The sequence below is a fragment of the Vulpes vulpes genome, chromosome 6 (genome assembly GCF_048418805.1).
Source record: "Vulpes vulpes isolate BD-2025 chromosome 6, VulVul3, whole genome shotgun sequence".
Taxonomy (NCBI): domain Eukaryota; kingdom Metazoa; phylum Chordata; class Mammalia; order Carnivora; family Canidae; genus Vulpes; species Vulpes vulpes.
Genome location: NC_132785.1, coordinates 109,012,882 through 109,084,692, shown reverse-complemented (window position 1 = coordinate 109,084,692; position 71,811 = coordinate 109,012,882). Strand labels below are relative to the sequence as shown.

The 71,811-nt window shown below is 44.1% G+C and overlaps 1 protein-coding gene and 1 long non-coding RNA gene across 2 annotated transcripts in view; both read right to left on the bottom strand.

Moving 5' to 3' along the window:
- Window positions 1-23,603: 23,603 nt before the first annotated feature.
- BATF (basic leucine zipper ATF-like transcription factor) lies at window positions 23,604-45,776 on the bottom strand. The gene is made up of 3 exons (XM_026008345.2): window positions 45,203-45,776; window positions 42,796-42,900; window positions 23,604-24,138 (listed from the first exon to the last, which is right to left on the bottom strand). The coding sequence occupies exons 1-3, from the start codon at window positions 45,263-45,265 to the stop codon at window positions 23,929-23,931; spliced, it is 378 nt and encodes a 125-aa protein (XP_025864130.1). The 5' UTR covers window positions 45,266-45,776; the 3' UTR covers window positions 23,604-23,928.
- Window positions 45,777-66,017: 20,241 nt separating this feature from the next.
- Window positions 66,018-71,811, bottom strand: part of LOC140599403 (uncharacterized) — a 9,848-nt gene continuing 4,054 nt past the window's right edge. The window contains exon 2 of the long non-coding RNA XR_012002254.1: window positions 66,018-68,666. This is a non-coding gene — a long non-coding RNA (uncharacterized lncRNA). The remainder of the gene's footprint in view (window positions 68,667-71,811) is intronic.

The following is a 71,811-nucleotide window of genomic DNA, read 5'->3' as shown; positions in this document are numbered from 1 at the left end:
TCAGAGATTAAAAAACAGGTTTCGTAAAACGCTTTCCAAAAAAGCAGGCATAGAATGTCATCAGAGTTATCATCAAATCTGGAAACAGGAAGTCAGGGGACTGAAGCCTCTGACACTCCAGACTCAACCCTGGAACTTCAGGGAAGCCTCTTCGGCCAAGCGGTGTCCTCCAAAGCGGGGCCAGGGCGTCACCTCAGAAAAGTGGGTGTGTGGTCAGAGGCCCCATTATCCACACCCTAGTTTTGCCTGACCCTTCCTTGACCTTCTTACTGCTGCCGGTGACTTTGACACTTGCAGATTCTGTGGGGATCTTATCCCCTTACGTCTCCTACTTACGATGAGACTTCCGTCGCGGCATCCAAAGATCATGCCCAGGTCCGCTTCTCCTCTGGGGTTCTGTCAATGAATAGCTCCACCAGCAACCAGCCAGCCAGAGAAGGACCTGGAGAACCACCCAGAACTCTCTGTTCCCTGACTGTCAGTGTCCGCTGGCTGCTCATCTCCCCCCCCCCCCACCCCCGTCTTCCCTTTCCTCCTTTCTCTTTGGCACCACCTTAGTTCAGCTTATCGTGGCTCCTCACCTCTATCCTGTGACCCCTTCCTTGTTGGTCCGACCCTTCCAGTGCAGCGCTGCGCCACTTCGCTTTGGGCCTCTCCCCTGCCTGGGGTCCTCCAGCAGCCACCCCTGCAGAGGCTCCCCGCTCCTTTGTGATGCTGCTCTGGCCCCATCTCCTACCACCACCCACTCCACCTTGCACTCCAGGCAGGTGGAACCACCTGCAGCTCCCCCAAGCATTATGAACACATCATGCCTGCACACGCCAGCCTTCACAATGCAGGGCAAGTGTCACCTCCTCCAGGAAGGCTTTCCCAGTGCCCGAAGTATGATTCAGAGGCTTCCTTCACACCCGTACCCTTCATATGCACACTTTTATGGGAGCTCCTGTCATACCTGACTACACATGTTTATTTAGTTCTTTAAGTCATCCACTTGCCTTGAGTTTCTCAAGTTATCATGCCCTGGTCATAGTCAATGCCAATCTCTAGCTTGCTGTCTGGCCCAGACAAAGGAAATGAAGGCGTGATTGAACTGCCTTCTGCGATGCAACCCCTAGACGAGGTCCACCTCCAGATGGCCTCAAAATGAATGACAACGTGTCCAGCTTGTCCTGAATGCTCATGCCTCCTTTGCTTGTCTTTTTTTTTTTTCCTTAGAACTCCCACAGAGCCCATAGAGTGGGACAGCCAGGAGGTCAGTCCTGTGGTGTGGGATTCTGGATTCCTTCCCCATAAGGGTCCTCTAGGTTCACAGAGTCTCCTTGACGGGAATGAGATCAGGGCCTGCTGACACTGAGGAGGCCCATTCTCCTTAGAAGAGAGGACAGAATGAAAGCTTCCTGCCTGGGGCACCTGGGTGGCTCAGTGGGTTAAGCATCTGCCTTCAGCTCAGGTCATGATCACTGGGTCCTAGAATCAAGCCCTCCCTTGGGCTTGCTGCTCCACCAGGAGTCTGCTTCTCCCTCTCCCTCTGCCCTTGCTCCTGTTTGTGCTCTCTCTCTCTCTTTCTATCACATAAATAAAATCTTTAAAAAAGAAAGAAAGAAAGAAAGAAAGAAAGAAAGAAAGAAAAAAGAAAAGAAAAGAAAAGAGAAAAGAAAGAAAGAAAAGAAAAGAAAAGAAAAGAAAAGAAAAGAAAAGAAAAGAAAAGAAAAGAAAAGAAAAGAAAACCTCCTACCTGGACATGTTAGAGGCCAGGCTCTGTCCTGGACACATGGTTTAAAGTGAATGTCTCAGTTCACTGGGAATACATGGCTGTATCTTGAAAGGCCTCAGAAGGTATTGGTCATTCTCTTAAAGAAAAGGCCTGTGGACTTGGGTGACATTGTATTTCCTCCACTGTTCATGTTTTGGTGTGTCCATCGCATTGTTCTTCGCACCCTTAGTTCTCTATAGATTTTAAATATTTCTTAATAATTAGAAAACCAAGTTCCTCCATAAACACGAGAAAGCCCTAACTAAACATGAGTCAAAGAGGAAGGAGATATTAAAATTTTTTTTGCATATTCTATAGAAAGCCCAGAGGTGTGAGGCTTTCTTTGCATAATGAGACAGAGGAAGTGTGGTAGCAGTGAGATTTGTTGATTACCAGGGCAACAGTTAAAGGTACCTGGGGTGACAAAGAAGAGGGGTGCTGACCAGGCAGGGTTATGTGATGTTGAAACCATAGTGTTAGAGAAAGGATCGATAGAATCATCTGGTTAAGCCCCTCAGTTAATACGGACAATACTCAGGCCAGGGAGCTCTTTTAACAGAGTCCTTAGTTCATTCACACCTTTGTCTCCTGCAGGCCAAGCACTGGGTGTCAGGGAAACCAAACACAACAGAGACAGCAGTCTTACCCTCTGAGAGTCCACAGACTAATGGTGAGGCAGATTGGTGAGCAAGTCATTGTAGGGTGGCTCAGTAACTGCACGGTGAGGGTCCCTGCCGGCTCATGGATGGACAAAGCAGGAAGTTAGACAGGGTTTCTCAGGGAGATGTTTGAACAGGACCTTGAGGAACAGGTAAGACTCAGTCAGGACCTGTGGCCAGTGTTGGGGATCCTCTGGTGAGTAAAATGGTCCTTTCCTGCCCCCTTGGAGCTAATAGTTTAGTTGGGAGGACAACCACCCATCAAACTGTCACATGCATAAGTAAAATTGTTACAGGTGCTCTGAGGGTTATTTGTAAGAATTTGTAAAGAAGGACAGACAAGCTAGATCCCAAGCCAGCTCTTAAGAAAGAGTGAAAACTAAAAGAAAACAAACAAACAAACAAAAACTAAAAAAAAAAAAAGAAAAAGAAAGAAAGAAAGAAAGAAAGAAAGAAAGAGAAAACGAACTAGGTGAAAGAGAGAGGAAGGGCATTCTAGGCAAAGCAAACAGTATGTGCAAAGGCCCTGAGGCAGGAAGGAGCTGAACATCAGTGTGACTGGGGCAGAGTGAAGGTGAGGGCAACCCGAGAGAGAGGCAGCAGCTAGATGGTGCAGGCACCATTGAGGGATTTTTACTTTGTCCTAAGAGCAAAGGGGAGACATCAAGAGGTCTTAAGCAGATGAAGGGACATTATCAAAGTTGTCAATTGGAGAGTGCTGGCTGCTCTGGCTGCTTTGGGGAGAACCCAGTTGGGGTGGGGGGTGAGCATGGGGACAGAGGGACCTCTCAGGAGGTGTTGTGCTCACCCAGGTGAGAAGGGAGAGTGGAGACTCAGAGTGGCAGCAGTGAGAGGATGGGGAGGAGCTGAGGGCACAGGTGAGAGGCAGTGGTGGTGGGACTGGATGGCGGGAGGAATCAGGATAAACCTTGCAGAGCGAGAAGCAGAATGATATCATCACTACTGCCTCCAGTTGCTCTGTCCTTCCTCCTTTGCTGGGCCCCCACCCCTTCCTACAGCAACCTCAGCCACTGCAAGATCGAAAGGCCAGAGAAGCTGCTTTAAATTCTGAGTATAAGTTTCCATGAAAACCCAGCAATCAAATTTTATGGAAAGCAAGGAATCCTGAATTCATCCTCTCCTCTTTCACTCTTTGGCATCATGACTCCTCAGGACTTCAGGGCAGGATACTTGGCTCAAGTTCACCTCACTTCTATGAATAAACAGAAAACTTAGAAAGAAACAGGTCCAAAATGAAACCCTTTAAGTATTTATGGATTCCCTTTAAGTTTTCCAAAGTAATAGTTGTGTGAAGTCCCTGCTGGTGATGCCATCAACTGCCCTGAGCTCTAAGGAGTCTTGAAAGTGCTTCTCCAAACAGGGCAACCGAGAGTGCTTAACTGTATCCCAGTTTTTTCAATAACCTTTTTTTTTTTTTTAATTGTTGCATTGATTGTTGTGCTGGTGCCCGATTTGAACCAGCTTAAGCTGGAAAATAATGTGTTTCGAGAACACTGGAGGTGCTCCCAGACTTTACCTGTGTAGGAGCTGACCACTCAAGTGGCAGAAAGGGCTGAGTATGGCTGAAGCCTTGGAAGCTGCCAGAGGCCGATGTGCTCACGGCTCCTTCCTTCTCAATTCCTGCCTGTGTCTCAGTGCATTTGGGTGGTTATAACAAAAATAGCTTGTAAATGCCAGAAATTTACTTCTCACAGTTCTAAAGGCTGATAGATCCCACAATCCGGGGGCTGGCAAATGTGGCATCTGGTGGGGCCCCCTCCCTGGTTCTCAGCATCTTCTTGCTGTGACCTCATATGGTGGAAGAGGTGAGGAGCTCTCTGGGGTCTCTTTTGTAAGGGCACTGAAGCCATTCATGAAGGCACCCTCCTGACCTAGCCACGTCCTAAAGGCCCCCCCTGCTGATAACATCACACTGGAGGTTATGTTTCGAATATGAAACTGGGGGTACACAGTCCATAGCATCTTCAGGGTCAGCTTTCTTTTTCCCTCTTCCTAAATATTAGTTTTCTTGGGGATCCCTGGGTGGCTCAGCGGTTTAGCGCCTGCCTTTGGCCCAGGGTGCGATCTTAGAGTCCTGGGATCGAGTCCCACGCCGGGGTCCCAGCGTGGAGCCTGCTTCTCCCTCCTCCGGTGTCTCTGCCTCTCTCTCTCTCTCTCTCTCTCTCTCTCTCTCTCTCTCTCTCTCTCTCCCTCTCTCTCTGTCTATCATGAATAAATAAATAAATCTTAAAAAAAAAAAGATTAGTTTTCTCCACATTGGAGTTTCACCTCTTAACAATCTCAGCTTCCTGAGAGACGCTGCCCTGCTTTTCTGTCCTAAATACAAACACCCAGATGCCCATTCCTTGACCCACTGACCATAACCATAGGGGCAGCTTCCAAGGGGGCTATGTATTGGAATGGAAGATAAACAGTTTCCAGAAAGAGAGCGGCAATTAACCAAACAGATAAAGTGATCAGTGCCAGAAAGCCTACTGAATGGGAGAAGATTCTTACAAAAGACATATCCTATAAAAGGTTAGTAGCCAAAATACACAAAAAAAACTTATACCACTCAACACCCAAAACACAAGTAATCCAATTAAAAAGTAGGCAGAAGACACGAACAGACATTTTTTCTGAAGAAGACAAACAGATGACCAACAGACACATGAAAAGATGTTCAACATCACTCATCACCAGGGAAATGCAAATCGAAACCACAATGAGATATCACCTCACACCTGTCAGCATGGCTAACGTCAAAAGCAAAAGAAACAACAGGGGTTGGTAACGATGTGGAGAAAAGGGAGCCCTTGTGCACTGTTGGTGGGGATGCAAACTGGTGCAGCCACTCTGAAAAATGGTATGGAAGCTTTCCAAAGAATTAAAAATAAAATGATCATATCATTCACTAATTCGACTACTGCATATTTGCGCAAAGCATATGAAAACACTGAATTGAAAAGATGCACGCACCCTGTGTTTACTGCAGCACAATAGCCAAATTATGGAAGCAACCCAAGTGTCCATCAATAGACAAATAGATAAAGAGGTCGTGGAATATTACTCAGCCATAGAAAGAATGAAGTCTTGCCATTTGCAACAATATGGATGGATCTAGAGGATATAATGCTAGGTGAAATAAGTCAGTCAAAGAAAAACAAGTACCATGATTTCACTCATATGCAGAATTTAAGAAACAAAACAAATGAACAAAGGAAAAAAGATACTAACAAAAAAACCCCAGACTCTTAGCTATAGAGAACAAACTAATGGTTACCAGAGGGGAGGTGGGTGGGAGGATGGGTGAGATAGGTAAAGGGGATTAAAATACACTTACCGTGATGAGCACTGAGTAATGTACAGAGTTGTTGAATTACTATATTGTACACCTGAAACTAATCTAATGCCGTATATTAACTGTACTAGAATTTTTTAAAAAATGGCTAGTGGCTCTAACTCATAGGTACGGAGAATCACATATCTTTAGAAGTGAGGTACCTAGTTCCCTACACCCTTGGTGCTTGGAAGGATCCGTATTTTTTTTTTTAGGATCCCTATTTTCTTAATAAGGACCCCATCGTGTTTGCCAGAGAAATGACCTGGGAGCACAGTGACATTCAAGGGCTGGCTGTGCCCGTTTAATTTTTTGTGCACAGTAGTCTGTGTGATTCTGTAGAACACTCTAGAACCCAAATACAGCTTTGTGCAGTTGGTATTTTCTTGCAGTTACAGATCTCTGTGTGACAAGGTACCTTTCTGTCTTCCCCACCTTATTCCTCATTCTTCGACCTTCTCCTTAGTCCACCAAGCTCTCAAGAACTCTTTTGTCTGCCCAGCAGGAGGGCACATTTCCGGCGTTCTGGCCCTGGGTGCCACTCCTGGGCTCCGTGTTCCAGTGTTTGTGCACTGATTCCAGATGGCAGGTGAGCAAACACAAGGGCTGCTGCCCAGCACAGACAACACACTCACTGTCCCGTCCCAGGAGGACAGCCTGACCTCACAGCACCCCCAGGCTCTAGGTCCCCAGGCCACTGCCTCCTTTCCCCCTCTCCCCATGAGACCCCCAGAGGCTGGCAGCCTTTCCTCCTCCTACTTTCTTCTCCCCTCAGCTCACCCCTTGGGACCTGACTCCCATGCCCAGCCCCCTCCCACCTTTGCTACGGGGGGTGGGGGGCATTAGGAACAGCTCTCCCTCTGGGGCTGGATCCATCTGGCTGCTCACACTTTTCCTTTTGGTCTCCCTGATTTGCTAGTTTCCTTTTTAAATATGTGTATCCAAGTAATAGGAGTGAATTGATTTAGAAAATGAGGTCATTAGTCGTGCAGATGGTTCATGGATGCTACAGAAATGGTAATGGTGGCTTGTGGGTAACTCAAAGTTTGGGAAATATTGAGTTAGATGAACGGGTACAAACTCTAATCGAAAACAGCTACCAGACTCACGCAATGACAACGGCCATGTGTCACCTAATTATATCTGTTGGCATGGCCTCGTTCTGTCTGCAAATCAGGTAACCACAATACAAAACTACTGACACAACCTGTTTCCATCCCCACAGCCTTTGTGACACAATGGGCCAGGACTCAGTCTCCCCTCTGTGCCTGGACCCAAGTACCCTCACGGAGCTTGTTACCTTCCGTATCCCAGACACTCACTCATTCTGGATGCTAACACATCCCTCTCATCTCCATGGCTATCAAAAGAATGTTTTTGGCCAGCGTGTTGAGGTTCAGGAGATCAGAAGAAATCCGTGGGCTCTTGATATGGAGTATTCCCTTTTTTTCTCTTTGAAAAAAAGAGAAAAAGTGAGAGACTGGGAGGAAGCAGGGGATGAATGGTGGCTTGGGGATGGGGCTATCCATTCACTCTCATGTATTCATTCAACAAACGTTGTTGAGTCTTGATTACATGTCCGGCACTGCCATGAGTACAGGAGATACAATTGTGAACACACTACAAGTTCCTACACCTTTGAAAGTTTACAACCCAAGGAGAAAGTGGCAATATCATGAAAGATAGCAAGATAGAGAGTGAGGTGGTGGTTAGAGGAGGCCTCTCTAAGGTGACATTTAAGCATAAGTAAGGAAACAAGCCACATGGATATCTTGAGCTAAGAGTGCCCCAGGCACAGAAATAGCAAGTGGAAAGGCCCTGAGATAGGAACACACTTGCTATGTTCAAGGCAGAGCAGCTGCAGTAGGGAGAGTGTGGGGAGAAGAGGTCAGATAGGCAGATGGGGGCCAGATCCAGTGGGGTCTGGTAGGCTTTGGTGAGGGCTTGAGCTTCAATTGAGGTGAGAAGCTCCAGGAAGGTTTTAAGCAGAGGGGTGATGGGGAGTGACTTGTATTGTAAAAGGATCACTCTGACTGCCATGTGGGGAGCTGACAGGGGAGTGAGGGGGAACAGTTAGGAGACCTCAGTGGGGGATGAAGGAGAGGAACAGAAGTATCTGCTCTGAGGTGTGAAGCATGGATGTGCTGACAGGTGGGCTGGTCAGGCCATGTTCCCAACTCTGAAAAATGGGAGCTCCCTCTCTGGAAATGTAACTCAGCACCAGTACTTCTGGAGGCAATAGTTAGGAAGAGGTACAGTCATCTCTTCAGTATTTGGACACCTCAAGCCAAGAGATGGCAGCTCAGTATCATCTCAGACCACACTGGGCATGTGCTGTTCCCACCACTTAGAACACACTTCTTCTCCCTCTTCATCCACTTGATATTATTTTCTGCTCAGCATTCAGTTGAAATCTCACTTCCTTAGACTCCCCAGACCTCTTGTCCTCCAAGGAATAGGTCAAGTCCTTGGTGTATGCTTTCCTAGTACTTATCAGCATTGTCATTCATTAATTAGTATCATTAGTTCTTCTGTCTCTGCGTCCCCCACCAGACTGTAGACTCTGTTCAGGCAGGGACGTGGGTCTGCTTTATTCACCTCTCTATCCTTAGTCCCTAGCTATCTGCCTGACATGGGTGCTCAATATATTCTTGTTGAATGAATGGATCAGTAAGTGAATGGAGAATAGAGCAAGTGCCAAAGATACAGCTGGGAGGAGAGCTGGTTCTCAAAGGAGAGATGCAAATAGGAACAGGGCTTGTGTCAACTCAGAAATCAAAGGACTCACAGGCACTTAGCGTTGAAAGCACGAGGACTCTGTCCTGGACTTGCAGACAGAGTCAGCCTTGTAGATATGCCTACATGTGTGGATAGACATGCATGTGCATGCGCACACACACATAGACACACACACCAGCAGTACCAGCAGTAGCTCCTGTTATGAAGGGTAAAGATAGGTTAATAACAAAATATCTCTACTCACGACATTTACTGAAGTTGGAGCAGAAACTAAGACTAGGGAAGGCTCAGTGGTTGAGCGTCTGCCTCCACTCAGGTCAAGATCCCAGGGTCCTGGGATTGTATCCCTCATCAGGCTCCTCGCAGGGAGCCTGCTTCTCCCTCTGCCTGTGTCTCTGCCTCTCTCTGTGTGTCTCTCAAGAATAAATAAATAAATAAATAAAATCTTAAAAAAAAAAAAAAAGAAACCAAGACTAATATTTTGATGGCCACATTTGTTCTTGAGGCAAATGATGCAATCAAGTCTCATTTGAAACCAGATCAATATTGATAGGAATTATGACACAATCAATTTGGTTTCAATGCTTCTAGCTCCAAGCCTCCAAGTTCCCTTCCACATCCCTTCTTCCAATCTCCAGCATTCTTATGCCCCCTCTACCTTCAGAGAATCAAAGACCTTTAGAGAAACAGTGGGCAAAAATTCTACATCTACAGGGTAAATGGCTGATAAGGCAAAGTATTACTCTTATCAAGAGCATTTGCACTTTGGTTGCAATGAATACCTTAAGCCACTGCAACAAAGTTTGGGGTTCTTATACTCCTGTGATTTTGTTCCATGGACAGCCAGCTGTCTCACAAACGCTGTTCTAATCTTCTATTCACTGTCCTTTGAAGGCATTGTGCATGGTGGTTATCTTAGCACAAGCGAGTGCGTTTTGTCCAAGGGACATTTTTATATACCACTTTCAAAAACCACTATGGTTCCAACCATTAAAAATTCACCAAGTAATGAACCTTACATACATCCTCATTCCATCCTCATCCTTCCTTCTTACCACAGATGACACACTGTATCAGAGTGGCCCAATCAGAATGGCCTTTGAGTCAAACATTCTGCTTCATGTCAAGTAGGTTTACTTCTTGCAACTATGAAGACCTCCTGGCTCACTAAATTGTAACAACTGATGAGAAACATCTGACTTCCAATTCAATGCTGCATGCCACGAACCACCCTGTCTCCTGGCAGCTGTGTTTCTTGAGTTGCGGGTGCATGGTGTGTTGATCCATGAAAGGTTTTCACCTTGGGGTCTATGAATGGATTCCAGGAGTCTATAATCCCTGAAATAATATCTTCCAAATTTGATAAATATGTATATATTTTGTAAAGGAAAGGAGGGGGTAGTCCAGATTTTCATCAGATCTTCAAAGCGGTCCGATGACCACCAAATATAAGAAATCACAGGCTTAGATGGGTAATCTAGACATTTCAGGTAAAAACGTCTACTTTGATGCATGTCACTTACTTAGTATCTGCCCTCACTCTCACTCGGTACATGGTGTTAGGGGCAGAGCTGACTGTTCTGTTTATTTTGTCACTGGGCAACTGGTTTGATGCAGCACGTAATCTCAAGTGGATTTCCTGACATGAATGATGCACCTTGGAGACAACCTTTGACAACTAAACAGAGAAGTTTCTGGATTAACTTTGGGCAGAGTGAAGCACGTGTTTGGTGAGACCATCCTGCCTTCTAGAAGGTGACTTTTTATTCTCTCTCCATTTGCAACAAGATTCCAAGAACTGGGTCTAAAGGGAAAATGTCGCTGCTGGTTTCTGTGTGCAGGTGACCTTAGATTGGGAACGAGACCAGCAAGGGCTGCAGGGCACGGGGAGTGGGAATTGCTTCTGCTTACCCGCCCTGCTGGTATGTCCTATGCTGTGCAGGGGAGGGAGAAATCTTCCTCTACCCTTCAAGGTCTTCCAGCTGGAGTAAGAATTCAATGGACACAAAACAGATTCGTGGGAAGAAAAAACGAAGCTCTATTATGTGCGCCTGGAGACCCAATAATGAATGAGACCTAAAGAAAAGACCCAGGCAGGCAGTCTTTCTGTATTTTAGACAAAGAAATGATAAGTTTGTGAAGAGTTTACAGAGTAAGGAAAAACGTATTTGGAAGCTTTGATTAGTAAGGAATTTGGGCTGAGGGTGTAGATTAGTAAAAAAAATAACAAAGCTGATTTCTGTAGTTTTTTAGACTTTCAAGTCCCTATCTCAGGTGATAAGGATATCTATGTCCTTCTTAGTACAGGGAGGGATTTTTTTTTCTCTACATATATTTTTTAAAGATTTCATTTATTTATTCATGAGAGACACAGAGAGAGAGGCAGAGACACAGGCAGAGGGAGAAGCAGGCTCCATGCAGGGAGCCCGATGTGGGACCTGATCCCCAGACTTGGAATCATGCCCTGGGCCAAAGGCAAACACTCAACCACTGAGCCCCCACCCCGGGCGCCCCCAGGGAGGGTATTTTCATATGGGAGATTTATTTCCTGCTTTCAGGGGGACAGAGGAGGGTCAGAGTGTCCTTGCCCTGGGCTGGTAGCTTCAATTCAAAGCAATCAGTGTGCTACCCGCGGCACATGTGAGGGCGGCCTGCCCTGGGCCCCTGCATATGGCTGAGGCTAGAATCACTCCCCAGCCACACGTTTCAGATTGAGGTAACTCCCCGTTGCCTTAAAGGTCAGGAAAGCCGCTGTGCTGACACAGGCCCTTCTGCCCCTGACAGTCTGCCCCACATGGACTCTTGAGTCATCACATCTGGATGACTAGGCTGACAAAAACAAGGTTTCTTGGGGTGAGTCGAATCGGGGGGCAAGACAGTGTGGGGGAGCAGAAAGAACCCGGGACTTGGAGTCTGAGGATCTGGATTCGAGGCCTGTGAACGTGGGCATGCTGCTTTGATCCCTTTGGCTCTGGGGGGAAATTGGGGTAACACAAGTCACACTGCTGAACATGGTACGAGGGACCCAACAGGTGCTCAGTGAAAGGGACTGGGCAGGACCCACACTTCGACAGAAGTCTTGGCCCTACAGCAGGATGTGGTCAGCGGTGAGCTACACTGTAGTGTCTCCAGAGGCCATCTAGGGCGACCAGGCTGATCTCCAGACCTGTGGAGACTTGTGCCCCAGTCATCCATTTATTCAGCAAAGGTGTCTTCAGAGCTGTGCTCAGGGAGGCCGCCCAGACCCATCGGGTTGGCTGGGGTAGAGCTCTGCGGCCTGGCCTGGGTCTCTTCCCTGGGAAGCTGAGACAGAGGAGGACTGGGACAGCCAAGGGGGGTTGTCCCCACAGTTCTCTGCCTCATCACCAGGTGGCAGCACCAACTTAGGACTGCTGTCCCCACCCTCCTGGCAGTACCCTGGGACTTCAGAAATTCCCAAGTGTACCCCAGCTTGGTGTACAGCTCCAGTTTCGGAGGCAACGAAGATGAGCTTGAGTGCCAACCCCACACTTGGCTGTGCAAACTTGGGCAAACCGTTTAACTTTTTTTTTTTTTTTAAGATTTTATTTCTAGGGATCCCTGGGTGGCGCAGCGGTTTGGCGCCTGCCTTTGGCCCAGGGCGCGATCCTGGAGACCCGGGATCGAATCCCACATCGGGCTCCCGGTGCATGGAGCCTGCTTCTCCCTCTGCCTGTGTCTCTGCCTCTCTCTCTCTGTGACTATCATAAATAAATAAGAAAAAAAAAAAAGATTAAAAAAAATATTTTATTTCTAAGTAATCTTTACTCCCATCGCAGGGCTCAAACTCACGACCCCGAGATGAAGAGTGGCATGCTCCACCCACGGAGCCACCCCTCTCCCCCCTGCCCCGTTTAACTTCTTTTGAGTCTGTTTATCTGCTAAATGGAGATGCTAATAGTTCCTGAAACAACAGGGTGAACAGAAAAGGAGGTAAATGTTTGATAAATGGCAGCTGATATCAACCCAACCGTACAAGAAGATTAAGCGGCAGGCATGGTCCTCTTACTTTTTCATGCATCACCCTTATTTTGCACCTTTTTTCCTCTTTCAAGGGAGACCCTGATGCTTATTTAAAATAAGCATGCAATCTTGGGGATAGTGTGGGTTTGATTCCAGGGTGTCACAATAAAGCAAACATTAAAGTAACAAAATAAAATAAGCCTGCAGATAAACATTTTGGGGTGGGGGAATGGGGAAGCAGGATGAAGGTCCACAGTGTGATTTTTCTAGAACAGAACTGACTTTTCCCCTTCCTTCCCTCCTCTGCTGCTTCTCATCCTCTTCATTTTCTTTCTTCTACCTTGGGATTTTTACTTTTTTTTTTTTAAGATTTATTTATTTATTTATTCATGAGAGAGAGAGAGAGAGAGAGAAAGAGGCAGAGACACAGGCAGAGGGAGAAGCAGTCTCCATGCTGGGAGCCTGAGGTGGGACTCGATCCCGGGACTCCAGGATCATGCCCTGGGCCAAAGGCAGGCGCCAAACTGCTGAGCCACCCAGGGATTCCCAAGGGGTTTTTACTTTTTAAAGTAAAAAGTAACTACTTGCTTTGTGTAAAGCCCTTAGTTAGGCAGGAACAGGTTGGGGGCAAAGGTTGAGGAGAGCAGAATTATACACACAGGAAAGAGTTCCAACCTCAGAGGTGCTCACTAATCTTGTAGCTGGTGAACTGATACCCAGGAGGCAGGCACCCAAATGCAACTAAAATGATCGCCTGGGTGGCTCAGTGGTTTAGCGCCTGCCTTCAAACCAGGGCATGATCCTGGGGTCGTGATCGAGTCCCACATTGGGCTCCCTGCATGGAGCCTGCTTCTCCCTCTGCCTGTGCCTCTGCCTCTCTCTCTCTCTCTCTCTCTCTCTCTGTGTGTGTCTCATGAATAAATAAGTAAAATCTTTAAAAATATATGTAAAAAAATAAAGTGATCGTTAAAATATTAAAATATTTACATTCTGACTGGTCAGGGGCCCCTGCCCTAGTACCCAACTGTGCGGCAGTGCAAGCCCCAGCCCCAGCCCCTGCCCCTGCCCCTGCCCCTGCCCCAGCCCCAGCCCCAAGCCCAGCTTCAGGCCCAGCCTCAGGCCCAGCCCCTGCCCCAGCCCCAGCTCCAACCCCAGGCCTGGCCCCAGCTCCAGTCCCAGCATCCATTCTAATTGCCTGGCCTGATTTTTGAATACCTCCTGTGAGCAGGTTGGCTGGGCTCCATACACATAGGACCAGAGGGGATGGGGAATATAGTCTGGAGACTAAGTTAAAACTCCCAGTGATGGTTTTCAAATCACAGCCTGGGGTGCTTGCCAGAAGCAGTAATGGGTCATATCCAGGTTAGGCATGCCAGAGGCTGGTGCAGTTCTGGCTGAATGCCCAACTTCTGAAAGAGCACAGGGCATCTCAGAGAACCCTCTCAGAAAGCAGTCTACTCCTGCTGGCTCCTGACATTAGGATCCAGTGCCCCCTGCTTCCTGGGAAACTCGTATAGCTCATCATTCCTGAGTGTGGGGTTTCTTAACAGAAGCTTATTCTGCCTGGGGTGGCTTAAGCAAGAAGTGAATTTGCTGGAAGGATATTGTGTAGCTCACAGAATCCAGAGAAAGGCTGGAGAACAAGGCTCAGAATAAGGCAGGAACTAGAACATTTTCCACCACAGGGATTCTCTGGCTGGGGCTTCGCAGTTGGAGTGGAGGGCTCCCACCATCTTTTGGGTCTTTCCTTTGCTCTGTTCAAGGGTCAAATTCCCAGAAAAGAGGTTGTTTGGCTCAGCCTGGGTCACATGATTGCACCCTCGCCAGATAAAGCAGAGCACCTGACTGATAGCTGCTCTACACATTGAAACAGAAATTAGGGTACTTTACCCAAAAGAGAGGGAGAAATGGTCCCTCTAATCACCTGCATGCTAGTTTCAGATCACAGTTCAGTAACATCCTGTCTTTGGCTTCCAGGGGTTAGACCGAGACAGAACTAGATCCTCATTCCCGTACTATAACCTTCCTGGAGGGCATCAGGTTCTATGAGGGCAGGGATTGCAGAGGTTTTGCTCTTGTTTGAATTCCCAGCCCCATGCATAGTAGCAGAGAACCTGACACACCGTAGGAATTCAGTAAATACTTGTTGGCTGAATGAATGAATGGATGAATGGGTGAAGGAATGAATGAAAGACAAAGCTTACCTTCTAGGAATGTAAAGTCCAAGACAATTCTTATTCTGACAATGGAATATGAGTAACAAAATAAACATTTGCCCCATGTACAGATCGATCAGATCTTTTAAGAACAAGAATCAAGGGAAGGGACTCATTCCCATGGAGATGGTAGAGATTGGGGCATGAGTCCTGGTGGGGCCAGAGGAGGCTAGGGTAGTAGTAAGCTGTGTTTCTTGAGTCACACTGTCATCTAGCTTTTAGTCTTGTGTTTATATGTCAGACAGAGACAAGGACCAGGATCAAAGTAAAAGCAACGTGGAATCCTGAGCAGGGCTCTTGTAAAGGAGATTTACCTCTGTCTACCCTCTCAGTCTCAATCCTATTCCTCCATGTCCTGCTTCCTTGAGGATGTACAATAGAAGTTGGCCTGCCTGCCAGTCTAACTGGCTCCCTGTTCCCTCTCCACACACACACACACACACACACACACACACACACACACACACACTGAACCAATCCTCTGACCCAGGGAGGAAAAAGGATACATTCCGATGCAGCCTCTTCAATTGGAGCCTCAAATATGACAACCATGTTGGTTTCTCCTGAGACGATTGAGAGACAGTGATAAAGACAAGACGTCCACCCGTATCATGAACAAAGCCACCAGTCATGACTAAGAGTAGCCAGTCAAATGGCCATCTGGATAGGTCATTCACAAACCCATGAGCAAAGGCAGAGTTTGTCTCTGTCTTGATTATTTCTATATCCCTAGTGCTCAACATAGAAGCCCCTTAATACTTCTTGATTTGATAAAGGAAGGAAAGAAGGAATAAATGAAGTATCTCTTATAGCCTCAAGACTTATCAACTTCAGGTTAAAGTTACTTATGGCTCCTTCAGAAGTTACCATCCATGTTTATTCTGTTAACCAAATAATGACAATTAAATGTGGAATTTCAGTCTATTAATGGCTGTGAAAGAACAGTACGTAGTGCTCTGAAACCATGTGATGATAGTGGGGACCTGAGTCTGGGAACCCGGTAAAACTTCCCTACACTGATATTTGAAGAAGAGGTAGGAGTTATCTAGATGAGGGTGGGGAGATTACGGGAGAAAGAGCAGGTCAGCTGAGACTCAAGGGCGTGAGCAGGGTTCTGAAGTCCGAGGGAGCAGAGAGAATCAGGGGAGGAGACAGAGGCCAGCACAGAGGAAATGAGAGTGGCCTGAGGTGAGCTGAGGGCCAGAGGGTGTAAGGTCTCCAGGGTCCCAGCCAGGATTTACACTTCCACCTTAGTAGTCACCTTAGTAGTAAACCCCAATCCCGCCATGTGCCAGCAGACCATTGATAAGCATTTGAGTGAATGCTGCTGTTCCACTTACAAGATATACCAAGGGGGAGGGTGTGAGACCTCGTACCGATGTGACTTTCAACCTCACTTTACCACTCTGCTGGCACAGCTATGAAATGCTGATCTCCAGGGATGGGGACCTTTGTCTCTGCGCGTCGCAAGATGGTTTGGAAAATTTAGTGCCAGTTTCTTAAAATGCCACATGATAGGGAAATGAGATATGATGCTTTTCACTTTTCAGAACTGGGTGTTCTCTAGAGAAAACAAAAGGGGGGAAATTTCTGGGATGCTCCTGGGCTTCCAAACTATAGTGTTTATTATACCCAATATTTGTTAAGCTTTAAAAATCTAAATATATGAATTTTTAAACAAGAGAAGACTGTAACCAATCTTGGTTTTGAATAACATGGAGGTTTTATTCTTATCCCTTAAAAGGGGCAAAACCTCTTCTTCCATGTCTTCTGTGCACTAACAACAAGGTAGAAAACAAAGCAAATATTTGCATTCTGTGTCCATTAAGGAAAGTGATGTTTCCTAAATGAAGCCCTTTTTTTTTTTTAGCATATTTCCTTATTTTTTTATTTTTTTACTTTTGAGAGAGAGAGCTCATGCGTGAGTTGGGGTGAGGGGAGGGAGAGAGAGTCTTAAGCGGCTCAACCCCCAGTGTAGAGCCTGATGTGGGACTTGATTTCATGACCCTGAGATCATGACATGAGTAGAAATCAAGAGTCAGCCACTTAACTGACTGAACCATCCAGGTTCCCCAAGCATAGTTTTCTTTAAATCAATTCCCTTTTTCATAGAAGTAAATTGATCTGTATAAGTATATATATATATATATACTTATAATATATATATATATATACTTATAATATATATATATATCCTTATAATAAGTGGAAAACCACTAAGTTTATTAGCATAAATATGCACTGATTAAAAAAATATGGTTTAACCAAGTGTCACCTAAAATCACCAAGAAGGCACTGTGGCAACGGAGGTGGATTTTAAAAAGTGGGTAGAATTTTGAAAAACCAATGTGGCATGTCATACCACCTAGATCAGAATCACCAGGGAATCTTATTAAAAATGAAGATTCCTGTGCCTCACCTAAAGAACCCCTGAAAAGATGACAGAGAGATTCTAGGCAGTGGAAACAACACAGAGGAAGCGTGAAGGCTCAGCTAATGTAAAATGCAAAATACGGTCCCAAATGTACTTCTTGACCTGGCCCATTCACGGGATTTGTTTCTAAGAGAGGAGGGATGGCAAAGATATAGAAGCAGTGAAATGGCAGGACACCTGCACCCCGATGTTTATAGCAGCAATGTCCACAATAGCCAAACTGTGGAAGGAGCCTCGGTGTCCACAGAAAGATGAATGGATAAAGAAGCTGTGGTCTATGTATACAATGGAATATTCCTCAGCCATTAGAAACGACAAACACCCACCATTTGTTTCAATGTGGAGGGTATTGTGCTGAGTGAAGTCAGTCAATTGGAGAAGGACAAACATTATATGGTCTCATTCATTTTGGGAATATAAAAAATAGTGAAAGGGATTATAGGAGAAAGGAGAGAAAATGAGTGGGAAACATCAGAAAGGGAGACAGAACATGAGAGAACCTAACTCTGGGAAACGAACAAAGGGTAGTGGAAAGGGAGGTGGGTGGGGGGTTGGGGTGGTGACTGGGTGATGGACACTGAGGGGGGGCACTTGATGGGATGAGCACTGGGTGGTATACTATATGTTGGCAAATTGAACTCCAATAATAAATAAATAAATAAATAAATAAATTTAAAAAAAAAGAGGAGGAATGGGTGCCAGGACAGGTTAGCAGGCTAAGCTCTCGTAGTCTAGAAACAACAAGGACTAACGCTCAGTTTCTCGGCCTCAGCACTGCTACCGCATGGGGCTGGATCCTCCTTAGCTGTGCAATCTGTCCTGTGTATGTTCAGCAGCATCCCTGGTCATCATCTGTCTCCCATATCATAACAATAGAACATGTCTCCAGATGTTGCCAAATGTCCCCTGAGGGACAAAGATCACCCCCACTAGAGAACCACTGAGTGAGGGAAATGGGTGTTCCTCATTTGGGTGTTCTCATGGCTCCTGCATCAGACAGAATTAGGCAAGTGGCACGTAATAATGCTGCTTATAGTGCCTTAACCAAATAAATTCTTTTCTGCTCCACTTAGAAAAAAAAAAGAGTAGGCCTTCTAGAGCTTGTATCATTACATTTCTGTAGCATGACCAGGGACCCCCAAACTCTCTTCTTCCTTTGTACACAATCGTCTCATAGTCCTAAAATGGTTACCTTACGTCATGTATTGCATCTGTCCTCCATACGGAAAGGAGAGAGGCATGTACCAACTGAGATGACTCCATCTTTTTTTAAGATTAATTTATTTTTATTTGAGAGAGAGAGTGCAAGCGAGTGTGTGTGGGAGAGGCAGAGAGAGGGAGAGAGAGAATCTTAAGCTGACTCCCTGCTGAGTGTGGAGCCTGATGCAGGACTCGATCTCATGACCCCAAGATCATGACCTGAGCTGAAATCAAGAGTTGGACACTTAATTGACTGAGCCATACAGGTGCCTCTTGAGATGAACACCTTTTAAAGAGCTTTCCCATAAGCCCAAACAGCAGTTTCTGCTTCTATCTCATTGATCTGTGTCACATAGCCATCCTAGCTGCAAGAGAGTCTGGGAAATGTCATCTTCTTAGCTGGGTACATTGCCGTCCTAGACAACGTGAAGATGCTATATAGTAAGGAAAAGGGGGAGAATGGCTTTGAGAGGTCAATTTTCATTTCTTACCAGTGTTCCTCATCTTTGCTTCTAGGTATAATGACAAGCTCAGCAGTCTCTCACCAGTGATCTTCCAGAAGGAGCTAGACAGACAACCAGGCAGCAGTGGAATTTGCCTATAAAAATTTCCCTAATAAATTCCTCTAAGATGGGACGCCTGGGTGGCTCAGCAGTTGAGCGTCTGCCTTCGGCTCAGGGTGTGATCCCAGGATCTGAGATCGAGTCCCATATTGGGCTCCTTGCGGGAAGCCTACCTCTCCCTCTGCCTCTGCCTCTGCCTCTGCCTCTGCCTCTGCTTCTGCCTCTGTGTGTGTGTGTGTGTGTGTGTGTGTGTGTGTGTTTCATGAATAAATGAATAAAATCTTAAAACAAAAACAAATTCCTCTAAGAGAATTTCTTAGCTCTGCCTGCTGGTAGAGTCTGTAAACCAAGATTGAACTTTCATTCTACTTTTCTGGAAGTAGATCAACTCAATGATATAACGAGTGGTTGAAACACAAGGTTTTTAGGAGGGATGTCTCTGTCCCCTTCTTACCTTCATTTCCTGTCTCCCCAAGACCCATGCGAGGCCAGTGGGGTACTGGGTTATCCACATGGCAGCAAGTCTATTACGTGTCTGCTTTACACCACTTGCTCCAAATGCCACCATTAGGCACTCACTCCTGGTGTCAGGTGTTACTCTTTCTGGGTGCCTCTTAGCATGCCAGTCCTCTCTGGCAGGTAGAAAAGATTATTTAATCCACCCCTTCATGTGGGTCTCAGTTCACTAGCCCTTTCCTTCCTTGGAATTCCTGAGCAACAGGGATGTGGGGCACCTAAATCTGTGCGGGAGAGGTGGCTAGGGGAGAAGAGAGAGATGGCATGTTTTACTGAAAAGAAGTGGGGCACCCAGCAGGTTCCCCTCCTTTACTGTAAAGCTGCAGCCACACTGGGACTTGGGTCAGAGGTATTAATAAACACTGCTGGTAAGTTTGGGTCCAGCAGATGGCAACCCCATGACCTTTCAGTTGACTTTGCCTCCCTTTCTCTCCCCACCCACACTTCTCAACCTGAAGACTAAAAATCTGGCTTTCCTGTAATTTGTTTTGACACTAACTTAGGGATTAACACTGCTGGTAAGAGACAAACACAGAGGGTGGTGGTGGGGTGGAGGGGCGCGGATAAATATTCCCCAGGAAGCTTCATGTCAAAGTCACAGATAATGATGATGCTGTCATATGCCCATTTCTGGCTGCACGGAGCTTTCCCTTAGCCTGGGCTTTCCGGGGAGACATCACTGACCAAGGTTAGAATGAAACTGGCAGACCTCTGCAGGGCCGCCTCAGCCCCACGGGGAAGAGGTCCTCAGCCTCTTCTCCCCACCCTACAGGAATGGCACCGGCCCTCCTGTTAGACCCCTCCACACAGGGCAAGGAGTCCTTAGACCCAAAGGGTCATGCCTACCCAGGGCCCTCTGTCCCCTTTTAAGTTTTATTTTTTGAAGATTTTATTTATTTACTTATTTGAGAGAGAGAGAGAGAGTGAAAGAGAGACAACAGGAGGAAGGGTAGAGGGAAAAGAGAATCTCAAGTAGACTATGCTGAGCATAGAATCTGTTGTGGGGCTCGATCTCATGACCCTAAGATCATGACCTGAGCAAAATCAAGAGTCAGAGGCTCAACCGATGGAGCCACCCAGGAGCCCCCTCTGTCCTTTCTCAAGCATGCTCCATCTACCCAGGAAATCCCAGAATTCCCTACTTGAGTGACCCTAAGCTGGCTTTCCAGGAGATGTGGGCCCCTTCCCTTAATGCTTCTTCTTTAGGGAAGACCAGACCACTGGTATATGCACCCCCGCATCCCAGGGATGGCCAAGGGATGGCTGTCTGTGGGGGAGGTGTGGAGAGGGAACCAAGTCTTGCAGGTTGGTATGTGTACCGACAGGAACCCGAAACCACTGAGGAGGAGCCAGGGGAGGGACAAGAAGAGGACAGGCTGCAGTCTTGGAGCTGTTTGTCCCTGTGCTTCCTTGTGCGAACACAAAATTCTGAAGTGTCTAAGAAGTCTAAATTCAAACCTCACCTTCCATGTTGTTATGCAGATATATTTGTAGAATAAAAGAACATTTTTGCTCGACATATTTATTCTGTAAGCTTGGCTTACAATGTGTAAATATTTTAGACACATGGTATGTGGCCTCTGTGCTCTTGCCTCAGGCCCTGCAAATGCTAGGAGCCAACCTGCTTCACAAACATATTTTGTTTGGTCTGCAGAGTGTTTTAAAAATTGGGAAATTTCTGGGTGTAAATTCTAATTTGGGCTTTTCTGGACACATCGGAAGATAGGGCAACACTGGGCTGGAACTCCCACATGGTAGTATGGGGTAGAATGGAGGGGCAGCTGCCTGCTTTTAGCAGACAAGCACTTACTCTTCAGTTTGCCACACTCCCCACTACTCCCAACTGTCCTACATCTGGTGAGCTTCATATATTTACAATGGCTGCCTGAGCCATGGAGGCGTTTGAGTGTGGGTCCTGAGGGAGCAGTCCCTGTCTGGGGTAGGACAGAGCTGGGACAAAGCTGGTGGGTGGGACCTCCATGGTCAGAGCTCTGGAAGTTCAAATTTATTCATAGCTGCCCCTCCAACGTTCCTGTGTGGAGATGAAGTCAGCACCAGCACTCACCCTAGGCTCAGCCTGATGCTTTCTCTACCAGACTGACCAGAAAGGAGAAGTGGAACTGCCTGGGGTCATTAGAAAGTAAAGAATGAAAGAGGAAGAACGGTCCTTGTCGAGAGATGGGAACCACGCACGTGAGCTCTGCATTTCTAGTTGGGGCCCTAAGTGTCATTCAGTAGATGCCCAGCACAGGTCATGTGCCTTCTGCGGGGCTTTCTGGGGGAAAGTCACAGTGCTGGAGACGGCAGGGGGGAGGAAAATCTCTGATTGGAAGGAAGCCTGCCCCAACCTCCCATGCGAGGCCAGGCCTTGGCACAGCTGGCTGTAGAAAAAGCAGGGCCTTACTTTCTGCTTCCTAAGAATGTGAAAGCCAAATGAATTATTTTCAATGCATGTAACATCTGCAGTGACCCCTGGCTTCTTTGCTCTGCCCAGACCCTAGGAAACTGGTGAGTGGGAACCTCCTCATTGCAGCCCCTCATCACATATCCAAGTCCACACTGAGTCCACTCAGGAAGAGGAAGCCCCATTTACCAAGCGTGTTAGGAGACTGCAGGTTAAAATGTCAGATTCTGCATTGGAAGCAGTGCTGATATTTGGGGAAGGTCTTCTGAGCTGTCTCCAGCAGACTCTGAGGGCCGTTCCCACACTCTGGGCATCCCTGAGCATCATCTTCAGGGTTGAGGCACCCAATGGTGGCTACGTGCCTCCAGAGGCCCTTGGGTTGGACTCCTCCCGTAGATGCCACACGCTGGCACCCCAGTTTTGCAGACCTCTGCAGAGTTCAACAGTCACACTAGGCCCACACTGGTGTGATCCTAGCAAGATAGGGGAGACTTGGGCAGGGAGGCCCAGAGTTGAGACTTTGCATCAAACCAACCACAGCTGTCGACCTGGCAGGTTGAGGAGAAGCTGTTCCTCTTTTTCCCTGTGGTCATCACATCCCAAGATGGGGTGCCAACAGGGAGACCACGGACCATGGTAGTCCCTCTGAAGGATGAAGGGATGAGTTTGAGGTGGTGGCTGAAGGAACTGAATGAGACACTTCCCTGTCACTTTTGATCCCAGCCGACTCAATGGAAGCTGTGGGTATGGGTAGGCCCTGCCATTGGGTGAGGCCGCGTGTGCTGTGCAGGCCAAGGGAGCTGTGAGGAGCAGGTGGACATTGAAGCCGGGGAACCAGAGCATACCGGCTTCAGGCTCTGCCCAAATTAGTGAATTTTGTTTTTGTTTTTGCTTTCTTTAAAAAAAGATTTATCTATTCATGACAGACACACACAGAGAGGTAGAGACATAGGCAGAAGGAGAAGCAGGCTCCCTGAGCGGAGCCTGATGCAGGACTCAGTCCCAGGACCCTGGAATCACACCCTGAGCCGAAGGCAGACACTCAACTACTGAGTCCCCCAGGTGCCTCCCAAACTAGTGAATTTGAAGGCCTGAAGACAACCCTGTGCTGATTGGGGCACTGCTGCCCTCAAACTGTGCTCAAAATGGCAGCCTGTGGAGCCCAATGGAGATAGGCAAAGTTGCGTGTGCTTTATCATAGCTTCCCAAGGGAGGTAGAGTCTTTAACAGGACATGTAGGCCCATTGTCAGGAGAGTCCCCATGGACCCACTCCACGTGCTGCCTCATGAGAGCATAAGGTAGTGCATTCCTTGTGTTGCCCTTGGGTTACTGGAACACATTGCATGGGGCCTGGCACGCAGCGTTATCCAGGGCTGGCTGGCTGCTGCACAGAGCTGAGTAGGTGTAGCTGTATGGGTGGTAGTATCAACCCAAATGACCCCTTCTCTGAACGATCTCATGCTGGCCCTTCTCCTCTGCCTGGAGCGTGGCCCTTTGACAATCCACAAAGTATGAGGTGGTGAGGAATAGAAAGTGGGGAGGTCATAGTGAAGTGATTGGGGGAGGAAACCTAGAAGATGCCTACAGGGAGGATTGAAGATACTTTGAAAAAACCCAGCTTCCCAAGTAGGTTAACAAACCATGGAAGAGAAGAGATACTAGCAGTCTCCAGAGCTTTGAGGGCTCTCGAGACCAAGAACAAAAGAAGGCGCCAACCCCACAGAACTTAGGGTTTCAAAGAACTGTGTAACAGAGGGAAACTGCCAAACTGGTTTCTTTTAAGAAATTTATTTAGAAAAATAACCCTCCCCTGCCCTCCCCCCTCTGTGCCAGGGGACTTGGGCATCATGTATGATAGAACTCTGGACTGGGCCTCCCACCTGCATGGGGGCTCGGCACACACTGATGGGTGGCCAGGCCACTGGGTGGCCTCACACGCTCTCAGCTGCTCCAGTCTTGTGCTCAATCCTTGTCCAGGCCTCCTCCGCCTCGGGGTCTCCGGATGGAGACAGGATCCTGAGGGGCGAGGGCAGCCTGGCCACAGTCTGTGTGCCCCTCCTGACGCCCGCCAGGGCAGCTGGGGGCGGGCGGCTGGGTCCCCCACCACCCCATCTCCGGAGAGTCAGGGCTGGAAGCGAGGCGAGCTGACGTGAGGCTGGTGGAAGGCATGGGCGCTGTACACCACGTCGGGGGGCGAGGGCGTGCTGGCGGCCAGCACCGAGCACAGGGGCTCATGGCTGCTCAGCACCGACGTGAAATACTTCATCTCTTCCGTGAGCTGCTTGATCTCCTTGCGCAGAGCCGCGTTCTGTTTCTCTAGGTCTTCGCTCTCCTGTGAGGAGGAAGGTCAGCATCCGAGATTAGCAGCAAGGAAGGCACAGGGTGGCAGGAAGGGGGTGCAGGAGGAGTTCGGCTCGGGGTCTCACTGGCACAACCACAGGGAAGAGCGTCGGTGAATTTTTCTGCATGTGTGTGTGTGTGTATTTGTGTGTGTGTTGTATGTGGGTGTGGGTGCATTTACACACACATGTGTGTGTATAGACACTAGGTCAAACCCATGAAATTACTGATATTTGTCTGACCTATAAGGATAGCAGGTTCGTATGGGAGTACGCTCCTGTGTGTGTGTGTGTGTGTCCATGGGTCTCTGTGAGTGTGTACGTGGGTTGAGAGTGGCAAATGCATGTGAAGGGAAACCGGCTGGCAGGTCAAAGCCTGCAAAAATGGAAAAGAGTTTGTGAGAACAGCTCCTACTACTTTCACGCTTTTCCACCCTAGGTTAGGCCACGAGTTTTCCAAATGTCCCCAGTATCGGGTTTCAGACTTACAGAGGCCATGGTTAACTGCTTAACCAGATTCTTTTTTTAAGATTTTATTTATTTACTCATGAGAGGTATGTAGAGAGAGGCAGACACACAGGCAAAGGGAGAAGCAGGCTCCATGCAAGGAGCCCGATGTGGGACTCAAACCCGGGATCCAGGATCACACCCTGAGCCAAAGGCAGGCGCTCAACCTCTGAGCCACCCAGGTGTCCCGTTAACCAAATTCTAGAACACTAGGGTCTTTGTAAATATCAAATAGTCAGAATCTACCCCAATGTCCGATTCCACTCCATTCTGCTCACCCGACAGCCTTGTTTAGAGCATTCGGGGTATGTCCCACCCATGCACGTGCTTTTTTTCCCCAGAATCACCTTTGCCCTGTTGTCTAGGAGTACCATCTGATATACGCCAATCAGACAAATTCTGCATCAAAGAGTGCTAATTACTGATCACATCATTAATTAATCAATTCCACTCTGGCAATTAGTGTTTACTGGAAAACAATGCGGCCTAGGGGAATTGCATTTCCAACGTGCTTTTAAGGTTCACATTCCTTGAGTCAATCAAATAGATTGACGAATCTAATCACTGGTGCCACAGAGGCAGGGAAACTGGCATTGGAGATGCAAATAAATTACATTTCAGTTCAAAAAGCAACCTCAGGGTTGGCATCCAGGCCTTAATTTTTCTAGTTCTATTCAACTTAGCTCAGCATTTTCCAAACTTGCCAGAGTATTAGAATTAGTTTGAGGGCTTGTTAGAGTTTCAGGCTGTTCTTGGGATCTAGAGATTTGAACTCAAGTGGTTTGGGATTTCGGGTAAAATCTGGGAATTCACTGAATTTTTAACAAGTGCCCCAAGTCACTCTAATGATTGGGCAAGTTTGAAAACACAAGTTAAATACAATATTACATTTGACTTAACTAGTCAAGTACCTCTTAAGTGCCTATATGTTAAGGACCTGGCATATAGTATGAGCTCAAATGTCTGCTGCTTGACTGGCTGATGACTCCAATTGTTTGGACTAGAAGTTGACTCAAAACCATGGTGGGCAGTGGGTAGATATAGGGTGGCATTTAAGAGGTGCCTTATACAACCCATCAGGAGTGTGAGCTGTGGTCTAATGAGTGAACTAGATACACTTCCAACTGCCTTAATCCATGAACCTAGGAGTCCTTTTTTAAGTGGTAGAGGAGTGTGTATGGCTGTGGTCTTACCCATCAAACCAGCTTCCAACCATTTATGAAGGACAGACGCAAGCATGCTCAGCCCCAGCCTGGCATTTCCTGTCTGTGGCTTTGAGCTAGAAAATGTGCCTAGGTCAGGACAAAGGAAACTCCCATCTCTAAAATGGGGTGGGGGTGGGTGGGACACTCAGACCCACGATGGTGGAGTCAGAGGCACTGGCTGCTGCTTCTGCAAGGTATGGCTGGCTCACTTATTGTACCATTTGGTTGTTTCCAGGCATATCCCAGAGGTAGGGCATCCCCTCTTTACCGAAAGGTAAGAGAAAGCAACATGAGACAGGGTGGGGGGTGGTTGGTAAGACGGGAACTGGGGGCCGGGAGTCCTGGCCCCTTCTTCTAGCCCTTTCCTCGCCCCCTCTGAGAGTTTCCACTGGTGACAACGTTTACTGTAAATTCTGTGCTCTAAAGAGCCTGGGCAAACCCCGAGGCAGAAGGGAGGGGTGGGGTGGGCGGGCCACAGGGACCAACCGCTCTGACCTTCTCCCCGCCTAGAGGCAGGCCCCGCTTTCGGGAAGTGACAGCAGGTTCTTCCTCCCCAGGCAAGCTCCGCTGAGCTCTCTCTAGCTTTCTCTCCCTGCCCCCCTGGCTTGCAGATCCCAGAGCTCTAGGAGGGGGTTCACAACCACAGCGGCCTCTAACCAGAAAACAACCACCTGTGACAAGAAATTTGTCTTTACCTTGGGAAGCAAGACTGCTTCCTGCTAGAGCCCCAGAGGAACCATGCGGCCAGCCAGCCACTGGCAAGAGGAAGAGTTTGACTTCCCTTGCAGGAGGAAGTGGCTGAGCTGGGGCCTCCTCGCAGCATGTCCCCCACCTGCCAGGGCTCAGGCCACTCTGACCGTAGTCCCTGGGGCAGTCACACCCTGGAAAGGACTCAGGCTCACACAGGGACAGCTGGCAAAGGTGGCCACGGAGCAGCTGTTTACTCAGAGGTACAGTGATCATATCTCCTGACTTCCGTTCACTTCCCAGTGGTGGCTGGAAACAGGACTCAATGAGTGGGGAGAAGAGAAGAATGTTTGGGAAAGAAATTGTGGCCTCTCGCATGCACGTCCTCTGTTCCTAGTAAGGGAGCACTAAGCCTGAACCAGGGCTTCTGTGTTACCTGCTTTCTACTTTTCAGAATTCCTTTCAGTCCTTCAGGCTCCTCACAGTATCCCCCTGAGGTGGACGTGGGAGGCCAGCCGTTCCCGTGACCTCTATTTTTCAGGTGAGGCCAACTGAGATCCTAGGACAAATCTACCCCAGATACCCCTCAAAATGACCCCAGGCTGGTGGCAGCAGCTCTTGGGAGAAAGAGCTTTGGAATTCACCTCAAGACATTGATTTTCTCAGAGGTCCAGACACTTCAGCCGTTGACCCAAAGCCGCATAACCACATAGGGGCAGAGCAGGGTTTGGCTCAAGGCTTCTCCAGCCCCATTCTTCTTCTGGCACACCCAATGCTTTCCCCGAGAGACTGGTGACTTAAGTGACCAAAGGTCTTCAGAGATTACTAAGAAGTCCTCAGCTGCCTATAGTCTCCCAAGTGAACACTGGGTCTTGATTTTGGTGGTCTTTCAACACCACACTGGAACCCTGAGTTGGTCACACTCTTCTAATCACAGAGCTGATTGTCTGCCTCCTGCCCAGAGTTGAGAGGGAATTTCCCGTCCAGCTACTCCTTTTTAAAATTTTTTAAAAGATTTTATTTTTTGAGAGAGAAAGAAGGGGAGAGAGTGCATGAGGAGGGGGGAGGGGGAGAGGGAGAAGCAGATTCCCTGCTGAGCAGGGAGTCCAACAAGGGGTTCTGTCTCAGTACCCTGGGATCATGACCTGAGCCGAAGGCAGATGCTTAACCGACTGAGCCACCCAGGTGTCCCCTGTCCAAGGTACTCTTTTAGAGGGCTCACTCAAGGTCAGGCCTTTGTCCACATGCAGAATGAGGTCCAGAACATATGGGAATAGTGGGCTGCATCAACAGTAACTGGGGACTGAGGTCCTGGCAAGGTGAGCCTCTGTGACTCACTTTCCCCTCTCTGAGAACAAGAAGACTGGACCACAACAATGATTCTCAACCTTGGCCACAAGTTGGGATCATTGGTATCCCCTGGGGAGCTTCACCCATACAGGTGCCTGATTCTGATGTAAGCAGTCTGGGGTGCAGCCCGGAGTTGGGTTGGTAAAGGCTCCCAGAGGATTGTAATGTGCAGTGAACACTGAAAATCATTAGAAGGAACCATTAGCTTAGAAAAATCTCCAAGCCCTCTTCAACTCTCGAATATTTCAGATTCTGAACTAAATACCTGACTATATTAGACTTTAACCCCCACTTGTTGGGAAGGGGTGTGCAAGTCAGGGAGAAGATTGTCAGGGACAGAGGGATATGGATTCAACTTATAGGAGAAAAATTAGTAGAAACCAAATTTTTAAAAGAATAGTCTAACTTGACTTAATAACTAACATTTATTGAATGCTACCATGTGCTGATCACTCTTTTATGTGTTTTAGTTATTAGTATATGTAATCTTTGCAACAACCGTATGTGGCAGATAATACAATTACCCACATTTTACAGATAGGACAACCTCAAGTACAGGGAAGTTAAATAACTCATTTGAGGTCACACAGCTTGTAAGTGCCAGCACCACAACTTGAATGAGGCAGTCTGGGTTCAGAGTCTGTGCCATTTGTTTATATCTTATGATGTTTGGTAATTAGCTCCTGGGAAGCCTCAGCCCTGTTGGCTTTCCAATTTAATCTTCCCTCTTTTCCTACCTCTTGCAAATCCAGATGATAATGTTCACAATCCACTCTCATTTCTAAAGCCACCCTATCATGAACTATGAGTAGCTTGGGGGTGGTTAAGGAAGAGGCTTCATGGGGGTGTGGGAACATTCTGGGAAATTCCCTACTGGAGGGGCTGAAAGGGGGTCACTCAAAGAGCTCTTGAATGATGGGGAATCCCCACACAGTTCTCTTACCCACAGGGAAGCCAGTTAGGACCAAGGCCAAGGACAGGCTCTGGGCCAAGGCTCTGGCAGGCACTCTCTGGGCATTCTGAGGAGGGCATTAGTTCTCCTTCCTGCCTGCTCTGATTTAGTGCCTTGACCCTCTCCTTGAATTTTCTAATCAAATTTTTGGAAGAGTGAAAATAGTCCTTGTGTGTTCCTCCTCAACAGAACGTGTAGTCACTTATTGATTGGGTGGCCTTTTAGCTCCCACCTACACTTAAACATGAGAGTAGTGAGCAAAGCTTATCCCTTACATCCGGCTGTGTTCAAACTCCAGAAGTAACCAATTCTCTTCCACCAAATGCAGATACAGAGTAAAGCCCTCAGGAGTTGTCTGAAAACTGACATAGGCCATTTCCCAAGCCCGGGTAGGATCTATGCCTACCCCTTCCCACCAACCCCGGGGAAATTAGCCCAACTCCTCTTCCTCACCCAATGAAAAGAGAGAAATCATTAAACCATAGGTATCTGCACTGAATAATGAACAAGTCTGATCCTGGAAAAGTCTTTACTTTCTCACCATCCTAAACTCCTTTCCCTTGCTTTCTTTCCTCTAGATAGCTAGAAAAAGAATTTATCAAATTCTCAGCTTCCCTTGCAGCTAGATAAGACCATCTGACAGATTCTGACCAATACGATGTAAGCAGAAATACCGGGGGGTGGAGCTTTTCAATTAAGAAGACAAAGCTTCACCGGGACAAAAGCCACCCTCCCTCAACACAGATTGATGCTTGGAGGTCCAGCAACTATCTTGCAGCCCTGAGGATGAAAGCCACATACCAAGGATACCCGCACACAGAGAGAAGTAGCTTGTTCTTTGATGACAATATTGCACTAGCCCTGGTCTGTCCACTTGAATTCCTTGTGATATGAGAAAGATAAACTGTGACTTAGTGATGCCTGTTTGATAACCCTTCTATTACTGGTAGCTGAATGCAATCCTGACTGATATCTCGAGTTAGAAAGGTTATCACTAGTAAGCTCAATTCCAAAAAACAAACAACTAATAATTGCCATGAACACAGAGGTTTGAATTTAAAAAAAATTTTAAGCCTGCCAGGCCTCTGTGGACAGTGTCTAGGTAGATAGACGCCCATAATTACCCCAAAGTCACTCCACACATTCTATCACACACACCTAGCTACACAGTGAAGTCACCTGGCGAGCTTCAAAAAGCTTAATTCCTGAACTTCACCCATATGACAGGTTCTAGTTTGATTGTTCTGGAGTGGGTCTTAGACATCAAGACTTTAAAAGAAAGTATTTTGCAGGTGAGCTTAGTGAGCAACTAGCTTGAGAATCCTGTTCATAGCTTAATCCTCTTCAAAATATGGGAGTCTACCGACAGATGAATCAATGAAGATGTGGTATATATACAATGGAATATTACTCAGCCATCAAAAAGAATGAAATCTTGCCATTTGCCACAATGTGGATGGAACTAGAGGGTATCATACTAAGTGAAATAAGTCAGAGAAAGACAAACACAATATGATTTCACTGGTATATGGAATTTAAGACACAAAACAGATGACCATAGCGGAAAAGAGGGAAAAATAAGAGGGAAATAAAAGGGGAGGCAAACCACAAGAGTCTCTTAACTCTAGGAAACAAATTGAGGGTTGCTGGAGGGGAGGTGTGTTGGGGCAAGGGGTAACTGGGTGATGGGCACTAAGGAGGGCACTTGGTGTAATGAGCACTGGGTGTGATACGCAACTGATGAAGCACTAAATTCTACCCCTGAAACTAATAATACAGTATATGTTAACTGAATTGAATCTAAACAAAATAATTAAAATACTACATATAATATAGATATAGGCAATGTTTAATTTTATTAAATTTATATATTTATATTTTTGTTTTATTAAATATTTTTATTTTATAACTTATATAATCCTATAATATATAGGATACATAACGTAAATATAATGTAAATAACTTTAGAGAAGTGGAAGAATGTTTCTAAGTAAAAAAAATCTTCTGAAAGTAAATGTCTGTTTAAGGGAAAGTGTCTCACTATCACATTGCTATTATATTTGATGAAAACAATTTCAAGTAGCCCAGAACAGTTCGTTTTTATGATGGACAAGCAGGAGGTAGGTTATCTATTAGAATCTCATTAATGACAACTTTATCAAACTGGTTACCCTTCAGATTGCTGAGCTCCTTGAAGGTCTATCAACTGTCTTCACTGTTTTGTCATCATTGACTAGGACAGTGCTTGGCACATAGTAAGTATTCAATAAACTCATGTTGCTTGACTGCCAACTTGGACTCTGTAATAATTTACCAAAGCCTGCATATGAAAAGTCTTCTAAGTAAATTTGTAATGTCCATGAAACTTCCAAGGGAGTGTTTAACCAAGCCCTTAATAGCTTTTATAGCTTCTACTTTATATAGTTACAAATGAGTGTAAGAGATTCACTGTTTAAAAAAGGGCCCAGTTCAGATCCCTACTTAGCAGTACTTTTGTTCTCCAAACTGAAGCTGTGGGTGGGAGTAGCAGAATTAATAGCATTTTAAGAACCGTACATATGGTTTCCTTCGCTGGAACTTGACTTTCCCCATCTATACCAAATGAAGGAGACTTGACCAGCGGTGGTGAAAAGCCAGGCCAGTGAAACAATTAGTGCTCTTAAAGTTCTTATAAATAACTGGAAAGAAGGGCATGTGTTTTCATATATAATAGTACTTCTGATATCTTCATCTGGTGGATCTATAGGAAAATGCCAAGTGATTTGTATTCAAACGAATGAATAAATATAACCTTCTCCCCAATGCAAAACAAAACGAATCCAATATTGCTTTGTTTTTATATTTGTTCTGTCATTTAACTCTTAACAGCCCAGTGACATACTTCCCATTTTGTAGATCAGACCCAGGCAGACCTGAATTAGTTTTGTTGACCCACATACCCCCAGCCCTACCCTACCGCCTGTTCATTTATTTGCCTGTTTTCCACTGTGACTTCCTGGTGAATGTAAGGTCCATGAATTCAGGAACTCTGTCTTGTCCCTGCTGTATTCTCAGTGCCCAGAATAAACCATACCTGGCACGTAGGAGGCTAATATGTGGATGAATCATTTCAGCTAACATTGGATCTAGTACTGGGAATATGGCCTTTGCGTTTAGAATTTTCTAGACCTCCCTACATCTTTAGCAGTAAGGCATGTTCTTTTACCAGCTGAGGATCCAGAAAACATTTTGGTCAGAGGATCCTCAGTTGCAAGAAATTACATTATGGCCCTAGGAATCCAGTCTACTCTGCTTGGCTCTGAACTTTATTCTACTTTTGAATAAATATCTTACTTTATAAGATCTCCAGGTCATCCTCCTTGGTTTTCCTAAACTGAGGGTGATGAGATGTGTACTGGGACAGTCCCAGTCAATCCCTATTGTCCTGGGTGTCATTCTTACTAGTGCTCTTTTCACTTCTAAAAGTGTTCCGGTTTGGAGGATAAATGGTAAGATTTACTAAAACCTGATCCCCAAATTCTAGCTTAATGGTATCATCTCTGTCCTTGTCCTCCAGAGTTTACTCAGACCTCTATCTGACCATTTTCATATTTTTAAATAAAAAATATACAATATAACTACATTTAAGATATTTTTGAAAAAATCATACCCACCCATGATCCTAGTACTTTGAACACAACTGTTTTCATTTGCACATCTTGCCATCTTGTCCTTTTTAAGAAACACAGATATGTATAAAATTTCAATCATTGTACGTAATACAATTTGTATTTTGCTCTGTCATAACTTTGTGACATCTACATAATTATCACTTTTAATGGCTACATCATCAAATGGAAGATCCACAATTTACCCAAAATGGCTTTTTAATGTCAGACATTTTGGTTCCTATCAAAATGTTACTATTATAAGTAATGCTACAGTGAACATCTTAATCCATACTGGGTTTTGTTCAATTATTTCCTAGGATAAATTTGAAGGAATAAGATTAGTGGGACAAAGGGCACGACCTCTCTTCCAGTTCATGGTTGCATTGCTGTAAAAAGATTACATAAGTATACAGTGTCACCAGCAGTGAACACGTGTCAATTTTACTACAACACCTTTGGCATTTAGGCAGTATAATTTTATTTTTTTTAAAGATTTTATTTATTTATTCATAGACACAGAGAGAGAGAGAGAGGCAGAGACACAGGCAGAGGGAGAAGCAGGCTCTATGCAGGGAGCCCAATGTGGGACTCGATCCCAGGTCTCCAGGATCACACCCCAGGCTGCAGGCAGCGCCAAACCGCTGCACCACCGGGGCTGCCCTAGACAGTATAATTTTAAGTAATTTATTTTGCCAATTAGCCTCTTGAAGTTTTCTTAATTTCTTTTTTTTAAAGGATTTTATTTATTTGAGAGAGAGCACACAAACAAGGGGAGGGGAAGAAAAAGAGGGAGAAGCAGACTCATTGTGAAGCAGGGAGCCCAACACAGGGCTCAATCCCAGGACCCCAGGATACGACCTGAGCCAAAGGCAGATGCTTAACTGACTGAGCCACCTGGGTGCCCCAGGTTTCTCAATTTCATTGTAATGTTAAAAGTTATTGATTACTAAGGAGGAAGAGTTTTCTATGCGTCTATTCCCTGGTACAACATTCCCAACCAGGAACAATTTTGCTTCCCAGAGGACATTTGACAAGGTCTGGAAATATTTTTCATTGTCACAACTGTGAGGTGAAGTGCTACTACTGGTATCTAGTGGGTAGATTTTAGATTCTACAGTGCACAGCATCCCCCCTCCTGAGCAAAGAATTATGTGACCCAAAATGTTGATAGTGCCAAGGTTGAGAAACCCTTAGTGTGTATCATTTTCACAATCAGAATAGAAAATTGGGCTGTTTTCATTTTGGTAGGAAAAACATTACATAAGCTTTCTGCTCCTAGATTCTGCCCACTTACCTATTGGAGCCTTGATGTTTTTCTTAAAAAGGATGTTCTTTCTATGGTATAAATATAAAATCTACATTTATTTAATTTGATGCAAATATTTTCCCCTGATGTATTATTGGCCTTTTAATTATGGATCACACCTTTAAGACCTTTTTAAAATAAAGGAACGTTTAAACTTCAGCCTCTCTCAACCTTGGACTTTCTCGTCTCTTGCTGTGTAAGCTTGAGTTATATTACTAAAGATTGTCTAGATTATTCAAACCTTCTGGTTAATAGCTTACTTTTTGGCTTACCCTTTGCAAAAGGACATGTAAGAGCAACACCATCTGCAGAGCAAAGTCCTGTTCAACAAGATGGTACAAAACAAAAGCAAATGTTGGGCAGGTAAGAGGTTTGCGTTCTTAGATGTCCTGAGAAAGACCTCAGTGTCCCCATTGGTTACATGGCAGGTTAGTCTACAGCATCTCTTAGTTTTCTTTTAATTCTGTGATCCTATAAACAAGGGAATATGACCATAATTATTGTTAGCCCCCCGCCCCAAGCTACCATGTGGACCCATAATGAGAATGTCTACAGATATTCCACAATCTGAAGGGAACTTTGTCCTTTGGAACCAATCTATGCCCCCTAGGAAGCAGGGTGCCAGACTGAATCCAAAGGAGGAAACTAAGAAAATCCCCAAGCAGCTTGGGAAAGGGCTTTTTGGTGAGACTCCCATTCTTTCAAGAGAAGGACGTTTGGGTGCTGCTGATGGCAGCTTTGTGAAGACTCCTGCTTGAATGAGCACTGTTAATTTGTGATCTGGGACCTGTAATCTCATTTGAACAGAAATTCTTCATAAATGTCAAGATTGGGGTGGAGCTGGCCTCCTTTCAAATATGCCTCGCAAACTTAACCACACTGACTCATCATCAGTGGTACAAGTACTTACGGGTGGTGGATTGCCGTGACATGTTTTTCTTTCCCAAATGAAGAGTCTAACTTTGTTGTTTGATTTTTAAAATGGTACATGTTCATTATAATAAAAAAATAGAGAAAAATACTAGGGTAAGGAAAGCTACTCTAAAATTAACCACTCAGAAAGAAGCACTATTAGCATTTTGGAGTATATCTTTCCAGATATTTCTTTATGCATGCAAACATGCCTCAAACCCACAAATTTTATATTAACAGGATTATACTCTCCATATTCTTTGTAAGTTGCTGTTTTTCCCTCAGTGTTATGTCACTGACATCTTTGGGTGATGCAGATTTACATAGTCATTTTTAGTGGCAGCATAAAATTCTAGTGTCTGAATGTATCATAATATGCTTAATCATCTATTATTAGGCATATGTCCAATTTTATAATATCGATAAAGTGTTTACTATTCGCGACGAATTGAACATCTTTGTGCATCATTTTTTCTTCAAACTCGTACAAGTGCCAAAGAGTATTCTCACATGAGCTAATATTTACTGCTATACGGCTTTCTTTAAAAAGAGTTTCAATGGCTATATTACAATATTGCATAGAGACTTTACTTTCTTACTTTCATGACTAGGCCTAATAACAGGGAAGGACCAGGTGTGCATTTTGGAGGATGTTGCTTAAGGACAAAAAAGTCAAGTCAGGAAGAGACAGAGGGAGGATATCACAGAAGATGGATGAGAGTCCAAAGGGAGAGGCAGTTCAGTGTCGTGGTTAGGGAGCTGGGCTCTATTTAAAGCCAGGCAGAGCTAGTTACAAGCTGTGTGACCTTGGGCAAGTTACTTAACCTAATACAAGAGTTATAAAACACAGTTTTTGTATAGATTAAATGAAATACTATAGGTATTTCATTATAGGTAGAGCATTTAACACACAGCGCCTGGTACATAGTCATGTATATGTATTCAATGTTTTCAAAACATATGTTTTAAATGTAATGTTTTAAACATAAATTTAAGTAATGTTTAGCATTTAAGTAATATGTTTTTAATAAAAAGAAATTCATGGCAATACAGAACCAAGACAGATGCCTCTTTTCCACAGATGGCTCACTGATTTTCATTGAATTTTTTAAGGGTGGAGCTAGTCAGAACATTCCTTGTGTTTTTGTTTTCACCTATGCCTTCTCTATGCCAAAACACCTTATGACATGGTCTCCCAGAGAGAAGAAAAAAGAACTCCAGGAGTGAAAAAGCACCACAAACAGCTTTCTCTTCCAGGCTCCCCCAGAAGACTAGAGTGTGATTCTAAGGAGGCCCCGGGGGTTGACATCTTTGTTGAGCTGTTTTTCCTCCATGACTCATTTTCCCTCTGATTGTAAATACCTTCTCACAGTAACAGCCTAAAGCTTCATTTCATGCATAATTTATACTCATGATGTTTGTTATATATGGCATTAAAATATATCCCGGAAACTGTAAAGCTTTCTCTTTTTTTAGACTAGTATGAGACTCCCTCAGGAGTCAGCTCCAGGAAAGCAACTTTCCCACCCCTAGGTAAGGGAGGACCCAAGTTCCAGTTTTCAGATTTGGCCTTGTTACTCCACCTTGCTTCCAGTTCCACCCTTGAGGCCAGATCTGACTTGTCAAAGGCATAGCTCTGGGGTTATATTACCATCTGCCCACCACCTCTTCTACTTTTAGCCTTTTCATGAACAAAGCTTCTCAACTGATCTTAAATCTCTTTCCCACTGACCTAGGACATTGACTTGAAATCCTCTGAGCCACTGCCATCAACTTGCGCCATACAAGTGACGCTGATTTGCCATCCCTTATAGTAGCTTATCTAGTACTATAGACTTTAGGGAAACTCTTTACAAATCCCAACTGACATTTGATTCTCCCAAAGGACTGAGATATTTATGCGGGATGTTCAAGAGATCAAATGTCACAGAGGAAGACTATTCAATGTTTGAAATCAAAATTAGAAATCATCCTAATGCATATGTTGTAGTGATTGGTGTTGAGAATGTAAATATCTGCATTATAAAAATAAAAGCACATGATAAAAACATCCAAACTATATAAGAAAGGAAAGAATGCAAAGCATCTCTCTTCTGCTTTAGACCTTTCATCCTACTTTTCAGAAATAAATATTAACCTTGGGGGAAAACCTATTTGAAAAATTCTAAATTCATACACATATGCACATACATGCTTTTCGTTTAAAACATACTTGAGAGCAAACTGTACCATATTCACATCTTTTTCACTTAAGAGTATAGAAGTTTGATAATCTTTTCAGATTAACAAAATTCAGATGTAATTTATAACAACTCCATACTATTCCACTGAATGAACAAAGTATAGTTTATTTAATTAGTTCCTCATCCGTGGATATTTAGCTTGTTTCCAGTCTTTACTATAAAAAACAATGCAGCAATGATTATCTTCACATGTATATAGTTATATAATCAGTGGGTACATTTGTAAATAGACTTCTAGATGTAAACTTGCCAAGTTACAGGGCATGTGCACTTATAATTTTGATAGACATGGTTAAATTGCCCTCTAATGGAGTTGTACCAACACACTCCTACTAGTAAGTGTGTGGGGGTGCCTGCTTCTCCATTGTCTTGGCAACATTATGTATTAGCAACATTTTTTGTCTTTGCTAGTCTGGCAGGGAATCTCACTGTTCCTTTAATTGTCATTTCCCTAAGTGAGGCCTACAATCTTTTCCATATTTATTTGCTATTTATGTCTCTCTTTCTGTAAATTGCCCATTCATAATCATTGCTTATTTTTCTTTTGGGTTATTCATTTTCTTATTCATAAGAGGTCTCATATATGAAGTAAATATGCCCTTTTTTGGTCATATGTGTTACAGATATTTTCCCCAATCTGTCATTTGCTTTGATTTTGCATATAGTATTTTGAGCTATATAGAAATTTTCACTTTTTATGTATAAAGGTAATATATATCAGTTTTTTTCCTTTATGGTTTCAGGGTTTTATACTTTGTCTCAGAAAGCCTTCATTATAAAATAATCTTTCAATGCTCTTTTTCCCCCAAAATTTCTTTATGGTTCTTTTTTAACATTTAATCTATATACATGTTGTATGAGAAATGACTACTCTAGTTTCTTCCTCCCCAAATGGCTAACCAGTTGTCCCAATTCTATGTATTGAATAATTCAGGTTTTCTTCATTGGTTTAAAATGCCATTATCATCATTTTGCATTTGTTGTGTCTTGTTCTTAGGAACTGACATATGTACTTGGGTCTTAAATTTCAGTTTGCTTTGGGGTCTCTTTCTGTATTCTGTTCTGACCAATTCTCTGTCTTTTCCACATTGTTTTGACTTCTATATTTATAATTCACTTTAATATCTTGTTCAGCTAATCTTTAATTACCCTCCTCTAAAATTTTCCTGGACATTGTCATACGGTGGTGAGTGTTTTTTTAAAGATTTATTTATTTGACAGAGAGACAGAGGGAGAGAGAAGGCACAAGTAGGAGGAGTGGCAGAGGGAGGAGAAGCAGACTTCCTGCTGAGCAGGGAGCCCAATGCAGAGTTTGGTCCTAGGACCCTCAAATCATGACCTGAGCCAAGGCAGACATTTAACTGACTGAGCCACCCAGGCGCCCCAGTTGTTTTTCACTAAGAACTTAGAATAGCTAATCTAAGTCTCCTCTAACTGCTAGAAAGTCATATTGGGTTTTTTGGGGGATCACATTAAGTTAAATTAAATTTATAGATTTTGGAAAATTGCTATTTTTATATAGGTATATCTTTCCACTTATTTGAGCGTTTTTGAAGTCATTTAGAATAATTTTAAAGTTTTTAAAAATTAAGCCCTACATATTTTTGTTAATTGTATTACTTCTTTCCTTTTGCCAGTGTTGGTATTATAAATGGAATCTTTCCTCCCATTAAATTTTCTAATTGGTTATGGTTTATATATATAGGAATGTTATTATTTTCTCTGTTAACTTTGAAAGCTGACAGGATTCCCTTATTATTTTTAATAGTTTTTCAGCTGGTTATCTTGGATCCACTTATTAGCTCCTGATGTCTTTTGGAGATGATGAACTGGTCCAGATGTTAATGAACTAGAGTTTAAATAAAAACTTAAAAATATAAAATTTTAATTAAAAAAACCTATGTGCCTTTCTCCTTTTTAATCAATGCATTTACTATGCCTCACGGATTTTATGGTTGTCTGCGGGAGGAAAGGAAATAAGTGTAGTAGGGGCTTGTGTGAAACATCCAACAAAGGAGAATTAAAGCAAAATGTGGACTCTGTTGATATCGTGATTATGAAAAGAAGCACTTGATCCAATTTGTGCGAGCAGTAGTCAATGCCAAGGATGTTACAAAATTGGCATAAGATTAAACAATTGTGGAAGGAGGCTCCTACCCTACTCTGCGTTTTAAAAGCAATCAGTGTACAGTGTTTTATTATAAACCGTTTATAGGATAGATACTGCAAATGTTAAATAGTAAGTATCCCACACTCTCACTGGAGAAATGAAGTTATGCTTTTGGTATTTTGAGAGAGATGATAATGACAAAGCTGAAACCAAGAAAACATTACCCCAGCCTATGAAGCTAGCACAGTAATACAAACATGGTCCTTATTTAATATAGTACTCTCAGTAGCTGGTCTTTAGAATATTGGTAGATGGGTCCTATGGCTATGTCCAAGGGCCAGAGAATAGTTCCAGGACCTCATCATGTGGAGCCAAGTATGGAATCAAGGGTAAACCAAACTCTCAACCCTCAGAATGCTAGTGTTAAACCAGAAGATTTTCTACCTAAATCACGAACATAATTATGAGGATAATGGATGGAAAAGATGGGTGATTATGTCTGAGAGGAAATGAACATTTCAGACCACAGCCAAACACTCTGTTTGATGGTGGCAGATTTATATGTTGCTGCCAAAAGCTTTTACCCAAAGTCAAGAAACAAGTTGAACTGGCTGCAACCCTCAGGCTAGCTGGTAAACCAATGTGACCTACTCACCAGGCAAAAAGTGAAGATAAATGCTGTGGTGCTCAAAATAAAAGAATGGGGAAGAGTTTGTGTCCAGAGGTGAGGAAGATGGGAATATTCTAGAGGCTGAGGCTGGAGGTGTGGGTGTGAGGATAGTGACTGCCTCACTGGGGGCTCCATGTACTCCAAGCTCTAGAGATAATGTCAATCTAGTCATGGCTAGTATAATCAAGATGGGCCAACTCTCTGGATCTAGCTCTTGTTTTACAGAGAAAAAGAGAAACCTGAGTCCATTGAAAACCTCACCACAGCAAAGAAACATATATGTCCCCCACCTTGATATGTCCCCCTGGGCTTGAATGAATACTAGTGGGTTGAATTTACAGGGAAACAGTGGTGCAGCTCAAAATAGGGATGAGTCCTCTGCTCATGTCAGGAGGAAAGGAGCTCTCTGTCGTTAGTAGTGAGCAGGCATCCGTTGGGGACCATTTCAGTGGAGAGGCAGGGGTATGTGAGAGGAGAGTGTGTAGACGAATCTCAAGCATCAAAAATGTGTCTGAACTTTCCAGCTGTTAAGAAATCTCTCGGCCCTGAGATTCTATGATATATATATATGATCAATTATATATATATATTATTGATAGATTTTAGTTGTGATTTTTTTTAAGTTTTGTTTATTTTGAAAGAGAGAGCGCGTATGCACAAACACAAACAGAGGGAAGGACAGAGGGAGAGGGAGAAGGAGAGAAGCAGACACCCCACTGAGCTCAGAGCCCTTTGAGGGGCTTGATCTCACAACCCCGTGATCATGACCTGAGCTGAAATCAAGAGTCCGACACTTAACCAACTGAGCCACCCAAGGGCCCCAGTTGTGATTATTTATCTTGTTTCTATAATAACAACTATTATTAAAATTACTCCTATTATATTTGATTTTTTGAGTGTTATATGGTAGGCACTGTGTTGGAGCTTTTTATATGCAATATCTCTATGAGGTAGTTACTATCATTTCCCATCCTATAGATAGGGAAACTGAGTCTAAGGGAGGTTACCAATGTCTCTAAGATCTGTCACACAGATGAAAATGGAGGAGCTAGGATCAAACCCTGTCCTTCTGACTGCAGAGCCGCTGAGCTATGCTTAATTTTTACTTTTTTTAAAAATATTACAAACTTATAAAGTTTATAGTAGTTTTACAGTCTCAAGACATTGTCTACTTAGACAAAAAAGGTTTTATCCTTTCCAATTTTTGTTTGCTCTAAAGAATATTTAATTAGAATGAGACTCTATAGAGACAAGTGAGTGATCATTTTAAAGCTTCAAATAGTAAACTGGAGTGTGTTAAGACTCTAAGCCAAAATGAAATCACAGAGGACATATAAGTAGCAGGGTCATTGACAACATTTAGGCAGCTGATCATAATTATCAAAGAGAAGAAAGAATTTGGTGTTCATTCATTCCTTTTTTTCAATCTGACAAATATTTATGAATGTACAATGAGGTTGGAATGCAATGGAAGGTGTGCTGAATATATTTCTAATAAAACACAAGCATCTAGTCAGAGATGTTGGCGCAGATCTTTCTCTGCTTCCTTACAAAGCTAAAAGAAGCATCTTTCCCCCCCTAAAATTACATCTTACTCTTTTTTTTTTTTTAAGATTTTATTTATTTATTTATTTGAGAGAGAAAGAGCACTCGTGAGGGTTGGGGAGGGCGGAAGGAGAGGGGAAGCAGTCTCCCCACTGAGCAGGCTCCCTACATTCCCGCCCCCAAAATCTTATTCTTTTTTGATGAAATTGAAAAGACTATTCTAGGGGCTCCTGGGTGGCTCAGTCGGTCAAGCATCTACCTTTGGCTCAGCTTAGGTCATGATCTCAGGTCCTGGGATCAAGGCCCGAATCATCAGCAGGAGAGGGGAGAGGGAGATGGTATGCTTCTCCCTCTCCCCCCGCCCACCCCCCCGAACACACATAAGTGCGCGCTCTCTCTCTCTCTCAAATAAATTTTTAAAAAATTAAGACAACTATTCTAATGGGCTGGCTGCCATGGTAATCTTTCAAATAAACACAAACATACTAATTTTGGGTACCAATTGCCCTTTTGACCATTAAGGTGAATTACTAGGATGCTAGAGGTTTGAGAATGGTTCAGGAGGATGGACAGGAAGGGGAGAGTGGCTAGGGGGAAGAGAGAGGGTATAAGAGGAAGGAGCCAGAGAATTAAGTCAATTGATCAAGGACCAAAGGAAGAGGCAGAATGAAGAGAGCTAAGGTGGTAAGGTATGGGAGACCAGGACGATGCACGCTCAGTGAAGCACGTGGCCAGAATTCATAAATGCTGACCAGGGCCTTGGTCCTCCAGTGGACTGACAGTTCAGCATTACCCAAGACTCCTGCTCAAGCCAGCAGTCAAGGCCTCCTCTAAAAAGTTTGAGACTGGAGGCAACTCAACCAAAATAGGGACCATCCAGATGCGTGCCCTTGAAGCTGCATCTTTCATAGATCCCTTGGGATATGATGAAAGAGATTTCTAAATAAAACCTTAATGATGTTCAGGAGAGAGGAGTAAGGGACAGCACCCCATGGACCTACTCATCCCAAATACAGGGACCAGGGTGGCTGCCAACCAGCCTCCTAGGGGATGGGACCACATGTGTTCCTAACACTGGGATCATGGGCTCCCCCAAAGTGCCTACCACCTTCTAAGTTCCTCCAAAGACAGTCCTGCCTCCTGCTCTCTAGGTTCAACTCTAGGGATAGAGTTCTCTCTGGCTACTCCATCTCTGAGCAAGTGGTTCTGCTTCCACCCAACCTTCTTCTGGGCTTTGCATGATCAACTCATTTACACCTTGTGCCCTCTTGGGGATCAGGAAGAAAGGCTCTTTTTCAGTCCCCCAGCTCTTTCCTTGCTACTAAATCTTCTCAATACACCCAAAGGAGAATCTCTCCTCTGCACTGCACCCTGTAGCCTTCTTCCCCCCACTTAACAGCCCCCCCTCAACACACACATTCGTAGGCAGGCAGCCTCAAAGCTATGGTCCAAGCATCCCTGGGTGGTAGGGAGCCTATAGCTCAAGAGGTTGAAAAAATGTCTGAACACTCACCAAGTGCAGGGTGTCAGCTTTCTGCGTCTGCCTCTGTCGGCTCTTCTGGGCAGCAATGCGGTTTTTCTCCCTTCTCTGAACTTTTCTCACATCATCAGAGGAGTCCTGGGAAGCAGAAATGATGGGAATTAGGTGAGTGTGTTCTCTCTTTTGGATTAAAGCAGGTTCTCATGCTGTTTGGTATCCGTCTGTGCATCCTTCCGTTTCTTCATCTTTTCATTTGCCCCTTCACCCCCTGCTTACCAAAATGCTGAGCCTGCAAGAGAACTCTTCCCCACACTCTGTTACGCTCCCTTAGGTCCCTATAGCTGTTTTGGCCAAAAGCTACAGGAAGAGGAAAAAGACCCTGGGGCCTCGATAGGGCTGTATTTGGAAAAAAATGGTCAAGGCGATGAAGTGTGTTCATCACCTCTCCTCTTTAGGGCTGCTCCACCCTTACTCTCTTTTTTTTTGGACTAGCATTTTCTTGCCTTTTTTTTTTCTCCCCAAAACTTTGCCGAGGACCTACAATATGCCAACTTCTGCGCAAGTGCTTTTTCAGAGTTGCTCTGGTTTAATTCCTCAATTCTGTGAAGTTGATATTATTGTTTCTATCTTATACGTGAGGAGACTGAGTGAGGCTCAAAGGGCTTGCCGAGGAGCCTAGGTAATCCGGGGCCTTGTGTCTTCTGATGCTAAGTCTGATGCCTTTCCAAGCCACTCCCTGCCTCTCACTGGTTTGTAGCCACATGTCTTTCACCACATACCTGGGCTGAGGTCCCCATCCCAGATCTTTTCTCCCGCATCCTTTTCTCCTTACATTCCCTTCATTATGCTCAGTGATGTTGACCTTCCCTATGGTCCTGAGTACAATGCCTAATAGAAACCAGTAGCCAAGAACAGCTTTAATGGTGGAGATTACCTGGCTGTGGCAGGTACTGAATGGGTGCTTAGCACAGGAGGACTTCCGGGTGTCCTCTAAGTATATCCCACAGACGGACATGCCCTCTGCTTGGGCAGAGAGGTTAGCTCCAGCATTCCCCTAGATACTGCAGGATAAGTATAGGAGTTTGAGTAAGACCCTTCTGCAGCTCCTGCCCTGTTCCCTCTCACACCCACACAGGAGACAGGGACACTGTTTCTCGGGCAAGACTCTGTGCTCACCAAGCATAAGTCTCAGCAGCATGCCCAGCACTTCCAGGCCATTGCAGCAGGAGGGCATGGTGTTAGATGGAAAGGAAGTGCTTTGCTCTAAGCGGCATGGGGAACCAGGTTACCATGGAAGCCATGAGTAATTTCCTTCCTAAGAAGAGTACAGACTTCCAGACAGCCAGACCCATCGTGATACCATCTGGAGCAGAGGCCTGGACTGGTTGCCCTCTAGAGGTCTCCACTATAACTCCTTCCAACCTGCTGCTCCTCTGTGCAACATTTATGACAGATGCTGTATTAGACGTTTATATACTCTTATTTCAGCTGCAGCATCTTGGAAGCCCTCCTGGATAACTGTGCTAAGGAAAGAATGTGGCTTTTAAACCACAGAGTTGGAGAAGAAGTTTTAATCCTTTGAGGTATTGGGTGAGAATGAAGAAGCCTTTCTCTGGAGAGGAATGCCAAGAAACGCGGAGAAGACAAAGCTCCAGAAGCTTTGGGGGAAGGCAGGGTGCCCTATTTCTTGGCAAGCCTCAAGCTGGAAACTTTGGACTTGGAAGTCACAATCTAGATTCCAAACACTCCCAGACTCTCTACCTCCATCACTGTGGTTTCCCCCCGAGCCGAGCCGAGTTTCTAGTGTCTCCAGGAAGCTCCAATGCCCTCTCCTGATTCTTCCCTCCGGTCCAGAAGCCACGGGCGGAAGAGGCTTGGTGGCAGCTCCGGCATCCGTCTCTGCTGGCTGTGCTAGCAGCAGGGGCAGTGCCCCAGTAGATAAGAGAGATTCTTCTAGGCTTGCCTGGCTTCCTCCTCTAACTTGCTTTTTTTTTTTTTTCTCCTTTCCTTTTCCCTGACGCTTCCCTCTCTTGCCCTGATGGCCGCCTCCCCCGAAAGCACAGGCCGGCCCAGCCCTGTGATGCTGTGCCTCTCCCGTTCCTACTGCCTCGGAGCAAGGTGGACCTCCTCCTTTGAGAGACCAGGGCTCTTTGGTGCACATTCTCCTCCTGGCTTCCTAGAAAGCTCGGTGGGGTGGGGACCCAGGGGAGGCAGGCAGCGGGAGCAGAGAGGTAAAGGGTCCTGGGTAGAACAGGTGCAGGGCCAGGGTCCCCGGCCGCTTCACTGCAAGGACCAGGTCGCCAGCGTGACAGGCTGCTCCTGCCACCAGCCACTTCCCCGCTCGTTGGCCCCCTGGACAGGCCGAGGGAGCCTGGCCCTCCGACGCCCCCCGTCCCTCCCCAGAGAGGGAGAAGGTGGGCTGCAGGGGAAGGGGCTCTACCTGTTTGCCAGGGGGAGGAGAGCGGCTGAAGCTGGAGTCGCTGCTGTCGGAGCTGTGAGGCATGGCTGCAGTCTTCCGGGCTCCCCGCACCGCCCCAGGCGCCCCGGGGCTCTGGTCACCAGCGGGCGTCCCTGGCTGCCGGCTCCCAGGCCAGCGGCCCAGCCCCCTGCGCAGGTGGCTCCTGTGCCCGCGCCGCCTCTGGCCCCTGCGTCCTCCTCACTCTGGGGTGCAGAGGCACTGCTCCCCACAGGGACATGTCGCTCGCTTTGGGGCTCGTGCGCGCGCTCTCTCTCTTGTGGTTTCTGGTAACTCACACTGGAAGTCACATGGGCGGAAACTTAAACAAGTTAGAAGTTAATTTGAGAGAAAATACATATCTGGGAAAAGACCCGCAGAATTATATGAAAGGAAGAAAAAAAACATACACAAAACCCCAGATACCTTCCGACTGTTTGAAAGGCAGCACAGCTCTCTTCAATTGATGAAGATAAAAGAGAAAAACAGCCCGAGCAGGGAAAAACCCCAGCCCGAATTAGCAAGGCCGGCTCCTGTCAACACGGCAGGAGGGCAGAGGGAAAGAGTTTCCATTATCAGCCGACTTGATTTTTAAACCAAAATAAAGCAATGAGATTGGGATTTCTTTCTGGTTTTTTTTTTTTGTGTGTGTGTGTGTGTGTGTGTTTTGTTTTTTTTACCCCAAAGCAGCCGCCCAACCTGCCCCGTAGTGGGCCTGGTCCTTGCCCGACTCCCCAGCAGAAGAGGCCCGGAGAGACCTGAAGGCCGGCGACAGGCTCTGCGGTGCATGTGCCCAACATCTGCCCGTCACCTCGGCCCCTCAGCAGCGTGCTGTCTTTAGGGAAGGGCTGCTTCTCTCGTCCAGGGTCTTGCAGGAGCTCAGGATGGGCTTCGAATCTTCATGATTCAAGTGCGTCACCGGGTCAAAGCCCAGGATGGAGGAACCGTAAGAAATAGTGAAATGAGCACTGTACTGGGGACTTGCATTCTGACTTTACCAGAACGCCGGTGGCCTTGGGTAGCTCACCTGAGCTCTACGCCCCTCTACCTCCACCTGTAAATGGAGAGCAATAAAATCCTCCCTGCCTACTTCTTGGGCTGTTTCCAGAAGCAAATGGGTAAGCGTGGATTAGAACGCCCCTGGTAGGCGGTAAAATATGCTCTGAAGACAGGTGTTACTTGTGCTATTAGCCTTGCCATGAGCACATTTGTGGAGTTGTCAGTAAGCAATCCAACACTCAGGGGGGCATTTTGGCTTTAAAAAAAAAAAAAAGCCCTTGCTTTATTCCCAGTATGGCTCAAAGCCAAATGCTTGCCTTGCTTAGTCTTAGGAAAGCTAGGAAGCATGGCCCCTAAAGGATTTTGTAGCCACTGGTGGGAATTTCTGTCTGAAGGCAATATTGTCCCATAGGATATATTGAGCAAAACAAAATTCCTTTCCTCCTGGAAGTTATATTTGAGCGGAAGAGGCAGACAATAAACAAAGTGATATTCCATTGTATATATCCCATAAGTTTTCTTGTATTGTAGTTTTTGTTCATCTCTAAGTATTTTTAAATATCTCTTGTCATTTCTTCTTTGTAATATTCCTTCTAATTTCTCCTTTAATCCATTGATCGTTTAAGAGTTTGTTGTTTAATTCCTACAGATCTGTGAACTTTCTACCTTTATTTCCTTTTAATGGGTTTGGTCTCTAACCTCATCCCATTTTGGCAGAAGATATTTTGTATAATATATATCTTTCTAAAAATATTAATTCTTAATCGTGGCCTAACATATCCTGTAAAAATGTCCCCTGTGCATTTGAGAAGAATGTGTGTGCTGTTGTTCTAGGGTAGAATATTCTGTATATATTTGATCTAGTTGGTTTGTTCTGTTAATTAAGCCCACATTTTTTTCTTATCCTCTGATTGTTCTATTCATTATTGAGAATGAAGTATTGAAATTAAAAAAAAAAAAGACAGTAAACAAAGAATTTAATATATAATTCATCAGCTGGTGACAAGTGCCGTGGAGAAAAATAAAGCAGAGGGGGCCGGGGTAGGGAATTCTGGGGGTCAGTGTGTTGCTATTTCTACAGGGTGGTCAGGAAGATCTTACTGAAAGGAGGGCATCTGAATAGTGACTCGAAGGAAGGATGCTGGGAAGGGAACATTCCAGCAAGGACCTGAGGGGTAAGTGTTTGGTGTGTTAGCAGTGAGACAGTGAGGGGCAGAAGATGAAGTCGGCAGGGTCAGGGCCAGGTCGTGGAGGGCCTTGGAAGCCATGATAAAGATTTTGGCTTTCATTCTGAAAGACACTGAGAGCCTCAGAAATACCCCTTCCCACTTCCACTCTGTGGTTCTCTACCCCAGCCATTATTTGTGTCCTTCATAGCACTTAGCAAATTTTGTGATCATTTTACTAGTTAGGTTTTTTTTTTCCTGTTTCGCTCTTTAGAATCCTTTTATGAATTTAATTCAACATATGTTTATTGAGCACCTACCTTGTACCAGGCAATGTTTTGAGTACAGGAGATACAGTTAGTCCTTTGACTTTTTCCCTGAACAAGATGGTGAATCTGTTTGCTTTTGCTGCCTAGCAAACCACAAAAGAAATTCAATGGCATAAAACAACTATTTATTTAGCTTTTGGGTCATCTGGAAGGTTCTTCTGGTAAAGGCTGAGCATGGCTGGGCTCTGTCTGTGTCCTCAGACAGCTGGAAGGTTGGCTGATAATTAGATAGTCTTAGCTGGGTCAGCTCTGCTCCATGTGATCTCTCATCCCTCCAACAGGCTTGTTTATCTAGCAGGTGCAGGATTCCAAAGGTAAGCACAGAGGTGTTCAAACCTTCTGAGGCCTGGGCTTGGAATTGTTCCTTCTGCCACACTCTGCTAGACAAAGAACGTCCCAAGGCCAGCCCAGACTCAGGGGGTTGAGAAATAGACTTCACCTCTCAATAAGAGATTTAAAGACTTGGGCAGCCCAGGTGGCTCAGCGGTTTAGCACCTGCCTTTGGCCCAGGGCATGATCCTGGAGCCCCGGGATCGAGTCCCACGTCGGGCTCCCTGCATGGAGCCTGCTTCTCCCACTGCCTGTGTCTCTGCCTCTCTCTCTGCGTCTCTCATGAATAAATAAATAAAATCTTTAAAAAAAAAAGGAGAGAGAGAGATTTAAAGACTTGTGGCCATTCCTGCAATCTCCCGCAGGTTTTAGAGCAGAGGAGTGATGAGCTCTAACTTGGGTTTTAACAAGATTTTCTGGATGCAGTTGAGCAGTTGAGCTTTTACTGTAGAGGAACAAAGTGGAAGTAGAGAGACTAGTCAGGATTACGGAATTGGGTTTTATTATTATTGTAATAATCCAAGTAAAAGATGTTGGTGGCATAGGCCAGTGAAAAAGACAGTTTTCTGTCTTTTTGAAATTGTTTTTTTATCATGTGAAAACCAATAACTGTGTCTCTCTTGTTAACAATTGCATGCCCAGCGCCTAGTAGGTGCCTAATAAATAGTTGTCAAGTGAATACATGTATAAATAAATTCCCACAGAACTTGGCTCATACTTAGGGCACTTATCATGACCTGCATTATCCTCTATCTTTTCTCACCCTTAGTGTATAGAAAGCTCTATAAGGATAAAAACTATCATATTTATGTTTTCTTCAATTTAATTTAACATTTATTAATACCTATCATGTGGCCGAAATCATACACAGTAATAAGACAGAGCCTCTGTCCTCATAGGAAGAAAGGGAAGTAGTCAAGTAACCAAATAGGTTATTATCAGTGTTATAATGTTCAGATGAAGTTCTTTGCTCTTTGAACATTCTATCATTGGCTGAATGATTGTTGGCTGAATGATTGCTTGATTCTGTGGTTCCGAATCAATATACTGATTTAATACTTAACAGAGACTAAAGAAGAGAAACGTAAAAAATTATCTCTTACATGGAAAGGTGGTTTCTTTCAAGAGTACTGATTATGAATGGTTTTTACATATTTAAGATTAAAGAAAAAACACTTGCATATCTACCATTAAGCATAAGAAATAAACTATGAATAGAGCTGAAGGCCCCTGTATATCCCTACCTAACCTCATTTCCTCCCCACCCACATAACTATTTTCCAGAACATGGTCTTAATAGTGCCACACATGTCTCTATACTTGAACCATATCTATACATATACCCAAAGCAACGCATAGTGTTGACATGCATGGTTTCAAGTTTTTTACATTGTCAATATTTTTACATTTAATTTTTAGTTTTTATCTGTATCTGTACCTGAAAGGTCATGGCAAGGCTTGGGATATTGACATCCTCCTGAGGTTTTTCCAGAGAACTCCACAAAGCCAAGTAACAGTTGTACTACAGCCAGCAGCAACTCACTAAACCTCAGCCCAAAACCTTAATGCTATGGTAGCATTTACTAGACACTTAAATCCCTTATGCTGACAAGAACACGTATCAGGCTAGTTGTTGGCTCATGTTTGGCCCTGTACAATTTAGAAAACAGTGCCACCTCTTGGTAGGCAATCTGAGGCCAAAGGGCAGGGACTGATGAGCCCCTATCTGACTTCTAAGGTTGAGGCTCTTGAACAGTCAACAGTTTGTACAACTGTGCCCAGCATCCTTGCTATAGATCATTTACTATATGCCAGACAATACATTGATTCATTCCATTCTCAAAATAGTCCTGGGAGGAAATATTATGGCTGTGAAATCCTGAGGTACAGAGAAGTTAAGTAAATTTTTCAAGGTCATACATGGCAGCTAACTTTCCCCAGAACAATCAATCTGAGAGAGAGAAGGAGGAGGAGGAGGATGTGGCAATATCTTTTATGACCTGATCCCCCAACACTTCTGCTTTATTATATTTGGTAGAAGTGAGACTCTAAGTTCAGGCCACACTTGAGGGGAGGCAAAGGAGGCTCCATCTCTCAAAGGGGGGAATATTCAAGAACTTGTGGACACAACACTTTTCCATACTGATTTCTTTCTTTTTTTTTTTTTTTTAAGATTTTATTTATTCATGAGGGGGGGGGGCAGAGAAACGGCACAGGGAGAAGCAGACTCCATGCAGGGAGCCCAACGTGGGACTCGATCCCAAGTCTTCAGGATCATGCCCTGGGCTGAAGGCGGCACTAAACTGCTGAGCCATGTGGGCTGCTCTCCAAACTGATTTCTGAGGGGATATTTAGCTGGATGCAAGCAATCTGCTGTGAGACCAGGAAGGAATCAAGGGGCAGCATTTTGCTCCTAGCTCTGTACCCAATCACTTTGTGACCTTAGGAAGGTCCCTTTCCCTCTCCCCAGGTGCTCACTTGGTGGCAAGGAATGCAAGAGAGGAGGAAATTCTAGTTTACTCTGTGAATCTAAGTTTGGCAAAGGAAAAAAGCCCCACCACAGTAGCTCATGACTGTCTTTTCTCAGGTTGAGAGTAGCGGACTCTGTGGCCCGATTGACCTACAAGCCCAACTCTCCCCCTATCAGCTGGTGACCTTGAGGCTAAGTTACTCAACCCGTCTGTACCTTGACTTCCACATCTATAACACTGGAGAATATAACATTACCCGTCTCATAGGGTCGTTACAAGGATGAAATAAATCCACATTTGTGAAGTTCTCAGGACAGTACCATAATAGGAGTCTTTGTTAAAAGAACAAACTTGTATTGCCCTCACTGAATATGGCAAGCAGAGAGCCTTGGAGCAAGCTTGTGAGTAGATTGAGATGGTTTAAAATCAAGGATGAAAAAAAATTTTAAAAATAAAAATAAAAATAAAATCAAGGATGACACATGTGACAACCTGTACCACGTGGGCATCCAGCAGTCAGAACAGATCTGGGCCACCGCTGTATTGAGCAAATAAACTTTGAGGAGCTGGATCATGGGAGGCGAGAAAGGGGTGGTCCTGAAGGAAGAGAAAGGAGAAGGAGAGGGGAGGAGGGACTCTAAGAATTCAAGACAGCATCTGTTTGCCAGTCTGTATTTCAGCATTTTAGTAACTGGTGCCATAACACCGGTGCCTATCAGACCAGCCTTGTTTCAGGTGAACAGGATGTGTTGGAGGTAAATGCGCTCCTCAAGGTAATTGAAAATAGATGGTGTTGAATGCACATACTTGCTATCTTCCCACCAGTTCAATTCTCCTATTCCTTAGCTGTTCCTAGGGCCAGGACAGATATGTACAGTTGGTCCTTGAACAGCATGGGTTTGAACTGCATGGGTCCCCCTATATGCAGATTTGGGGGAGGGGATACAGTATAGTGCTATAAATGTATTTTCTCTTCCTTATGACCTTTCACACAACATTTCTCCGGTTTCTTTTTTCTTTTTTCTTTTTTAAGATTTTATTTATTTATTCATGAGAGACACAGAGAGAGAGGCAGAGACACAGGCAGAGGGAGAAGCAGTCTCCATGGAGGAAGCCCAATGTGGGACTCGATCCCGGGACTCCAGGATCACACCTTGGGCTGAAGGCAGGTAGGTGCCAAACTACTGAGCCACCCAGGGATCCCCCGGCTTATTTTTTCATAAGAATGCAGTGTATAATATCTGTAATGTACAAAATAGGTGTGAACAGACTGTTTATGGGTAAGGGTGCTGGTCAACAGCAGGCTGTTAGTAGTGAAGTTTTAGGGGAGCAAGAAATTATATGTGGATTTTCAATCGGGCAGGGGGGTCAGCACCCCTAACCCCAAAGTTATTCAAGGGTCAACTCAACTCAACTTCTGTCTAATCCCTCCTGACTCAGCTCGTTTCCAAGCCTTTGGGATCTAACTGACCTATGTTTAACAAGAGCAAAGACGCTGTGACCAAGTCGTGAAGGCAAAGAGCTAAAACAGAGCAGAAACCTCCCGTGTGTTTGTGGTGTGCCTCCCCCTGTAAGGTGGGAGGCTGCCTATAGAATAGGTGCTTTTCCTTCAAGAGAGCCATTTCAGAAGTCAGGCTTCCCTCCCTGGAAGGAGGTGCAAAAATCTCCCAAGGCCAAAAAGAAGGAAGGAAATACTCTCTTGGGACACACGGTCAGATAATCCCATCTAATTGATCTGAGCCGGGGTATTTTTCTAAAGCTCCCTGAGGTGGTTCTAGTAGGCAGCCTTCTCAGTAAGGGAAATCTTTTTTTTTTTTTTTTTTTGTAAAGATTTAATTATTCATGAAAGACAGAGAGAGAGAGAGAGAGAGAGAGAGAGAGGCAGAGGCATAGTTGGGACATGATCCCCGGACCCCAGGATCACGTCCTGAGCTGAAGGCACTCAACCACTGAGCCACCCAGGCATCCCTGACTAGGGGAAATCTTGAAGCCCATTTCTCCAGGATGGCCCATTTGTAGCCTCCAGGTCCAGGTAGGCTTCCAGGCCCAGAAGGAAGAGATGCCACCCCGCCTGGCTCTCTGGTCTCTCTTGTCACTCTCTCAGCTGCCCCGGGGGCACACAGACACCAACCAGATTCCAGCGACCTCAAGTTAACTGGTTTCTAATCTGTCCTCATCACCTGCTTTGAGCCAGTACGAGGCCCATTTAAGTTCACCCTTTGGTCAAGTCCACCAAAGCATGCTGCCCAAGACCCAGGGCCTGAGGGGCACTGAGGGTCAGGAAGTGTCGGCAGCCCTCCCCTGTCCTGGTAGGTGCTCAGTGTAGTCAGCCACGAGGCCACCCTCTGAACCCTGGGTCCCTGTGCTTTTTCCACTGAGAGGCAGTTCGCTTTCAAGGGTGTTTTGCCTTGTGTTCCCTAAGAGCCCACTCTTGAGTTAGAAAAGACTAGACTTTCCCCAGGGGCCCCACACTGAGGTGGCGGCTGGCAGCTGGGGGAGGAGTGGGCGGCCTTTCCCGCCAGCTGCTGCCCACCCCCCCTCAGGCTGCTCCCCCCGCGGTCACAATTCCCAGGTTATGGCAGCCCAGGGTAGAACAGGAACTCATGAATACGAAACCCACTCTTCCCACCCCCAGTTCCCTCTGAGTGCCATTTTGAGGGCCAATTGATAGATGTGTCACCTGTGAAATCTGAAGGGTCAACTGCCACTTTTATTTATTTGACTTAAATAATAAAAATCCCCTAGCTGTCTTAATTTTTTTTTCACCGTACAGTACGTCTTCACCGCTTACAAGAGGGCTAAAGGGGATTTTTCTTGAAGTTTCCCAAACATGTAGGGAAAACATTTACCTGAGGGCAGAGCTCTCCAGCAGAGGGCCCGGAGGGGGTGGCCAGGTGAAGACAGGGGAATTCCCCAAGGGGCATGGCCTATAGTCCAAACCTCTCTGGCTTCCAGCCCAAATGAGAACTTGTAGAAGCTTCTTAGAAGGGCATGACAGCCCTGCTCCCAGTGGGCCTCCAAGGGTTTGAAGCAGAGTTTCTCAACCGTGGCACTTTGACATTTTACATAGATGATTCCTGGTTGTGGGGGCTGAACTGGGTATTGTGGGATGCTCTGGTGCATCTCTGGTCTCTACCCACTAGATGCCAGTAACCCCCTCCCCACACTTGTGAAAATCAAAAAAGTTTCCAGACCTGGCCAGATGCCCTTTGGGGAAGGGACCAACATGACCACCGATGAGAACCACTGAATTAAAAGAACAAGCAGCCAGGGGCACCGGGGTGGCTCAGTGGTTGAGCCCCTGCCTCCAGCACAAGGAGTGATCCCAAGGTGCCAGGATCAAGTCCCACATGGGGCTCTCCACAGGGAACCTACTTCTCTCTCTGCCTCTCTCTCTGCCTCTCTCTCTCTCTCCGTCTCTCAGGAATAAATAAGTAAAATCTTTTTTTAAAAAAAAGAACAAGCACCCAAAAGCCACGTTTTTCAGTCAATCTGGACCTGATAGCTTCCTCACAAATGCCCTCAACGCCTCTGTGTGTGTGGCCATGCTGACAGCAGAGCCACTGGCAGCTCCCAGAGTGGGCATCAGCGTGGTTGTTTCTGGTACCTTCCTCTCTTCCTGCTTCCTTCAGATAGGAGGGAGCAAGGCCTCTCAAAGGTCGTCAAAGGCCACTCCTGTTTCTAGTTTTCCACCAGAGTAAAAACGAACCTATATCAAAATGAGGTGACAAATATTATGGTATATTTTAAAAGCAATATACTTGTGCTAGAACTAGGTAATTATGAGATTTATAGAATTATTAATTCATGACTCATTGGAGGTGGTAGTGTCAGACAGTGAGAAAGAATCTCCCTCCTCTCAGACCTGGCCGAGAATCTCTGATTGGACATATACCCTTGTTTGGAGTTAAGGTGTACTGGGAATGTGAGGCCTGAACCAAATCATTTTGGGGCACCTCTCCCCGACCCACCCAACCTTGAGAGGGTATAGAGGGGGCCGTGGCCAGGAAAGAAGGTCAGAATAAAGGAAATGGCTTCTCAGCTCTAGGTTTGAATACAAAATGGAATGTTCTGGCTCTGCCACTTAGTAATGCCATCTTGGGCAGCACATTTGAAACTCTGTGCCACGCGCTATGCAATGGGGGTACAGTACCCACCTCCCAGATTGGGACATATAGCACTCAGTACTTGTGCTTCGTAGGCATGCAGTACTCATAGCCATTATTGCTGTGATATTTATTTCGGGGTGCATCCTGGTACTGTGTCTCATCCAAAAGAAACATTGAGAAGAGGGAATCACATCATGTACCAACGTTCTGAAAATCCACTCTATACATTTTTTTCCCAAAGTCACCCTCCTCGTGTTTATTGTGCCAGTCTATACTTTCTCTGTTTCTGCTTCCCGGGCCCCACAGCCCCACAGAAGGTCTGTGACCTTCACAGGTTGTCTCCTGCTGGACAACCCTCGTCTCTACCTCCCAACCAAATGTGCGCTGCTCCTCAACGGGACATCTCCAAGACCAGGTGAGAAGTCGTCTACCTTTTGTTTCCACCTTCTGCCTCTCTAGCTCCTCCAGCAGAGGTTCCATAGCTACAGGGCCCTCCTCCAAGGGCCACTTGTTAGCTGTTCACCTACTGGTGGACATTTTGATCTGTCTTTGGGTTTTGACGATTAAAAATAAAGTGGCTACACATATGCCTGTTTAAGTCTTCAGGGGGCCAAATGCCTTCCTTTCTCTTGGGCAAATACCTAGAAGAAAATACCTGCAACCTTGGTCTAGTCATTTGTGAGTTCTAGTTGCTTTCATGTGGATTCCTCAGGATTTTCTCAGATGCTTACATTGTCTTGGGTGAAGATGGTTTTACTCTTTCCCAGCTGACACCTTTGACTTTTCTCCTTGCTTTATTGCATTTCTCTTTTGTACAGTGCAATGTGGGAGAAAGGGGTTGAAAGTAAACATCCCTGCCTTCTGATCATAAGAGCCAAAAGCCCTCAGTCTTCTATCATTAAGTCTAATGTAAACTACGGGTTTATTTTTATAGGTTCTGTTTTATCGGGTTGAGGAAATTCCCTTCTATTTCTAGATGGCTGATAGCCTTCATCATGAATGTGTATTGAATTTTGTCAAATGCCTTTTCTCAATCTATTGATACAGTCTCTTGGTTTCCCCCACTTTATTCCATTATTGGGATGAATCACATCAATTGATTCTTTTTCTCTCTCCTCTCTCTATTTATTTATTTATTTATTTATTTATTTATTTATTTATTTATTTATTTGAGAGAGAGAGACAGAGAGTGTGTGTGTGCATGAGTGGGGGAAGGGACAGAGGGAGAGGGAGAGAAATCTTCAACAGATTTCCCACTGAGCTTAGAGCCCCACTCATGGCTCTATCTCATGACCCTGAGATCATGACCTGAGCTGAAATCAAGAGTTAGATGCTTAACTGACCGAGCCACCCAGGCACCCCACATCAATTGATTCTTAAATGTTAAACCAACCTTGCATTCCTAGGATGCACTCTACTTGCTCATATTCCTTAGCATATTTTTTTAATTGAGCTATAATTCACCTACCATGAAATTTACCCTTTGAAAATGCACAATCCAGTGGTTTTTAGTATATTCACAGAACTGTGCAACCATCACTATCTAACTTCAGAACATTTTTATTACCCCCAAAAGAAATTCAGTACTTGTTACCAACTACTCTTTATTGCCTCTACCTCCAGTCCCTGAACATTTCATATACATGGAATTATATGTGGCCTTTTGTGACTAGCTTCTTTCATTTGACATAACATTTTCTACATTGTAGCATGTGTCAGAACTTCACTCCTTTCGATAGCCCAACAATATTCAATTGTATAGACATACTATATTTTGTTTGTCCATTTACCACTTCATGGACATATGGGTTGTTTCTACACTTTGGCTATTACAAATATTGCTGCTGCAAACATCTGTGTACAAGTTTTTGCATGGACATATATTTTCAGGTCTCTTGGGCATACAAGTAGGAGTGGCATTGCTGGGTCATATGTCACTCTATGCTTAGCTTTTGAGAAACTATCAGACAAGTTCGAACAGGAGCTGCCCCATTTTACATTCCCTAGCCGTCTATGAAGATTTCTAGTTCTTCACATCTTCATCAACATTTGTTATCCATCTTTTTGACTACAGTTATCCTACTAGGTATGAAGTGGCATCTCATTGTGATTTTGACTTGCATTTGCCTATGACTAATGATGTTGAATAACTTTTCTTATGCTTATTGGCCATTCATATATCGTCTTCGGAGAAATGTCTGTTCTTAATCCTTTGCTCATGTAAAAAACGGACTTTTGGGCTTTTTTATTGTTGAGTTGTGAGACTTCTTTGTATATTCTGGATGCTAGATCTTTATAGTATATTATTCACAAATATTTTTTGTGGTTTGCCTTTTACTTTCTTTTTAAAGATTTATGTATTTGAGAGAAAGCAAGAGAGAGCATGAGTGAGGGGGAGGGGCAGAAGAGGAGGAAGAGAGAGAATCTCAAGCAGACTCTCCACTGAGTGATGAACCTGATGTGGGGCTCCATCTCACAACCCTGAGATCATGACCTGAGCCAAAATCAATAGCTGAACACTCAACCGACTCAACCACACAGGTATTCTTACTTTTTTTTTTTAATTTATGCTATATTGTGTTACAAATTTGGGGTATAGAGGATTTTACCAGATTGATATACTATATTCTACACTGGCTTTTTAATGAGGTTCTGGCAATTGTTGAACATGGTGTAATCATTTTATGATAGTTGGAACAAGATTTTGGAAGAATTTGGAACGAACGATTTTAATTACAAAACTGTAGGGAGATGAATTGAACTCTTCTTCCAAGTTTAATTACAACTACTGTTTGCTCCTCCTGAAATTAGTTAAACCTGAGCTTGATGACTTACTTACTTTTTTTGTTGAAATAATATCTTTCACTTTGTTGATAGTATTATTTTGAATGCAAACATTTTAAATTATAATGAAGTCCAAGTTATGTATTTTTTTCCCTTTTGTCGTTTGTGCTTTTGGTGTTGTATCTAAGAAACTGCTGCTAAACCCAAAGTCACAAAGATTTACACCAACATTTTCTTCTCGGAGTTTTGTAGTCTTAAATCTTATATTTAGGTTTTTGATCCATTTTGAGTTAATTTTGATATGGTATGTGATAGTAGTCCAAACTTTCTTTTGCATATGAACATACAATTGTTCTAGCACTATTTTTTTAAAAGACTAAACACTAAACACTTAGAACACTAAAAGTGTTCTAGCACTATTTTTTTTAAAAGATGATTTATTGAATGATCTTTGGCACCTTTGTCAAAAATCAATTAACTATAAATATAAAGATTTGTTTCTGGACTCTAAAATGTCTTCTATTGGGACACCTGGGTGGCTCCGTGGTTGAGTGTTTGCCTGCAGCTCAGGGAGTGATCCTGAGGTTCTGGGATCAAGTCCCACATCAAGCTCCTTGCAAGGATCCTGCTTCTCCCTCTGCCTTTGTGTCTGCCTCTGTCTCTCTCATGAATAAATAAATAAAATCCTTTTTAAAAATAAAATCTCTTCTATTGATTTATATATCTATCTATATGCTAATACCACCCTGTCTTTAATTAAATTTTGAAATTGAGAAATGTGAGTCTCCAACTTTATTCTTTTCTTTTTTTCAAAAAATTTTAGGCTATTCTGGAACCCTTGTAATACCATATGAATTTTAGGACCAGCTTGTCCTAAAATGTGGATGGAAAATGATATGGATTGCATCAGAGCTGTAGATCAGTTTGGAAAGCATTGCCCTCTTAACAATAGTAAGTCCTCCAATCTATGAACATGGCATGTCTTTCCACTTATCTGGGTCTCCTTTCACTTCTTTCAGTGATATTTTATAGTTTTTAGTATATAAGGCTTATACTCTTTTGGTTAACTTTAATTCTAAGTATTTTATTCTTTTTGGTGCTGCTATAAATAGAATTATTTTCTCCATTTCATTTTTGCACCATTCATTGCTAATGTATAGCAATATAATTGATTTTCATATATTGATCTTGTATTCTGCAACCTTGTTGAACTTCTTTATTAGCTTTTACAATTGCGTGTGCATGCATGTGCATGTGTGTGTATGTTCTTTATTCCTTAGGATTTTCTCTATAAAAGATTATGTCATCTATAGATAGAGATACTTTTACTTTTTTCTTTCCAATCTGGAAGTTTTTAATTTCTTTTTCTTGCCTAACTTCCCTGGCTAAAAATTCCAGTACACTGTTGAATAGAAGTGCTGAGAGAGAATATCCTTTTTTGGTTCCTGATCTTAGTGGGAAAACTTTCAGTCAGATTTTCACTATTAAGCATAATGTTAGCTGTGGGTTTTTCATGGACATTTTTTATTATGTTGGGAAGTTCTCTTTTACTTCAGGTTTGTTGAGGTTATCATGAAAAGCTGATGGATTTGGGTTTTTTTTTAAAGATTTTATTTATTTATTTATTTGACAGAGAGAGAGAGAGAGAGAGAGAGAGAGAGAGAGAGAGAACAAGCAGAGGGAGCAGCAGGCAGAGGGAGAGGGAGAATCAGACTCACTGCTGAGCAAGGAGCCTGATGTAGAACTCGATCTCAGGATTCTGGGATCATGACCTGAACTGAAGGTAGATGCTTAACCGACTGAGGCCACCCAGGCATCCCAGCTGTTGGATTTGTCAAAGACTTTTTCTCCATCTATTGAGATGATTATGTGGGTTTTGTTCCATATTCTTTTAATATGGTGTGTTACGCTGATTACTTTTTAGATGTTGAACCAACTTTTCATTCCTGAGATAAATTCCACCTGGTCATCGTGTATTATCCTTTTCATACCTTGTCAGATTCAATTTGCTAGTATTTTGTTGAGGATTTTTGCATCTACAGGATAGAGGTCTGCAGGATTATTTTCTTGTGATTTATTTCTCTAGCTTAGGTATCAGGGTAATACTAGTCTCAAATGAGTTGAGAAGTATTCTCTCCTCTTCTAATTTTCTCCTTCCTCTAATTTTTGTTAATTATTCTTTAAACATTTGGTAGAATTTGTCAGTGAAGCCATTTGGTCCTAGACTTTTCTTTGTGGCAAGTTCTTGACTACTAATCCAGTCCCATTATTTATTTTCAGTCTTTTTAGGTTTTCTATTTCTTCTTGACTAAGTTTCAGTAATTTGCATCTTTCTAGGAATTTTTCCATTTTATCTAGGTTATCCAATTTGTTTGCATACAATTGTTCATAATATTCTCTTACAATCCTAATCCTTTTTATTTCTGTAAAAGCAAAAGCGTATCCCTTTCTCAGTCTTGATTTTAGTAATTTGAGTCTTCTATCTCTTTTTTCTCAGACTAGCTAGTGGTTTTTCAACTATGTTGATCTTTTCAAAGGACCAGCTTTCGGTTTCATTGAGTTTTTCTATTTTTTTTTTCCTATTCTCTATTTCATTTATGTCTGCTTTAATTATTTTTATTTCTCTCCTTGTGCTTCCTTTAGGTAAGTTTGCCCTTCTTTTTCTAATTTCTTAAGGTGGAGGGTTAGGTTACTGATACAAGATTTTTCTTTTCTAATATAGGCATATACAGCTATAAATTTCCCTCTAAGTATGGCTTTAGCTGCATCTTATAAGTTTTGGGTTGTTAAGTTTTTGTTTTCATTCATCTGAAAGTATTTTCTAATTTCCCGTGACTTCTTTGATATATTCGTAATTCAGGAGTGTATTATTTTGTACATACTTGTTAATTTCCCAACTTTTTACTGTTACTGATTTCCAATTTCATTCCATTGTGATTGGAGAACACACTTTGTATGATTTCTATCTTTATAACTTTTATAGTCTATTCTTGGGGTGCCTGGGTGGCTCAGTTGGTTAAGCGTCCAATTCTTGATTTCAGCTCAGGGCATGATCTCCGAGTCATGAGATCAAACCCCGCTCAGCAGGGAGTCTGCTTCAATTTCTCTCTCTCCCTCTCCCCACGCCCCACCACCTCAAATAAATAAATAAATAAATAAATAAATAAATAAATAAATCTTTAAAAAGGAAAGAAGAAAAACCCAAATGGTCCATTCTGGAAAATCTTCTGTGGTATACTAGAGAAGAATGTGTATTCTGCAAAATTTTGTTGGGTGGAATGTTCTATTGATGCCTGCTTTAATTGGTCTAGAATGTTGTTCAAGTTTTCTTCCCCCCCCCCTTAATCTTATATCTAGTTGTTCTATCTATTAATGAAAGTAGAGTCCTAGAGTCTTCAATTATTATTTTTGAATTGTCTGTTTCTCCCTTTAATTTTGCCAGGTTTTGCTTCTTTTATTTTATTTTATTTTATTTTATTTTATTTTATTTTATTTTATTTAAGTAGACTCCACACCTAGCATGGAGCCCAGCATGGAGCTTGAACTCATGACCTTGACATCAAGACCCAAGCTGAAACCAAGAGTCAGATATTCAGCCCACTGACTGAGCCACCCAGGTGTCCTTGCTTCCTGCATTTTACAGACTTTGTTGTTAGATGTGTATATGTTTATAATTATGTCTTCTTGATGGAGACTCTTTTATTATCATAAAATGTCCTTTGCCACGGTAGTGATAGTTATCTTCAAGTCTATTTGTCTGTTGTTAGCGTAGCCATCCATCTTTCTTTTGGCTACTGTTTGTATAGTATATGTTTTCTGATTCTATTATATCCACCCTGTTTTTGTCTTTGAATCTAGTGTGTTCCTTAGATAGCATATGGTTGATTCTTTATTTTTTAAGTCCATTTTGCCAATTGCTGTTTTTTTGATTGGAGTGTTTAATGCATTCAAATTTAATGTAATTGCCAATAAGGTAGGATTTATATCTGCCATTTTGCTACTTGTTTTCTACATGCCTTATTTTTGGGAGGCCTCTATTTCTTCACTACTCCTTGCCTTTATGTTAAATAGATATTTTTAGTGTACAATTTTAATTTCCTTATTTTCTTTTTACAATATCTTTTGAGTTATTTTCTTAGGGGAAGCTCTGGGGATTATAATTAACATATTCTAGCTATCCAGTTTGAGTTAATACAAACTTAATTGCAATAATATACAAATAAATATTCTCCTATAAACTCCATCCCTTCCTACTTTGTGCTAATATTATCATACAAATTACTACTTTGTATATTCTATGCCTATCAAAACAGATTTATAATTATTGCTTTATGCAGTTCTCCTTTAAATAAGATTAAAGATAAAAGTAAGTGTTATAAACAAAATACACATTTATATTGTCTTTTAATCACTATAGTTATCATTGCCACTGCTTTTGATTTCTTCATACAGATTCAAGTTACTATCTAGCATTCTTTCATTTCAACCTGAAAAATTCCTTTTAGCATTTCTTCTGGGGTAGGCCTGCTAGTAATAAATTTTCTCAGGTTTTGTTTACCTGGGAATGTAAACATTATTTATTTTATTTTTAACAGCTTTATTTTTAACAGCTTTTTAAGGAAAAAGGCAATGTCTCTTATAGATGTATAGTATGTAATAGTTGGGGTTCTCCAGAGAAACAGAACCAATAGACGTGTGTGTATAAGAGAGGGAGAAAGAGGGGGAAATTTATTATAAGGAATTGGCTCAACAAGATCTGTAATCAGCAAGCTGGAGATCCAGGATTGCTGACGTGTAGATCCAATCCAAGTTGGAAGGCCTGAGAGACAGGGGAGCCAGTAGTGTAGTTCCAGTCCTAAGGCAGTAGTAGGCTTGAAACCCAGGAAGAACAGATATTTCAATTTGAGTCTGAAGGCAGGATAAAACAGTGTCCTAGCTTGCAGGTAGGAGGAATTCCCTCATATCTGGGAGATTGTTGGCCTTTTTGTTTTCTTCAGGCCTCCAATTGATTAAATGAAGCCCACCACATTAAGGAGGTGCTAGGACTTTGTAAAATTAACATCTGTTAACTGAAGCTCAGTGTATGGAATGGGGAGACACAAGAGAAATTGAGAAAGAGTTTATTATTCACAGGTCCTAGAGGATTTATACAGTACACTTCAAGGGGTCATGGTGAGAGGTCAAGGCAGGGTATAACAGAGATAGGGCCTGTGGCATGGGCCTTTATTAGAATCTGTGGGTAAAGTGCTTTGGGGTTCCCAGGAAGAAGCCAGATTGGCCAATTTAAACCAAGAAGAGCAGGGTTTTGGTAAGATCCATGGGGATCTTATCTAAGGAGTACACAAGAGGAAGACCCTGGGAGGTAAGGGGGACTGTTGATCACAGCACTGCTGGGGGAGTCACATCAGGAACTTACATTTGTGACTCTATGGGCTGCATCTAGGAAATGAGCTGGCATGAGGGGCTAGTGTTGGCTTTAAGCCCCTACAGGCCACTTGGCCAAAGAAAATGGATGCCAAGGCAGTAATGCCATGAAGTAATTTAACTAAACGCTCAACAAGAGGGTAATCTGTTTTATTAAGTCTATCAATTTAAATGTTAAATTCATCCAGAAACACCCTCACAAAAAAACCTCTCACAATAATGTTTGACCAAATACCTGGGACCCTCATGGCCTAATCAAGTTGATACACAAAATTAACCATCATACAACATGCAACAGAATAGTAAATAATTGAACAAAAAAGACTATACAAAGAGGCAAGGCTGCTGAGATTGAACTGCTGGCCGGCTGGGAGAATCACCAAATAGCCCCCTCTTCCCCAATCCCTGTTGAAATGGCAGCAGTAAGAAAGAAGTGCAGTAAGGAGTTGACTCATAACAAAATCGATCATGGAAAGAGAAGATATTGGAGACCAGAGGCTCTGATGTATTTCTGGAAGACTGAAAAAAATGTTGGAAATGTGCATTCTTTAGCTAATAAGCAAAAATCCTATTTAGCACATGAAAGGAGACTGACCAGAGAGACAATGGTACGATAGAACACTGTGCCTCTGTGACAAATAATGTTACAAAAGAATATTTAATTTAAAAATTAACGACATACAAAGGCATTTAATATGTAAAAATAAAGAGTGGGTTTAAAAAACATTATCTTTAGCATGTTCCTATTTTTCTTAAGAAAATACATTTCTGTATTTAATCAGGAGACTACACACTGTTAACTATGTTAACAATGACTATCTCACTATTTTCTTTAGCAAATACGTATACCATGATTATAATAAAAGTGACTTTCAACTATGACGTACCTACAAGAAACTGAAATTTTCAAACATCTCCATACATTTCTAAGACTGTGGCTGCTGTGGGAGGAATGGCAGTATTAGACAGGTGGGTGGTTTGTATAGCTCAGTAAAACAGATTAACTCACACCAGACTGGCCTCCCTCCTCTTTGTGAGCTTCAGCTATATATGTGTCAAGTTTCCCAATTCATGTCACATGAAACTCTTTCATCACTCTGGTTCCTCAGCAAACAGTATGATTTGTCTTAACTTATAGAGTCTCTATGTTTGGATAGCCATGTTTCCATACTGCCCATGTTCTCTGTGATCTTCCAACTTTCCTTTAATCTAGTCTCTACCAATGGTGGAGGTAATCATCTTCAGAAACTTAGGTGACAAATCTAATGGCCAGACCCACATAACGTCTTACTAAGTGCCACACACGGAGGGAGGGACTCATTTTCCCAGTAAGCCATTCTTTTAAATAGACAAGAATTCACATAAATGAGAAATCTCTCATGAATATATTATAAAGGGAATCTGATTTAACTGTGAAATTAATTTAGGAGACATTTGATTTGTATTACTTCTCTGGACATAAGTGAGATAGAATATATGACAGCCCCTGTGTGCCCACTATCACCCCCAAGGTATGTCTAAGAGGATACAAAATTCTTATCCCTTTCTCTTTCTACTGTCAGTGTAGCTTCCTTGGATCCATGAAGACATATGGTAGGATTAGGGTTAGGTGCTGAAATACAGATGTACCAGTGGGTTTTCCAATTTTGTTATAATCTAAAGATTACTATTAAACTTTTTTTGGGAGGGGGGAGAGAGAGAGAGAAAGTATTAGCAGGAGTGGTAGAGGCAAAGGGTGAAGGAGAGACTCATACTTAGTGCAGAGCGCAATGCAGAGCTCAGTTTCATGACCCTGAGATCATGACCTGATCCAAAATCAAGAGTTGGACACTTAACCCCCTGAGTCACCCAGGCACCCCAAGGTTACTTTTATTTTATTTTATTTTATTATTTTATTTTACTTTATTTATTTTATTTAAGATTTTATTTATTTATTTATTTGAGAAAGAGAGCGCACAAGCTGGCAAAGGGGCAGAGGGAGAGAGAGAAGCATGCTCCTCACTGAGCAGGGGGCCTGACACAGGGCTCAATCCTAGGGCCCCAGGATCATGACCTGAACTGAAGACAGACACTTCACCAACTGAGCCACCTAGGCACCCCCAAGATTACTTCTAAAACTAGATTTAGGATGGACTGAGCCTGTGTGACTGACAGGAAAATCCCATTGAAATGACTTGCAAATGACTTACATATAGTGAGCAAGAGTTACTGTGAAAAGGACTCTGTAGAAGATGACAGACCAAGAAATACAGACTTAAGTAAATTGTCTAAAGTGATAAAGACTACTAATAGACCAAAAACAAAAAATACAAGTAAAAATCAGGAGGTGGGTAAATGAGGTAAAATATAACTGAATTAAATTCTTTAATATTTAGAGTGGGAGGTGGTCTTTAAATAATATCTAAAGGGAATAAGTTGAGGAAGAGAAGTACAAACATATTTTACCATTCTGGACATAACCACGAGAAGCACAAAACCCAAATATGATTTTAAACATTTACTTCTAGAGAGTAGGTCTATGAGTAGAGGCCCAGAGATGCAGAAAACTTTCACATTTTCTTTATCTTTTTTATAATTGTTTGAAATTTTATTACCACATTCATGAGTCATTATTATAGCAAGAACAACAAAACTCCACTCTAGTAATCTTGTGGACAAAGTTTCTCCTTTTACCTCCATCCAACAGATGAATTTATCCTATGGCTTATCCCACCTCATTCCTGGTGGGAAAGCACTGCCAGGGAAGCAAGAACTGAGCTTATAAGGCACCCTGCAGTTTCATTTTTAAAAAATATTATATTTAACTATTTAAGCAGAAAAGAGAATGGTGGTTGTCAGGGGGTGGGGGGAAGAGAAAGAAGAGCTAGTTGTTTAGTGGGTATAAAGTTAACGGTTGTACAAGATGAATAAGTTCTAGAGATATACCATACCACATAGTGCCTATAATTAACAATATGGTGTTGTGCACTTAAAAACTTGTTGAGGGGCACCTGGATGGTTCAGTCAGTAAAGCCTATGACTCTTGATCTCAGGGGTTGTGGGTTCGAGCCCCACACTATGTATAGAGAGTACTTAAAAATAAAATCTAAAAAAAAAAAAAAAAAAACTTGTTGAGAGGCTATAGCTCGCGTTAACTGTTCTTAACACACACACATACACAAACACACAGAGCAAGAGGATACAAGGAGTCCTTTGGAAGTGCTAGATATGTTTATTACCTTGACTGTGGTGGTGCTATCATGGGTATATGCATATGTCCAAACTCATCCAAATGTACACATTAATTATGTACATTTTTGTATATGAATTATACCTCAACAAAGCAATAATTCAAACAATTTTTTACCATTTAAAATATTTATTTACATAATCATTTTTTGCCCACCAATTCTGAGTAAATACCACCCTCTTTGCATCTGACTCTAGTCCTGGCTTGATGAGCAGAACCTAAGAAGGGTGGCAGCTTGCAAAGGCATGGCAACAGAAGGTGGGGATCCAAAGTTCAGTCCTTGGACCTTCCTACTGTGGGGAGAGCAGCTGGGCCTGAGGTTGGAAATCCTAACTATCCGGGGTCTGCCTTGACATGACTCCTAAGGAATTAAGGCTCTCCCATGCCCATTTCCTGTCTGAGAAGTGGGGATCCTAGGAGCAGCACCCCTCTCCCCCCACCCATGGTGTTGCTGTGGGAGTTAGAGGAGAAAATGACTATAAAGAATTTAGCACTGTTCAAGTGGTCGCCACTCCACACACATCATAGGGTGTACTGGTGTCGTGCTGTTGTTTAAAGCTCAGGGGGTTGTCCTCTGGGAGCCCTAGTTAGGCATTCCATCTGGGAGGAGCTCAGCCCCAAGCACAAGAGGAGGCTCCAGGGCTTCAGAAAGCCCTAACTCTCAGGCCAGAGGCAACAAAACGGGAAGGTTGACAGGAATAGAGCAGCTCTGGTGAGGTCTACATTTTTCTGTTGACCGCCCTCAAGCCATGAGGTACAAATTTCAGCTACCTTCTCAGAAAAAGAAAAAAGCCCTGTCACAGGGGTGTGCACATCCAGAAATTCAGATTGGGAATCACCAGGCACAGAGGTTTCTAGAAGTCTAGGCTGTTGCTCCTGAGGTTTCATGATCTGAATCACTCAGCGCAGGGACTATCAGCTGTGGCTGTGACAGCTCAGGCCACAGCTACACATCTGGTTGATTCTGAGGAGGAGATGGTGGCCCCAGACCTGATCACGTCTGCGGAGCAGTTCTCCACATGCACTGTGGGGTGGGGAGAATATTTTAGAATTTCTCTGTGTATTTTTATTAAAAAAAAAAAGGTAAGAAGGAAATGAAGCTACAATCATATTTAACATATTACTATAAAGGCAATTATATATTTTGTAAATATATATACATATACTGTTTCGTAAACATGTATATCTACGTTATAAATATACACAGACATTTTTTGCATGCTCAAAAAAATTCAACAGATGGAGCACACAAAGAGGTTAGGAGAGCACAGCTCTGCAGGTCACTCTTCTTGCTTTCTGGCCAAAGCCTAGAGACTTCACGCTCCAGCTGCTTCGGCCACTTGTACTTCTCAGAAGCCACCATTGTGTCTCTCAACACTGCTCTTCTGTACTCGCCGTTTCCTCTGGATTGTCCCTTACCCTCTCTGGCCTGGTCAACTCCTGTTTGTTCCACTCAGCTGTCATCCCTGCTAGGAAACATCCTCTGATCCACCAGGTTGGATGTTCTTCGGGGACCCCTCTTGCTTGTGCATTGCTTTATCGTGGCATTTACATCCCATGGCTGTGCAATCGTATCCCCATGTCCATCTCACTCACTGTGAGGTGGAAATGTATTCTCTCATCTCTGTTCTCCAGTACCTAGCATGATGGCTGAAGTGACCACGGGGGTCTCGGGGCTCTCTCCTCTCCCATTCATGCTGCTATGAAGAACGCTGACTAAAAATCTTTGCAAAGAAAACAAACAAACAAAAAAGGATTAACATCTTCTCTGAAGTCCCATTCCTTCTGGAGCCTGGGTCAAATTGTGACCCCCAGGCCTAGGGTCTCCCTTTAAGAAAGAGCAGAAAGTTCCCCTTCAACAACATGCCCTGTTTCCGGACTGTGGTTCCTCCAGCACAAAGCATAACCAAGGACTTCCCCTAATGGCTCTGTCAGAGCCCTGGCTGAGTGAGCTCCTTCTGCAGAAACTTGATAACATCAGACTATGGTAAGGGTTCCAGGCAACAGACTGTCCTTCTTGTGTGACTGGAGGAGGCGTCTCCAAACGAGGTGAAGGCCTCCTCTGGGCAGGGGCCTCCCCAGGCACGGGGCAGTTGGCTTCTCAGGGTTTCTCTCTAGGGTCCTGGGGTTTCTCCTTGCTGCTGCCCTCTCAAAATCTGCTTCATTTCCCTCCTTCTCTGCACTGGCCACCTCCGTATCCCTGAAGATGGATGGTTGGTTCCCTGTTCCTGAACTACCCCACCTCAGTTCACGTCATCAGAGGAGGCTGAGGAGCCCCTCGGGACACAGTTCCAAATTGAGAGAGAGGCTCTCATGGATCCAGTCTTAGTCGGGAGCCCATTCCTGGGCCACTCAGCCACTCACAGCGGGCCTGGGGTTGGTCCTACAAACATGGCTGCAGGCAGCTAGCTCATTTCAGAGGTTGTGGCTCAGGCATACACTCTCGAAAGTATCAACCATGGGAAGTAAAGAAGGAAGTAGAAAGGAAATAGGTTGAGTTCGGTGCCAAGTTCTTAAAACAAAGAGTCTGATCTCAGAGAGGATGTGAAGAATCGAGTCTCATCCAGTTCCCCAAGTGTCCCTTTGTGCAAGCCCCATACCAGGAACTCTGCAATGGGGCAGAAAATGGAAGAGACAAATGCTTACCATTGAGGAGTTGACCATTCAGTTAGCTGAACCGTCAATGGTTCACAAAGGAGCCTAAACTGGCATCAGGGAGCCTGGCCCCTCTTCCAAGGCCGCACTTGCACCACTTCTATCCCTTCAGGCCCCAGTCACATTCCTCCTCCTCAGGGGAGGCTTTCTCACCACATGTGCTTTGGTCATGTGGTGTGACAGAGAGGGCCAAGAACTTAGAATCAGTCACCAGGGACCTGGTTCTCCCTCTGCCACCAACTAACTAGCTGTGTGACCTTGAGGGTACCATTCATCCAGCCTCTGTTGTTTCCTCGATGGGCTGAGGAAGTTTGATCTATGTGGAGCCTTAAAACTTTGAGTCTATGAAAGTTTTAATCTCCAACTCCTTGGAATTTCTGTAGAATATAAAGTCTGTGCAACACAGTTGTTTTTCCCATTGTGTCTCATTATAAATTGTTTCAAGGTGAAAAATGTACTGTGTACATTGGTTAAGAGCATGGACTCTGAGGATGCAACTTGTCTATGCTGAGGTCTCTTCTCATTGCAGAATGATCTAGAATGGACTGGCTGTTTCACAGGATTTGCAAAAGGAGAAGGCCTCCCACACCTGGGAGCCTATCAGCTCTGGATGATGCAAGTAACATCTGTACTTTCCCTGCTACATCTGGACCTTGACTGGCTTTATGGCGCAAGGCCTTACAATTCTGGAAAATGTAAGCCTGCAGCCTCTATTGCTGGTACCAGGATCGTTGCCAAACCTTATTCATGTTAAATAAATCTCACCAATGATATCGCATGTCTGTTTGGACCATTGTGGGACTGGAAATTGGCCGGCTTCCATTACTTAAATGTGTGAAGAAAGATGAGAACAGAGCTCCTAAGTATTTTCCAATATCTTGATACTTCATACAAGAAGAGAAAGAGGAGGAGGAGGGGAAGTGGTAAGTGAAGAAGGGGAAGGACTAGGGGGCGAAGGAGGAGAAGAAATAGCGAACAGGGAGATGAGGACAGGTAACCAAGAAAATGACAACTAAGATTAGAGACAAAGAAAAAAATCACTAACCAACTGCCGCCCTCCCCCACCCCCTGCCCCTGGGCCTCCGGCCCGGGCAGTGAGTCTAATACAGTACCAAGGCAACCTCACACACCTGGGTCTGTGAATATTGATGATATTGCTGCTTTCTGTGCCCCTAGATAAAATCTTAAGGTGTCAAATGTCACATGTCAGCAAACTGGAGGAGCCTTGAAAGTCTACTCAGAGGGGTACCACAAAAGGAAACCCTTCTACCTTGAGATTTGAGCTATCTCTTATGGCCATCTATGCACAGACTTAATTTTAAATTGTGTTAAATGAAATCAAGAAAGTTGTACAATAGCCCCCCCATCCCCCTGCCCAAAAAAAGAAAGGAGGGGGCTTGTGGGGGAGGATCTAGAGCCTGACGACTGAATGGAATCACAGCTGTGCCACCTGCGAGCTCTGTGACTTGGGGCAGATTAGTTCATGCTTCAGCACCTTTGTCTTCCTCACCTGAAAAATAAGGATATTACCAGGGTAGACATCATGCAGCCGTTCGGAGGGTTCCATGAGATTTTGCATTCGGTGCACTCGGGGGACCGCAGCCACTGCCATGGTGAATATGACCACAGGCAGCATCCTGTCTCTCCTCTGGAGTTGACTGTGTGGTCCCAAGGGTGGGGCCCCATCTTGGTCATTGCGGCGCCCAGCGCAGTCCAGGCACACAATGAACTGATGAAGCCACGACCAAGGTGTAGAGTTCAAGGGGGCGAGGAGCTCTTAGGTCGTGTGACCAGTCTGCAGAGCAAATGTCCAGCGACCTCCCAGTTCCCTCCCCAGAGCCGAGAATAATTTAATTCCACAACTGGTCCATTTTGCAGGTTGCGTGGCACCAATGAGAGGACAGAGGCCGAGAGAGGCCTTGTCTGGAGGGATCGTCTTGAGTCTTAAACTCTACATGTTATTTCCTTTTTTCCATCAGCCTCCTGGATGTGCCCTAGGTAGACGGGAAAGGCCGCAAGGACACCTGCAGTAGACATCAATCCCGGGAGACTCTGGCTCGCCAAAACCACAATTGAAATCAGAAAGAGCCCCCAGCATCACATGTTCCAACTCAGCCTCTCGCCTACGCAAAGATGCACCATTAGCGCTTTCCCAACACTGCCCCTTCTCTGCCGCCTGATAGAGAAGGCCCAGCACCTGGATTTCCCCGCACCAGGGACGACAGGTCACTTCTCCAAGAGACACCGTGAGTGGGCAGCTGCCCTGGGATTCCCAGGAGCCTTATCACAGGAACAGGGGTGGGGGTGGATTCTGCATTTGAAGAAAGGCAGTCTCAACATGCCCTGCTTTTCTGTCTGCTAGGGCCAGAAAAGGCTCAGCTGTAAGGAGGCTCCCCTACCCAGTGCCCCAGCAGAATTTTCTCAGGTCACAATGAGCATGGGCGCATACTGGGTCCCCCAGGTACAGAAGAGTGGGGCGCATGTGTGTCTGCTAATGCCAATCTTTAAAGGCTAATCATAAAAGATATTTCACCATGAACAGGCTTCTTTTAAAATAGGTTGTTCCAGGGGATCCCTGGATGGCTCAGGGGTTTAGCGCCTGCCTTCGGCCCAGGGTGTGATCCTGGAGTCCCGGGACTGAGTCCCACGTCAGGCTCCCTGCATGGAGCCTGCTTGTCCCTCTGCCTGTGTCTCTGCCTCTCTCTGTCTCTCATGAATAAATAAATAAAATCTTAAAAAAAAAATAAGTTGTTCCAATTTTATCACATTAACACATATAAAAAGTTGAAAAATTCTAATAGTGCAATAGTATGTATTATGAAAACCAAAGAGAGGCACCTGAGTGGCTCAGTTGGTTGAACAATTGCTTTCAGCTCAGGTCATGATCCCAGGATCCTGGGATCAAGTTCCGTGTCTGGCTCCCTGCTCAGCGGGGTGTCTTCTTCCCCCTCTGCCTCTGCCTGCTGCTCCCCCTGCTTATGCTCAGTCACTCTGTCAAATAAATAAATAAAATCTTAAAAAAAAAAAAAGAAAGAAAGAAAACCAATGAGGTGCTGCCAGAAATCATAACTGCAGCTACCGTTTGCTAAGCACCTACT

Excerpts from the sequence above, each read along its gene's own strand:
- BATF (XM_026008345.2), bottom strand. The coding sequence starts at position 45,265 with ATGCCTCACAGCTCCGACAGCAGCGACTCCAGCTTCAGCCGCTCTCCT. Across the intron at positions 42,901-45,202 it reads CTCCTCCCCCTGGCAAACAG|GACTCCTCTGATGATGTGAG; the intron begins GTAGAGCCCCTT and ends TCTGCTTCCCAG. Across the intron at positions 24,139-42,795 it reads AAGCTGACACCCTGCACTTG|GAGAGCGAAGACCTAGAGAA; the intron begins GTGAGTGTTCAG and ends TCCTCCTCACAG.